This window comes from Gopherus evgoodei, chromosome 3, assembly GCF_007399415.2.
Source record: "Gopherus evgoodei ecotype Sinaloan lineage chromosome 3, rGopEvg1_v1.p, whole genome shotgun sequence".
Taxonomy (NCBI): domain Eukaryota; kingdom Metazoa; phylum Chordata; order Testudines; family Testudinidae; genus Gopherus; species Gopherus evgoodei.
Window position 1 is genome coordinate 212891168 of NC_044324.1, and position 72089 is coordinate 212963256.

Genomic DNA, 72089 nt, shown 5'->3' on the forward strand with positions numbered 1-72089 from the left:
TTCTCCAGTTTGTCCAGATCATTTTGAATTTTAATTCTATCCTCCAAAGCACTTGCAACCCCTCCCAACTTGGTATCATCTCCAAACTTTTAAAGTGTGTTCTCTTTATGCCATTATCTAAATCAGGGGTCGGCAACTTATGGCACACGTGCCAAAGATGGCATGCAAGCTGATTTTTAATGGCATGCTGCTGCCTGATGGAGTCCCAGCAGGCAGCAGTGTGCCATTAAAAATCCTGCCCAGCCCAGCCCAACCCCGCCGGCCCGCTCTTCTCTGCCCCCCCCGCCCCCCTCTGCAGGGGAAGGGGACAGAAGCTGGTCCTGCCGGCTCCCCTGCCTCTTCCCGCAGTGTGCTGGGTTCCTGCCCCTCCTCCTCTTCTCCGTCCCTCACTCCCTGTCGGCTAGTCAGCTGATGGCCCTTGAGAGGGAGGGGCTGGGAGAGGAGTGGAGTCTGCTTGCAGAGGCAGAGAAGAAGCGGGGGCAGGGCCTTGGGGAAGAGGGGATGGAATAGGGTATATCCCCTCCAGCTCCCTGCCGTGAGCACCCCATGTCCCCAGCTCACACCCCCAGTCCTCTGCCCTGACCCCCCCTCACACACACCCAGCCCTCTGCCCTGAGCTCTGCATCCTGCACCTCCTCCAGGCCTCTGCCCTGAGCCCTGCGCCCTGCACCTCCTCCAGGCCTCTGCCCTGAGCCCTGCGCCCTGCACCCCCTCCAGGCCTCTGCCCTGAGCCCTGCGCCCTGCGCCCTGCACCTCCTCCAGGCCTGTGCCCTGAGCCCTGCACCCCCTCCAGGCCTCTGCCCTGAGCCCTGCGCCCTGCACCTCCTCCAGGCCTGTGCCCTGACCCCTGCACCTCCTCCAGGCCTCTGCCCTGAGCCCTGAGCCCTGCACCTCCTCCAGGCCTCTGCCCTGAGCCCTGCGCCCTGCACCTCCTCCAGGCCTGTGCCCTGACCCCTGCACCTCCTCCAGGCCTCTGCCCTGAGCCCTGAGCCCTGCACCTCCTCCAGGCCTCTGCCCTGAGCCCTGCGCCCTGCACCTCCTCCAGGCCTGTGCCCTGACCCCTGTGCCCTGCACCCCCTCCAGGCCTCTGCCCTGACCCCTGTGCCCTGCACCCGCTCCAGGCCTCTGCCCTGAGCCCTGCGCCCTGCACCTCCTCCAGGCCTCTGCCCTGAGCCCTGAGCCCTGCACCCCCTCCAGGCCTCTGCCCTGAGCCCTGAGCCCTGCACCCGCTCCAGGCCTCTGCCCTGAGCCCTGCGCCCTGCACCTCCTCCAGGCCCCTGCCCTGAGCCCTGACCCCCCCCCACACCCAGCCTCCTGCCCTGACCCCCCTCACACACACCCAGCCTTCTGCCCTGAGCCCTGCGCCCTTCACACTCCCCAGGTCCCTGCCCTGAGCCCTGACCCTAATGCACACCCAGCCCCCCTGCCCTGAGCCCTGCAGCCCCGCACGCCTCCCAGGCCCCTGCCCTGAGCCCTGTGCCCCCCTTCACACACACCCATCCCTCTGTTCTGACCCCCCCACACACCCAGCACTCTGCCCTGAGCCCTGCACACACCCCAGGCCCCTGCCCTGAGCCCCCCTTCACACACACCCAGCCTGCCCTGACCCCCCCACACACACACCCAGCACTCTGCCCTGAGCCCTGCACACACCCCAGGCCCCTGCCCTGAGCCCTGTACCCCCCACACACATACCCAGCCCTCTGCTTGACTCCACCCCCCCCCACAACCCCAGCCCTGACTCTGGCACCCCCACACATACCCAGGCCCCTGCACCCCCCTCACATGCCCCCAGACCTCTGTCCTGACTCTTTCACCCCACCACATACCCACCTCCACCCTGAGCACCAAATGGGAGCTCCTGCACCCACCCCCATTCCCACCTGCACCCCTTGCACTAAATGGGACCTTCCCAGGTAAGTGCTCCACACCCAAACCTCCTGCCCCAACCCTGAGCCTCCTCCCTCATTCTAGCTCCTGGCCAGACCCTTCACTTCCAGCCCTGTGCTCAATGCACTCCCACCCTCAGCTCCGTGCAGAGAGAGAGGAAGAGAATGGGCCAGAACCAGGGAGATGGTAGGTACCCCCTGTATGTGGGCAGGGCCGGGATCCCAGACCGGCAGCGGGCTGAGCGCGTCTGGCAGCCAGGATCTTGGCTGGCAGGAGCCAGTAGATGGAACCCCTGATCAGCAGCGGGCTGAGCTGCTCAGCCCACTGCTGGTCTGGGGTCCCGGCTGCTGGCCCTGCACAGCCCGCTGCTGGTCTGGGTTTCTGGCTGCCAGACCCTTGCCAGCTGGGGCCCTGGCCACAGGCCCCACTCAGCACATTGCCAGCCTAGATGAATAGAACCCCAGATCAGTAGCAGGCTGAGTGGGCCAGTGGCGTAAGATCAACATTTTAATTTAATTTTAAATGAAGCTTCTTAAACATTTTGAAAACCTTGTTTATTTTACAATAGAACAATAGTTCAGTTATATCATATATAGAATTATAGAGAGAGACTTTCTAAAAAACATTAAAATGTATTACCGGCATGTGAAACCTTAAATTAAAGTGAATAAATGAAGACTTGGCACACTGCTTCTGAGAGGTTGCTGACCCCTGATCTAAATCATTGATGAAGGTGTTGAACAGAACTGGACTCAGGACTGATCCCTGCAGGACTCCACTGAATATGCCCTTCCAGCTTGATTGTGAACTACTGATCATTACTGTCTGGAAACAGTTTTCCAACCAGTTATGCACCCACCTTATAGCAGCTTCATATAGGTTATATCTGCCTAGTTTGTTTATGAGAAGGTCATGCAAGACAGTATCAAAAACCTTACTAAAGTCATCATATACCACATCTACCACTTCCCCCCATCCACAAGGCTTGTTACCCTGTCAAAGACAGCTATTAGGTTGGTTTGACATGATTTGTTCTTGACAAATCCATGCTGATTCTTATCTCATCTTATTATCTTCTAGAAGTTTGCAAATTGATTGCTTGATTATTTGCTCCATTAGCTTTCCAGGTACTGAAGTTAAGTTGACTGGTCTGTAATTCTCTAGATTGTGCTTATTCCCCTTTTTATAGGTTGGCACTCTATTTGCCCTCTTCCAATCCTCTGGAATCTCTCCCATCTTCCATGCGGTTTCCAAGATAAATTAGCGATTGCCATGATTAATCCTCTGAAAGCTATAAATAGGGAATGGGGGAGGGGCAGACACACACTTTAGCACCATGCAGTGGAGACCGAGATATTTGCTCTAAAAAACAAAATAAAACAAGGAATGCTCCTTTTAAATAATGACAGCTGGCTTGCTTCCCTGCTCCAAATAAATGCTCCCAGGCTCTTTAACAATCTTACTGATCTCAGGACTCAGCCAAATTGGCTTTCCCGCCAGGGCTAAGAAAAGGGATTTATTTCAAGGTTCTCAGATGTTCGTAGTATGAAACAGACACAAAATTAATTTTCAAACTCACTTAAAATAAAAAGCACAACCCTTGATACCCAAGCGGGTTCACTCATAGCATCATCTCAGCCGATGTTCTGCACAGTAGGACATCTGGTCTCTTGTTTCTGAAGGAATCACTAGCTGAGTGTCCCCGTTACAGGTGAACTATACAATAGGAAATAACAGCTAGGGGAGGCAAAGAGAAAGCCAGTCAAGATGAGCAGATCAGAGAATAGAAATCTGGGACACGATAGAGAAGGAGGGGATAAGTCTTATTAATGAATAAGCAGTTATGGGAGTAGCTCACATTTATAGAGCATCTTACATCCCGAGGGGTCACAAGGTGCTTTAGGAATGAAGGGCCAGATCCTCAGATGCTGGAAGTTGATATAGCCAAATTGATTTCAATGGAGCTACACTGACTGATACCAACTGAGGACCTGATCCAATACATACAGTGTTCTACAGTGGCCTTAAGGCACTGGCCCTCATTGGAGGAAATACCTCCTGAGCTCTCCATTGCACACAGGGAATGTGGCTGCTTTTATATCCTTTAAAGAGAACAATGACCACACGCCTCTGTGGATAGTCAGCTGTGCTGTCTAGTGCTGACAGAACAGGGGATAGGAGCATGACCCTCTGCTCATCTGGTTTGTGGTACTAGCTCTGTGCAGTCTTTGTGCTCAAGTGATTGAAGGAACTGTGACTGTGGCTTATCCCAGTGCAGGGGGGTGTGAGGTATGGGGAGGGCCCTGTGACCTCCCCTTCTTGCACAACCACAGAGTGGCTGGTATCACCTAGGAATCACCTCAGTCAATGAAATGCAGCAGCCTCCTTGTGGAACATGGCCTCAGCTAACAGCTCACGGAACACTCCATGACAGTGTAGGGCTGGGAGTCATGAATGTTGGTGAGAGTGTAAACTGCAGGGGGACCTCAATTAGCTGCATTGAAATTGGGGCAGAACAGCAAGATAAAACACCTTGGCTTTTCCAAAACACCCAGGGATGTGTCCAGTGACCTCCCCATCTCACACCGACGTGTCAAAGCACTCACTGACTTCCATAGTGCAGGATCAGGTCTCCTGAATATTACTTTAATCATAACTCAATAGGGGAAAGTGCCACCACCTAAACTGCCAGCATCACTTCCTGCAGCACTCAGGTTCTCAGTCAAATGCTGCCCTAACCCTGCTTAGCTTGAGGGGATGGGGACCGTATAAGTGTCTTAAATTGACAGACAGAGATACAGCAAGCACAGCTTTCCAAAACATTTAGCATTTTGTGAAGCCACAGGAAACTTGTGTGGTTTTGTGTTTCATTACAGGCCTGAAACAGAGGTTGAATGGTTTGGAGAACTTTGGAATGAAATTGGGCTGAACTGATTGGATTAATTTTGAACGAAAACCACTGCCAGTTTTAGCCATTGCCTGGTTTCACCAGACTGATTTTTGGAGATCGTTTGATCCTGACATTCAAAGGGAAACTTGAGAGGGGTGAAACTCTTGTCAACTGAAACCAAGGAAAACTTTCACACAAACCTCCCTCTGAAGTGAAAGGAGTTTTGTCTGTGTCTAGTCTCATACAGAATTGCTCCACAGTGGGGAGAAATTCTCCACTACTGCACATGGATGCAGTCACTGGCGTGGCACCCTTTTACATCTGCAGCGAATTTGGCCTTTGCTATCTAGAGGGGAAAAGGATTTCCACTGAATTTGGAGCAAGTTTATAAATACAGTGCAGAGAATGCAGTGAAGCTGTGATCCCATAAGGGACATTGGGGGGGAAGGGGGTGGGGCGGGGAGGCAGACTCCTCCCCTGTCCTCCGCCATCCACCAAATGTAGCAACATCCCTGAACGTTCCAAAACACACATTCCTCCCTTGGGCTCACTAGTTAATATGCCTCACCGTGTGATGCACCCTCTCCAATCACTCAATCTGATGGCGCATCAGCCTTTTGTGGTATTATTTTTTATAACTTCTTTACTGAAGATTATTGTATTAGAACAATCCAATTGCAAAGGAATGATGACAAATGCAGAGAACATTCTGTGGTGACTATCGTGAGAAATCAGTTTTTCATAGATAGTGAGTAACAATTTCAAAAAACAAGTACAGTGGGCAGCAGGCAGTTTTGGGAAGTCCTTTTCCAGTATAACAATAACACAAAGTTCTCTCTCTTTTCTTATATACCTTAAATCAGGTAAAGGCTAAATCAGAAAACACTTAGGAGAAAATGTCCCCCAGGGCCATCTCACAAATGTTAGGGAGTTTGCTACTGATTTTTATTGAATATTTATTCCTCTTGCAGGGCCTAAAGTGGGGCTTAAAGCCCATGCCTCCTTTTGCATATGTCTGCCTATTTTTGCAGGCATTTTTATGCATGTGTGCTTACGGAGCAGAGCTATACATGCACAAATAGCTATACAAGTGCCTGAGTAGCTATGAGCAGGAACTAATCCCTGATTTGTGCACAAAGAAATGGTAGATACGTGAACAAATCAGATGCACAGACTTCACTGGCTCCCTCTCTGTTTCCTCAAACGGAAAGTGCTTGTCTGCGCTTCACAACCTAGCCTCATCCTGTCATTTCTTATTCAGTATCAAAAGTTGACGCTCACCTCCAGTTGGCCCAGAATATAAGCTTCCATTGCCCACTGTTCAATTTTCAAACAGGCATCTCTCTTGCTTTCTCCCGTTCTGCCCCACACACTTGAGACGAACTTCCCTTAGACTAACTGGTGATGCTCCTTAAAACTCTCCTTTGCTGTGAGGCCTACAAAACACCTGACAAGTGTTAGGCCACTGGTGTGCCAAAGCTGACTAATATCACACTGACCAATATTGTCTCATTCTTTCCTTGTACTTTCCCATCTGTTGTCTCTTGTCTTATATTTAGAGTGTAAGATATGGAGTCAGGGACTGTCTTTTTGTTCTGTGTTTGTACAATACATAGTTCTAGAGGGTCATGGTCCATGACTGGGGCTCCTTGGCAGTACAGTATAAATAATAATTGAGTAGGCATAGATTTGGGCCTCTCCTTTCCATAAACCAGAAGTTGGCCTCTGCAATCTGTATAAGGTGATCAGATGTCCCGATTTTATAGGGACAGTCCGGATATTTGGGCTTTTTCTTATATAGGCACCTATTGCCCCCCACCCCGTGTCCCAATTTTTTACATTTGGTATCTGGTCACCCTAAATCTCTAGCTCACACATGTAATTCTTCCTCACATCAAGCTCTCAATATGCTACCTTCCCTTCCCATCCCCGAACAATGACTACTTCCAAACTTTAGTGAGCTGTAGCAATATTTATCCCTCGTCATGAATTCTGGGGAATGTTCATAGCTAACAGTGGAAAATGACTGACCTGAGAGAACTGAATCCTCCGACGGCATTGCAGAATACAGTGTGTACAAGTTCATTGTCCCACTCACTAGTTACACCAATATCAGTCAACACACAGTTTAAAATATTTGCTCCAAATTGTTCAGAATCAGTGGTCTCCGCACACAATCGGGAGAGCGCACATCCTGAATAATCCTGACAAGCACTGGAGAGAGTAGAGTAAATGGCTGGCTTGCAGCATGGTTTGATTCAGCAACAATGAGGCACATGGTTATTTTAATGGTAAGTTGCTGACAAAAAAAGAAGAAGAAAAAAGTAAGAATGGGAACGCAAAGGCCCCTCAGTGAATTCAGTTATTTTCCCCTTGACCACTGTGATCAGTTCTCAACAATTTAAAAATGGCACAAATGTATGGATCAACTAGCTACTGATTCTCTTGTTAGACATTCACCTACTAAATCAAAACCTCCACTCAGCTTTCACTTACATAGACACAAATTAGCATTTCCTGGAAAAGCAAACAAAAAGTATTTGGTTTTCATATAAATAATGTGAGATTCTGCATATTTCTGCTGAGTTTTTTGCTTCTTGTTCCTACTTCATAGTTGTTCCTCAGTAATTTCCCCTTCTTCACCAGGAAATGTGAGAAAGTAGCTCAGCCAAGCCTAATAGTACCATTTAGTCTATAAAAAAGGTTGGCTGGGTGCTTTATCCTTGAGCTTTATAGTATTGTGCTACCAGCCATAGAACCAGCTGCTAGAAAGAGAGGGGAGCAGAAGTATAAGGATGGGCTGAAGCAGAGTGTATCCGTGCGGAGAATTTTATCTACAGATAAGAGTTTAGAATCTTTCAGTGCTCTTTGTGGAAGATGGTCTTGTGGTTAAAGACAGTGTGCCTTAGAGGATAGTGCTCTGGACTGCAATTAAGAAGGCCTTGGTTCAGTTCCCAGCTCTGCCACAGGTCTAGTGGGTGACCTGGGCCCAGTCACTCCCTCTCACTGTGCCTGTTTACTCATCTGTAAAATGGGGATAATTGTAAAGCACTTTGAGATCCACAAGTAAAGTGTGCTATGTAAGAACTAGGTGATGGTAGATTATTATTAAAGCACTGGATTGGAATTCAGGAGATCTAAATTCAATTCCTGGCTCTATCAGACTTTGACAAGTTACCTAATCTGTGTCTCAGTTCTCCATCTATAAAATAGTGACAATAATACTTTCTCCCAGCTTTGTCTGTCTGAGCTACTCAATCTCTTCAGGCAGGGGCTGTCTTTCATTATGTTCATGCAGAGATTTAATACAACGGGGTCCTATCTCAGCCTACATTTCTAGATGTCAGATTTCTGGAGCATTAATCCACAGCTAGTTTTCAGCATCATCTCAAATTCCATTTCCTATGAAGCGCTGTAGCTGGAAATTGTGGGTAGGAATTTAAAATTGCTTGGCATTCACCTAACTTTGCTCCTACCACTGGCATCAATGACAGCAGAGTTTAGACCATGCCACGGCCCGTTGAAAATCCCATCCTGTGTGTTTGCAAAAATTAAGTTCCACATCCACTCCGATCAGGCCATGTAACGTGCCACTCTTTAAGATGTCACTGATTTGATCAATCACGTTGCTTACAAAACATCAGGCTCAAATAACTAAACAGACACATGTGGTATCAAGTGTTTGCCACACAAGCAATCAAACAAATTGATGAACAAGAAGAAATGATTATGTAACTATAACGGTTCTATCATTAACCAGCAATCTGCATCTCTTCCTCCAATTAATGTCTAAGAAATGGGATGTGACTTAGTTGAAATCTAATTACTGGCATCGCACTTTGTTGATTAGAAACACTGTAACAGTCAGTGCTTCTACTTCATTTGCATGAGGCCCATAATAATAACCCAATAGGACGTCAGTCATTGCACTGTGTTGCCAGAAGTTTCTGCTGCGGTAATAACTTTCAGTGCAAATGTACTTCATTCTCCCTCAGAATTACTCAGCTTAGTAATTACCTTTCCACTCAAAAATCCTGCTCTGATCTAGAGATGGGATTTTGCTTGAGATATAAAGAAAATGGTAGCAGTGCACAGATAGATGCTAGCTAAGTTACTGAGAGATTTTTTTCATGTTATGCCCTATGAAAGGAAGCAAATAGGAAAAGAAAGTCTCAGTGCCAGTGGTTGCCGCATTGGGAGCGAATACCGAGTGCATCAGCGTAATAAATGAGCTTCAAAACATAATAAAGAGATGTCATGATTGGATTGCAATTCCAACCCTCAGGAGATACCAGATAGAGAAGAGCTGGCTGAAGTGAAGCCTGGGCAAAATGATAGTGATTCTAGCATGAAGAGGAAAACCCTTTGAAGAGCTTGCCACTTCTGTAACATTTCATTCCACTACAGGCATCTTCCCTCAAATCATCAAGTCAGTCTTCAGCCCCTTAGGGTCCTTATGGACCTCTTGCAGCTGCTGAATGCCCAAAGGGCTACACATCCTAAAAAATACCAGCTTCCATGTCTAGCTGTCCAAAAGACTGCATAGGCTCCTGTCTGCCACTGATCTGTTCATTCACAACTTACCATTGTAACCCATATGTAACCTCTTACTGCCCGGATTGAAGCCCAGTTGGTGCAGAATGCAGCAGCCCATCTTATTTAGCAGTTCCAACCCTGTAAATCTGCAGTCTGATTGAATACAAAATCAAACCCAAGGTTTCAGTCTGATTAGGGCCGGTGCAAGGATGTTTCGTGCCCTAGACAAAACTTCCACCTTGCACCTCCCCACTCCCCCACGGCCCAGCCCTGAGGCGCCTTCCTCCCCCGTGGCAGCTCCTCCCCTCTGCCCTGAGACACCCCTCCTTGAGGCAGCTCCCCACCCTCCACCCTGAGGCACCCCCTGCCCCAGCTCACCCCTGCTCTGCTCACGAGCACGAGCATCCCGAGCACGCCGTGGCTGCTTCACTTCTCCCACCTCACAGGCTTGCGGCACCTAAGCTGATTGACACCGCAAGCCTGGGAGGCAAGAGAAGTGAAGCAGCTCACCCCTGCGCCACCTCCTCCATGAGCACGCCATGGCTGCTTCACTTCTCCCATCTCCCAGGCTTGCAGCACCTAAGCTGATCGGCTCTGCAAGCCTGGGAGGTGGGAGAAGTGAGCAGCCGCAGCGTGCTCGGGGAGGAGGCGGTGCAGGGGTGAGCAGGGGTGGGGAATTCCCCTGCGTGCCACCCCCTCCCTTACTTGCTGCAGGCCACCCACCCCACCCTTCCGTGCCCCAACTCCCTCTTCCTAAGTGCCTGCGGTGACCGGGGTGGCAGAAGATCTGGCAGCCGTGGTCGCTGGTGAAGAAAATGGCGCCCCCCAAATCCCAGCACCCTAGGCGACTACCTAGGTCACCTAAATGGTTGCACCGGCCCTGAGTCTGATACCCAAAGCCTTCCCTGCTCCCAAGAGGTTGGCCCAAGCTACTCAAGAAACTACCTCTCCTGCCACAATCACAACCTCCTCGGGAACAGCCACAAGAGTCAGACTCATAGGGCTGGAAGATAGAACCTTCCTAGTTGGCACAAATCACTTCCCCGGGCAACTAGAGCAACAACTAATCTCTCTGCTTTCCCACAAGAACAGTGCAGGAGAAAATGAGGAGGGAGGGAAAACCAAACAAAACCAGATATTTTATTTAACTTTCAGATGTATAAAATGTTTACATCCCAAGGTGAGAGGCACAACATAAATACATAGAAAACCATCTACAGAGCTTGTCTACGTGGAGACATTGATCAGGAAAATTAATCTGAATTAACTGAAAGTATGGATTTGAAGTGGATTAGTTAAACTGCATTAAATTCCTGTGTGAACACACTCATTTTGAATTAAAGTGGTCTTAATTCAGTTTAGTTTAAATTTAATTCTGAATGTGGCTGTCTACACAGGGATTTAATATGGTTTTAACCATTCCACTTCAAATCCACGCCTTCAGTTTATTTGGATTAATTTTCCTGGATTTCCCCATGTAGACAAGCTCAGTGAGTTAAGCTATAAGATTCCTTTCGTTGTGAGGCTTTTAAACCTTGGATCTGAAATTTAGTTTCCTCGGTTAGAAATAAGGCCTTTAGTTTCGGTGGCTGCCTGGATTAAGCAAAAGTAAAAGGCCTGATTCTTCTTTATACACAGGCCCCTTTTCACAATTTAAAGGGGGTACATATGTAATTTACTCCCACTTCAAGGCCCGTTTACACTGATGGAGGGGCATAAAGAGGCCTTAGCATAAATGGGATTCAGGCCTCAAACTAATGAATGCAAGGCTGCATCAGCCAGGGGGAATTCCCACTCAAATAGCTGCCCCCTACTTCAGGGAGAAGGTGGTTTTTGGAATTCCCCGGTTGCAGCAAGTAGACCTCTAGTCTGGGAGATCAAAGAGTCCAGGTCCGAGCCTATGCAACAGACGTAGGTAGAGCAGGCTGAACAATTTGTGATGAATTATTTATTTGGCAAATTTCCTTTTTCCAGGCGGGTTTGCAAACTCTGCACAATCAATACAAACTGGTGACATTTATGCACTATATTGCTAGAGAAACAGTGTCCCAATTTATAGCATTGACATGAAGCCCTGAAATTTAATGACAAGCAGCACAAATAGCCAATCTAGAATGATAGGAGATGGGATATTTGTTTCTATAGAAATTGGGATATTTGTTTCTAAGGCTCTTCAAACTAATTACGAGTATGTATGACACAGCCAGGCGCATTTCAATGAGGAATTTGTTATAACATTGGATACGCAAAATGCTGGATTAATCCATCCATTTCAGTTGCCTTCATTGATGACATGGACTCATTTCATAGCCAAGCATTAAAGTGCAATATTGCCATCAGAGACTCTTGTGATAGCAATGAAATGATTTCCTGTCTTCAATGTACTTTCCATTTCAGAACATACTAGTGAAAGGAATGAGTTATGAAGGTCTTAAATGCAGCAAACTTCTTATCTATCTGCAGCACGGGCTATATCTTATCCAGGCTACATCAGTTTGGGAAGTAAAAGTATATTAAATTATTGGGAAAAACCTCTTTCAGCAGTACCTTAAATGGTTCTATTCTGATTGCTGTATAATTCATTGCTGAGATAGACATCCTAAAAACTGCTCTCGCCTTAATTGCACCAAGAGGCAAAAAGGTACATTTCTGCTAGGATGACACTGAACGGTGGCAATTTGTGGCCTTGGTCTGCCTCTGTGCTTTATTTGCAGAGTCTGAGAGAATAGTTGCATGTCTGGAAGAATCTAGTATAGAACAAATTGGACTGGACACTGTTTACAAGCCAAGATCATTCAATTATGGTCACCAGCAAAGGGAAAAACTAAATTGGGCTTGTGCTCTCTTTTGCTCCTAGATATACATAAAGAAGGGATTGTGATGGTTTTTTTAGGGTTGGTCGACATAGGGTTTTCATAGTGGCATAACTATGTTGGTGAGGGATGTGGATTGTTTTAATGCTGCAATTATATCTAGACAGCCCCTAATGTGTATGCAGTTACGTCATTATATATGTGGATGCTGTTATACTGGTGTATATGTGCTTATGCCAGCATAGTTCATTTTCCTTCCCATGTGGGAATAATCTATAATGGTATAACTGCATCCATGTACAGTAAAAGCAGTCCAGATTTTGTGTCTTTGTGTTTTTCACCTCTGTCTGCTATCTTAGAAAGTCAAGTCTTTTCTAGCCTGCAAGGCAGCCCTGACTTGAGAGCTAGTGAAATGACCACACCACAAAAGCCAAGAGAATCAAAACCGAACCTTCCAGAGGGGAAGAGACTTTGAGTCAAAGTACAGAACATTTTTTTTAAACGCTTATTTCATTCTATGAAGAATGAACATTTCAGAGAAAGGAAGTCTTTGTTAAAGATACAAGAACTCTCCCCTTTCATTAAGGTGCAACAACTCACAACATATGTCCTCTGAACTCTCCAGAAGGTCCTGCAGCAAAACTAGAGAAGACTAGGCTTGACGTTGATATTGTTATGGTAAACCAACAGGAACCAAATATTCAGCCCTTCTTTATATACGATAAAGAGGCATTAGCCTAATATTTTAAAAAAATGTTTTGCAGACAAAGCAATCGGTAGGCAAGCAGCAATTTTTTAAACTAGATCATTTCCTACTGTTTGCACACTGGACTAAAAATAGGCTTTTTTTTTTCAGGCTGGCACGTACAATAGAGATTGAAAAGAAATCCCGTCTACTGCGTACGATATATAATCATTGTGGCCTGCATTTGACCTTGTTATAACTCCAGTGAGATCAAAGGAGTTACAATGAGGATGGATTTGCTCTAATACAGTGGGTTCACTTTGCCAATGATGCAGTGGTCCGCCACGATCAGCATAGCACTATGCTGTGTCTCAATCTTGCTGAATTAAGCACATTCTTAAGTGTTTTTCTGAGTAGGGACAGATTGGTGACTCAAGTCTCACCTGCATCCACAGCATTAGGGAAGAAGAACGAATTTGCCCTAAATCTTCTCTCTCTCGTGTTCCTGTTCCCAGTCTCTCCATATTCTTCCTACCTTCACCTCCTTCCCATATTCTCCTGTGTCCTCCATTAAACAGTTACATTCATTTTATTTCCCTCCTGACAAAAGTCACTCATGCTTATTGGCAACATTTGGTAGGGGCACTACATAGTCATAGTAATATGAGACAAAAGTACATTAAAAACAAACATGTGCTTGTGTCAGACCTACCAGTTTCTCGCTCAACACCACCCCATGCACGTTTCTCAAAGTGGAGGAATATTTGCATCAGCTGATGCCAGGTTTACACTGAAGAGTTAGGTCAACTCAACTACATGGCTCAGGGATGTGAAAATCCACCTAAAAAAAGCCTAAAAAGCCAACCTAACCCCCGTCTAGAGAGCAATAGGTCAACAGAAGAATTCTTCCCTGGACCAAGCTACTGCCTCTCAGGGAGGTGGATAATTCCAGCAATGGGAAATCACCTCCTGTAGCTGAATGAGTGTCTACACTGAAGTGCTGCTGCCCTGCAGCTGTGCCACTAGTGGTTTAAGTGTAGACAAAACCCGAGTGCTCTGGGTTAGTTTATCTTGAAACACCATATACCTTGTTAAGATTCACTCTGAGCAAAGGATCAGCTTCCTCAAAGTCTACATTAATTTGACTTTTGTCTTCACTCCAAATGCTTATTCCATTTGACTGTTTGCTCCTGGTAAACACGGAGGATGGTCTACTCAGTCTGGCAGTGCATCCTGAACAGCTCCCCATCCCTAATGTTTCTATCAGAGAGCGCAAACATCACGCTCATTTTATAAACAAAGTAAGTGCTCTAGCCAAAAGCATGGAAATAGAATTTTAGTCATCCTCACAGGGGGAAAGGAACCAACCAACCAAATCACATCACAAAGATTATTATAAATAACAGCACAAGGATTTTAATCCTTTATAATATGACCCTCACTAACCAGTTTTAAACCAGTTCTTCCCTGGTTAACCCTCTTTCTCCTGAACTCTTTTTCCTGTTTCAAAGACTCTTTTGCTAACTCCCTGTACCTCTGCCAACAGTGTGGCATCGCAATTTTGGCTCTGCCAGTAACTAGTAGCTTGGCAATGCTCAACATTTGCTTTTACACAGGTGTGCCTTTGCTTATTTACCCTTTTCCTATTTCTCTGGGAAGGACAGACCATGGCAGACTTGTCCAAAAAAAAGGTAATAAAACAAAAGAGGAGTGCTCTGTCTTTTGCATTTCATTCATATCACAGTCACTTACCCACAAACCAGAAACACCCAGACCGGGAAAGGGAACTGAATCTCAAATGGAATGAGCAAAAAACACCCCAAAACAAAACCCCACTCAGCTCCGAGCCTTCCACAGAGACACACCACCTTGCCCCAGTTTGGATTAATTAAATGAAGTGCCAAGGCATTTACGATGTCCCAAAAGAAGCTCCTAGGATATCATATGAGAAAGATGGGACTCTCCTAGTAAAACTGAGACATATGATCCCTTTATCTATAAGAGGATTTTGTTGGGATGTATAGCCTAGACTAAAAGTTGAAGCAGCACATGGGACCTGAGACTATCAGGAGAGCTGAGAAGAGGAATTTCAAAGAACATTTGCATACCATCTAATGGAAAGCTGTCGGGATTGAATTGACAATGCTGAGGGTGTTGGTTTAAAGATGTGCATCATTGTTAGCAGATGTACCTGATTCCATGACAATTCTTGAACTCCAACAGGGTTAATAAAAGTTCTCTAGAACTGTGCTGCTCATTTTTATCCATGACTTTGAAAAAATGCGTTAATCACCACATACGTGTTCATGCCATGCTAATACAATCATTCGTTATGTTTATAAAGCTGCTCTAAATCCCATGGAAATTCAGCAGATTTGGCAGAGTGATTTTTACAGATTTGGCCAATAGTATGTAGGGAGGAAATATCTTATAATCAAGCCAGGCACTCCAGGAAGCAGTCTCAAAGTGTATTGTATCTCAGTCCGTACTGTATCTATTGGCTCCAATGGGAACTGCTGGACGCTCGGTCAGGCCCTCTGATTGGGTGCCTAATGATAGGTGGTTCTTTTATAAACTCTAGGGGTGGATTTTGAAAGTCATTTAAGAGCACAATGGGACTTATGTTCTTAAATTTCATAGGTGCTTTGGAAATACCACTTCTCACCCTTAACATGTTCTAAGTGAATCGTAGGAATGTTTCAGAGGGGCAGCCATGTTAGTCTGTATCAGCAAAAACAACAAGGAGTCCTTGTGGCACCTTAGAAACTAACACATTTATTTGGGTGTAAGCTTCGTATAGCTTGGGAATTGATGCTATATATTTTACAGCTACTGCATAACAGCAACGAAAAATAATTTACAACTATCCACCCTGATTTAAAGCAGTGCCCCAGATTTCTTCCTCCCCACAACCATATGACTTATGATGAAAGCCTTTCTATATTTCAGGATTTCAAAGGCACAATCCTTACCTTTTCCTCTTCGCTTTTTAGGTCTTTTTTTTCAATCTCTTTCCATTAAGTTAGTTAATCTAAGCACAACCATGGATCGCCCACCCATTTCTGCAGTATAGCTTTACAGAATAAGCAATGCAATTTAATGTTCACCCTGGTTAGAGTGTGAGTCCGTTAAATGGGTTATGTAGTTTGGCAAAACTGTACATGACTGGTTTCTGTCATACACCTGATGTGCTGGATCCTTTGATGTGGCCTCTGTCAGTTTTGCTAGTCATTGATAAGCAAGTGGGAGAGCTGTATTATCTTGTTTATTCCTTTTATGGTCTGGATGGCAATGAAACACTGTCCCCGCTGCCTTGATCCAACCTGAAGCTTTCCACCTGTCGATCTGAGCCCATCTCCTCCCAACATGTGCCTGTGTAGGATTTCACGGAGAGCCCTCTGCTTGATCTAGGAGGAGAAGAATCATACAGAAAGGTTGCTGACCTCCACTTTTGTGCAGAGATCGATGCATGGAGACTGAATTCTAGTGAACAGTGCACAAAGGCATTTTCCAAACGCCTGGGTTGAAATGCTGACCCCATTAAAGTCAATGGGCGCTTTACTGGGGTCAGGATTTCACAGAAGAGTCCATCTTGGTTCTGACTGCATGAAAACTTGATGAGGGGCTGGTCTACAGTTCTCTGTGTCAGGAGTTACAGTATAGAGGGTTATTCTGTGGTTAACGCTATGGGTCAGGGAATGTTGCATACATTTGCTAATAGCACATATTGGACATATATAACCTGCAGGAGGGCCTGTGTGTGTGTGTGTGTGTGTGTGTGTGTGTGTGTGTGTGTGTGTGTGTGTGTGGTGAAACAGGTAATACATTAATGATTTTTGGCAGAATCCTGCAACCAGGTTCATTTATTTATTTAGAATTCATTTATTATTATTCACTTGATTACACCCGTCCCAAGATCTAAGTGCATTACTAAGCGTATAAGTACATATTAGCAGCGGGTGCCTACTGATGCCTTCATTCAAATGTTATACAAGAAAACCAGCTGACTGTTCGGACGGGCAGTCTCTTTTTCATGGAAGCCTTTTACCCCTGTAAATATTGCCCTCGCAGTTCAGTTGTAGGTGTAGATCTGTGTGCTAGAGCCTCCACCTGCCTGATTGTGGAGGTAATTCATTTTGTACACTCAAATTGGGTGGATGGGCCTCAATACTTTGAAAATTTACCCCACTATATCTTCCCAACCCCCGCCCCCACACCATGTCCCAGCTTGGCTTCTTCCCTGGTTACCAGGAGGAAAAAGTCTGGGAGAACAGGTGGGCCTCATAGACCATAGTGTGTCCTGAAAGTCAGCACATCCAGGCCGTGGTAAATCCAGGAGGCAAGTGCATTGCAAAGCCAAGAAGTTTTCCCTGAGAATATCCTTCTGTGCTCTGTCACACCATTTAAGTCAGGAGAGGGCTGTTAGCTGAAGCACCTCAATTACCACAATAAGCTAGGAAGATAATGGCAATTTTAAAGGTAGCCAAGACCAAACCATTTAGGAGCATTTTGTGGGCAAGTGGTGATGTTCTGGAATTTGGTCCTTCATAGTATGCATAAAACTCCCCGGCGATTCCTGAGGCATAAACCAATGATAGACTCTAATGTTTATTTTGTCATCTCCCGTGGATTAATCATGCAAACTGCAGTACATATATAGATTTGTGTTATTGCTTGTATTACAACATGACTGATGAGTCCCAGTCATGGATCAGAGCCCCTAGGGACTATGCAAACACAGAACATAAGAATGGCCACACTGGATCAGACCAAAGGTCCATCTAGTCCAGTATCCTGTCTTCTGAAGTGGCCGGTGCCAGGTGCCCCAGACAGAATGAAAAGAACAGATAATCATCAACTGATCCATCCCCTGTCACTCATTCCCACCTTCTGACAAACAGAGGCTGGGGTGCCACCCCTGCCCATCCTGGCTAACAGTCATTGATGGACCTATCCTCCATGAACTTATGTAGTTCTTTTTTGAACAAAAAGATGGTCCTTCCCCTGAAGAGCTCACATTCTCTCCTCCATTGCTTACTCTATTTCTTATCCTTTAAGATAAGGTAATGTCCTGCTTGTGAGTGGTTAAGTCACTTTTGCTGGGATAGCCTGACTTTCCTCTCCATTTAAAGCTTTGGAATCTTGTAAGAAAACACAACAAACCCAAAGCACAGTGCAAAGGAAAAGAGAACATCAGGCAGTGCAACACCAGGAGAGAAAAGAACGGTTGAACATACTGTAGGCTAGTACATTTATTTCCACAGATGAGACATCAATGACCATCTGGCCGTGCAAATGGTGTGATCCTATAACCAAGAGAAAGCACATAGGAACAGCATACACCATTTATCTGCTGGGTAGAACAGTCTTGTGATATTCCCCTCACCCCCATAAGTGAATCTATCAGCACTGTTAATACTATCCCATTACTAATGTAAATTTGTACTGCATCCTGCAATAGAATAATGGCTATGTTCATTACTCTGTTGGTGATTACATTACAGGGATGCCTAAAGCTTTACAATGACTGGCACTGAGTAGAACACATATTGGATTTAGTGCATATCCTGAATAGAAAAAAATACCTTTATTTTAATTTATGTATGTTCTTTATTCTAATAGCCACCCACATGTTCACCAGTACAGTCTAGGCTTCGGGTTACCATGCAATTTTTCTGTATTATTCTTACAGTCTATAGCACTTCAATCTCCAAAATGGGTTTGTCCATTAATCTACTTGCTGTTAATGGGATTTCTGCCAAGGGCCAAACTACAATGAGCTTTTGGAACCTTTAAGTAGTTAAATGTCTTGAAAAACTGATATGAGTGAATTTAGCATCATAGATAAAACACATATTCAAAAGTACAGCTGTTTTAACATGCTCTGCATTCTACTAACCAATGAAAACTACCAATAGATCAGGGAGCTGAGAGAAAAAAAGCTTCAGAATTATTAAGTTCTAACACACTTTAAAGCAACAGATCTCAGCTGCTGTAAACTTGTGAAGTCGATGGAGCTACACTGATTTATGTAAGCTGAGGATCTGGCCCATTCTATTACTGGAGTTATGACTTTGGTGTGTTTAAAAACGGTGGTTGGCCATCTTCCAAGAACCTGGACATGAATAGTCTGGAACTTGGGGAAATCAAATTCTCACCTTGTTTCAGCATCCACTATTGGCAGGTGTCAAGGTATTTTCCCCACTTTGAACGTTAGTGTCCAAAAAGTGGGGACCTGCATGATCACTTTTAAGCTTAATTACTAGCTTAAATTTAGTACGCTGCCACCAGCCAAAATATAGTGTTTGGCACACTTCCTGTTCCCCCAAAAACCTTCCCTGGGGAACCCAAGACCCAAACCCTTTGGATCTTAAAACAAGGAGAAATAAACCATTCTCCCTCCTTTCCCCCCCACCAATCCCTGGTGAGTTTAGACTCAATCCCTTGGATTCCAAAACAAGGAAAAATCAATCAGGTTTTTAAAAAGAAAGCTTTTAATTAAAGAAAGAAAAAGTAAAAATTATCTCTGTAAAATCAGGATGGTAAATGCTTACAGGGTAATCAGATTCATATAGACTAGAGGGACTTCCCCTCCCCCCAGCCTGAGATTCAAAGTTACAGCAAACAGAGGTAAAAATCCTTCCAGCAAAATACACATTTAAAAAAACAAACATAAGACTAGTCTGCCTTTCCTGGCTAGTACTAACTATTTTGAAACATGAGAGACTGATTCAGAAAGATTGGAGGAAACCTGGGTGTACGTCTGGTCCCTCTTAGCCCCAAGAGTGAACAACGAACAAAACAAACAGCACAAACAAAAAGTCTTCCCTCCACCAAGATTTGAAAGTATCTTGTCCCCCCATTGGTCCTCTGGTCAGGTGTCAGCCAGGTTCACTGAGCTTCTTAACCCTTTACAGGTAAAGGAGACATTAACCGTAACCATTTGTTTATGACAGCAGGTGAATCCTTCTTTACAATGGGTGTAATCACAGCCTCAGAGCTCAATTCCTTCCATACATGAGCTGTTCAAAAATGCTGATATGGATCTTGGGCATCTCTTTATTTAAAACATTTAGTCTTTGGTAGCTCTTCTTATTGGAAACATTATACAGTGCCTGTTGAGAGATCTCTGTGCCATTACACAAAGTCTAATAATCAGGGCTGGCTCCAGGTACCAGCCCGGCAAGCAGCTGCTTGGGACAGCCAGCAGTGAGGGGTGGCACTTCCAGGTCTTCACCCCCTCTCAGAGCGAAGGACCAGCCACCGAAGACTGAAGTGGCGGCTTTTTATTGTCTGTCGTTTTCTTATTCTTATCCAACATGCAGATGTCAGCTTTCACTTTCAGAGAGGTCATGGAATTCTGATGATATTAATCTCTTGACATTTTTCTATAAGCTGTTCCTTAATGGAAGGATCCTTTCCCACTTGTAGTGTCTGTCTTATCATTCAGGGACCCTAGGAGAACTAGAAATGCAGTCCTCTGATGTGGAAATTGATAATTTGCAAAATTATTGAATTGGAAGGGCTAGTCCTTACTGGAAACCTTATACGGTACCTGTTTAGGGATCTCAATGCCATTAGATAAAGTCTAACAATGCTCATATAATGCAGTTGCTTTGCTACTTAAAACATTCTAATGGTTGGTCTATATTGGAAAAATTGAACTAAAGTAACTAAATCAATTTAAAAGTGATCTAGTTGCACTCATGTGAACCCCTAATATAGACATGCGAGATGGTCAGAAGGTTTCTGTTCAAATATTTTTTTTGACAGAAGATACAGTTTCTTCAAAATCTAAAGTTGCAGTTTTGCCAATTTTTTTCAATTTTTCACTGAGAAGTCTAAACAAAATATTTCATTTCAAATTGGTTTGACTCATATCAGAATATTTTGGTTTGTCAAACTGAATCAAACTATTTCATTTCAGCTGCATCCTGGGAGATGTAGTCCAATGAAGGAGCCTAGTCCACAGTGGGTGAATGGAGGCATGAAGCACCCAAACTACAACCACCATGAGGCATTGTGGCAGCTCGGGGGACACAGATTAATATTGAACAAGACAAATGAAACATGGTTTGACTTGCTTCAGCAGACAGACAGGAAACATTTTGATTCAGGAAAGTCAAAATGTTTTGTTTTGATCAGAAATGTTGCAGCAAAACATTTCTAAATCAATTATTGTTTTGGAACTTTTCATTTTGCAACCAATTTTGATATTTTGACTTTTTGTCCCTATGTAAGATGCTTTTTTTTTTTAAATTGGAATTTCTACAGTACAAAAATTCCAGTTTTTGTCCAGTTCCAGAAGACAGTCTTAAACCTTTGCTTAACTCAGTTTAATTTAATTTGGCAAGTTACTGATGCAAGCTAAACCATTTAACGAGGAGTTGAACTGGTTTGAGCTGATCTATATTATGAGATTGCCTTGGTTTAACAAGATTCATTCAAAATCAGTCTTTAAACTGGGACAACTTTTCAAGTAGAGACAAGGTCCAAGTCTCTGCCTTTATTGCTTTAGCTGGTGAAATCATTCCATTTTGGAGGAACATTCAGCTCCTCAGAGGCATCTATCTCAAATTCTGACATCTGTTTACATTTCATAATGGAAGAATTATAAAAAAGGAAAGTCTGTTTTTCTTATCATAGCTTTCTTACTGAAAGGAGACAGGATGTTTTAATCAGAGTTGGATCTTCCCTGCTCCCCTGGATAAGTCATCAGACTAATAAAAATGCCAGTTTCAAAGACACTTTTAAGACATTGAAAGGTGGGAAGCCTTTGATCAAGCATCAGAGCAACATAGCCACATCACGTGGTATTGCTGAAGCAGAGTCCCTTCTGGGAGGTTTAACCGCGCATCGAGCCTGCATTGGTGTCCTCCGCTTCATCATGGAGAGTGGTGCTAAGGGTTGTGAGGTGGAGGTGTCCAGTAAACTCAGAGGCCAGCGAGCCAAGTCGATGAAGTTTGTGGATGGCCTGATGATTCACAGTGGAGACCCTGTAAACTACGATGTCAATACAGCTGTGCACCACGTCCTTCTCAGGCACGGTGTGCTGGGTATTAAAGTAAAGATTACGTTGCCTTGGGACCCAAGTGGGAAGATTGGACCCCAGAAACCCCTGCCAGACCATGTCACCATTGTCGAGCCCAAGGAAGAGATCTTACCCACCTCACCCATCTCAGAGCAGAAAGGTGGCAAACCAGAACAGCCAGCCATGCTTCAGCCAGTTCCCACTGCATAATTGGATTTTTCAACACTGGAATGAGAAGGTGGACTGTGACCCATGAAAGGATCTGAATAAAATCATAAAAGAGCAGAAGAGAGGTGCTCCAGCAGGGTGAGGGAATGGTTCAGGGCATTAGTGAGCAGCTAGAGAGTCTTTCTTCTCTAAATTACTAGTATAATCCAGCCCAGGTCAGTACTTAATATGCAGTTGCCATCAGCTGGCAGTTTTCATATAACACCCTAGATGTTCTTGGTACCTTACAGGCAAAAAGAAAGACAGTCCCTTCTCCAAGGAGCTTAATTGTCAAAATAAACGAAGAACCCATTTGAATCACAACAGAGGGATGTGGCCTGAGGAAGATGGGTAGTGGAAGGAAGATACTGCTCTTAGAGTGCGTCTGCACTGCACACTTCATTTGGCGGTGTGCAAAGTGCCCAGACCTCCATTGGGGGTAAAAATACAAGTGTCGCTGGTGAGGCGAGTAAAGACACACCTGAAGGGTTTGGGTATGGAAGAGAGTATGTACATTATATGCTCTCGGCTTGTTCAAGCTATGCCTCTCATCTACGCTGCTAATTTTAGCTATTAGTGTCCCACTGCCTTTCTGCTGTTGGCGCCTTTCCCCACTACAGGAAGAAACTCCCTGAGCATGGAAAGGCTCTGGCAGGGGGGAGGTTGTGAGAAACAGGTTGGGCAGGTCTCCACTGTGAGGCCTTTGCCCATTGCAGAGAGAGGCTCTGGTAGCTCCCTTCCACTGGAGACTTTCCCCAGTTGCAGGTAAAGGCTCCAGCAGGCAGGAAAGTCTCTTCCAGCTCCATGCTGCTTGGGCATTTCCTCACCACCTCTCCTCTGCCAGAGCGTTTCACTGCCATGTCTAGCTACATACCGCCGTGTGGACACAGCCTGCCGTGTGTAGCTACATGTACCTACACACCCATCACCAGTGGTGTATAGCGTAGACGTAGCTTTAAGGTGCCTGCTCCAAAGTCAACGGGAGTCTTTCCATTTACTTCATTGGGCATTGGCTCAGGCTCAGGGATCCCTAATTTTGAAATCAGTATCGGGTGCAAAACACACCACTCTGTCAAAGAACATTGAGTTTCTGAGGTGGCCTGAACTAAGGTGTGAATAGTTTTTTTTCATGAAATGACACTGAGAAGAATATTCCTTATTTTCACACAAACCTAAAAAACAAAAACAACTCCCCCCACCTCTCTAATTGCTAAGGATAAGGGCTGCAGGTGCCTGGAGTCTGGCCTACTCTTTTCCACACAGAGGCAGACCCTTGAGAACAGGGAAGAGGTCCACTAGCAAGGCAGGGTGAGGAAACAGTCATGCACAGCTGCTGCCAATGTTGTTCCTAGTTTGTGGCTATGTTGAAGATTTTAGTTTCCAGGAATTTAAGGAGTGCACTCACCACCAGAGCCCCCACTCATGTCAGGACACAGTATTGCAGGAGTTCTTCCACTCTAGGACCCCCTTGAGTGCTGGGTCCACCATGGTCTGATGCTTCTGTGGCCTAGCGCTCGGATCAGGTCAGCTCTCAGTCCAGACCCTTTCCAGGATTAATAGAAAACAAATTAAATCTCAACTCAAAATAGCCTCCTGGGCATTAAAGCCCATTCTATAAACACTAATCCTTTATAGAGATCCAGTTTTGTTGAGCTTAGGCATCTGAGTGGGCCAAGTTTCTTGGATTAGGGCAGGGAGAGTTTGCCTCTGCTGTGCTGGCTTCACTCAGAACTGGCCCCTTGTAGAAGCAACCAGCCCTTTTCATTTGGTCTGCTGGGCTCTGATTGTCTTTCACCCGCTCCCAGCCCTTTTAGGTGCCAGAGGACCATCCCTCGCTGGTTCTGCCTGAAGCCAAACATGGGAGGCCTCTCTAGGCTACCCCAGAAGGTCTGAACTTGCAGCTCTTCTTTTCCAGAAGTATACCTGCATAGGGCCATGCGTGCCAAAGCAGTGGGGGCTCTGGCAGGGGGCAGGTAGGGCCTGGTACGCCCTGTCACACAGGGATGTCAAAGCAGCATGTTCCATGAGCATAGCATTCACCCCAGAAAGCGTTTCTTTGAGTCTGTTTTTTTTCCCCAGCCTCTTAACTAATGATCTGGAATCGGTGATTTGTACATGTCATAGTCATTGATATATTCATGTTTGCATGGAGGTTTGAGGTCTCTGAGACAGCCCCAGCCCCAGGACTGCCTTGCATCTCCTGCTGCCACTTCCTCCTGGGTCCTAATGCTCCCCTTCGTCATTTTCAGGGGTGATGTGTGGCCACTTCTGTTGTGCAATGGTCTTCAAGAAGCCACCAAACCCACTGCTCTCCTTCAGCTGAAGACTCATGAAAAGGGCTGGATAAGTCCTATAAACTCCCACCAAACTCCTTTATAGAAGCCAGCTGGTTTAGGGGAGCATTCCTATGGGCAAGGGATAATAAAACTTTTATTTTAAAGGACAGTGAAATATTTACGTGAGCTAGATAGACTCTGGCACAATGAGAATGGAGATGGGATAGAGAGGGGCATTTGTCAGTAACTCACTAGCATAAGAGGCAGATTTAATTTCCAGATTGCACCATTATTAGAGATTAAAAAGTATTAATTAAAAAGCAGTGTAGCCTAGTGGAGCGAGCAGTGAACCGGGACCCAGAAGCCCTGGGGGCTATTCTTGTGGCCTGCTGGGAGACCTTGGGAAAGACACTTCCATTCTCTGTGCTTCAGTTCCCCCCCCTGTAATATGGGGACAATAATAATGACCTCTTTTGTAAAGTGCTTTGAGATCTACTGATGAAAGTATCTAAGCAGTCTCCCTAGTAATTCAGGATTGTTCCTTCAAATAATGATAGTCTCCCATCTCAACATCTCACAGTACTTTACAGGCATGAATGAAAATAAGCCTTACCCATTACCTGTGACAAATGTAGCTACATGCTTTGGTGTTTTTTTTCCTGATCAGGTTGTAGTGACACTTCCAGAACCTCTCCAGGGAGTTTATTCTATAGTCAGATGGACTCTAATGCGAGGGAACTTTTCCCCAATAGTCATCTGAATTTCCTGTTATTGACCTTTGCACCTAAGTCTGGGGTTTAGATGCCTACGTTCCTTTGTGGATCCTACCCTTAGGCCCTGATTCTGGAAGGCATTCAAGACCACAGGTTCCCTAGGTAGTTGAGTAGTCCCAATAAGTCAATGCAACCATTTAGTTACTTCACATTAAACACATGTTCCTGAATCAATCAGAATATTTGGTAAGAGTATATCTGCATCCTTTTTGCCCCATCCTGGGATTGGTAACACTACAAAAATTCACTTTTCAGCTCCTGTGCATTATAATTTACTAAAATGTAATCTTCTTGGAGGGGGAGGGATAGCTCAGTGGTTTGAGCATTGCCCCCCACCCCCACCCCTAAACCCAGCATTGTGATTTCAATCCTTGAATTTAGGGATCTGGGGCAAAAATCTGTCAGGAATGGTCCTTGGTCCTGCTGTGAAGGCAGGGGACTGGACTCAATGACCTTTCAAGGTTCCTTCTAGTTATATGAGATAGGTGTAGCTTCATATAATGATAAAAACATCATATCAGATTCTACAAAACATTGCATTTTGGGGATAATGGAGCAAACCAGTATATTGCTTCTGTATCAGGGAGCAAATTCTTCTCTCCCATTCAGCATCTTATTCCATTCCATTGATTTCAATGGGGCTATTCATGGAGTAAGATGTTGCTCAGGATGAGCAAGGGTGTCAGATGTTGCCCCTTGGGAATAAAGTCCCAGATTCCTTCCTGTATCAGCGTTCCACTTGGCTTAGAGGAGCAGGGTGAAGGGTGGCATCAGGGAGCATTCTACAGACAGCTTTGTGCCAGCCTCACCTTGGTGCAGCTTGGGTGCTGTTCTAAACTATAGCGGCTGTCAATGGTCCCCTGGAGACCATGTGCCAGTGGGTGATTGCTGGAGCACCCTATTCTCCAGTCATACCCCTCCCTGCTGCTCCCCACATATGCAGTCCCCTTATGCTGGGACTCATAATGGGGCTTATATTGGGAGTTGGCTCTAGTGAATCTGAACCCAGTTCATCTATTGCAGGGGAAATAAAAGCCAATTTCTATTCTCTCCACAGTGAAAAGTGATGGGGGAAAAGGAAAGAACCTGGCCCAAAGTTTCCTTCAATGACCAAACCACATACTTTCCCCAAAATTTGTTTTAAAATCCCTTGATACTTAATTTGGAATGGTTGCTCTGACCTTCCTTTGTCCACTGTTCTTTGATTAGCTTTCCTGCTCTGGCTATTTGCACTGTTGATCACAAATATTAGAAGTGGCCCAAAATGAATTCTAAAACTAGTCCCATTTTAGTGTTTCGGTTTCTGGTGACAGTCTAGCAATTTACTCTGTACTAAAAGACAGGAAAGGTCCAGCCCCTGGACAAGCTGTCTGGCTGCTCAATACAATAACTAGTGTCACAAGTGCAATAAAATGTTATACAATTTTTATTGGTGCCCTCCTGGAGAATTATAGCAGTAGCAGCGGCTTGCAGAGCAAACGTACGAAGCTGCAGGCAGAATGCATCTGTTTCCTTTCTGTACAAGTCACTCTGTTCTCTATGTCTGTAAACAAGGACATTTCACATAATGTCTTAATAAATCATGTCTATAATAAAATGGTTTTTAAATATAGCCATGTCACTTCTCTATATTTTTTAAAATGAGCTTTTTCTCCCTTGTCTTTCCCCCAAAAAGGATTCTTCTGCTTCACCTCTTATTTCCTGGAGCTGTGCCAGCTCTATAAGTTTGGTGTTGGCTTTTATAGTAGCACTTAGAATAAAAAAGGAGTGTGGGGAGGCAGGGACACGTCAACAAGAATCCACTTCCTCCTGCTGAATTGAAATACATTCAGCACCGTGTTTCCTGCTGTTTTTCTCAGGCGACTGTTGCCTACTGGCAGAGGTAAAGATGGTGACAATCCAGATAGGAAGTTAAACAGTATAGCCTTGTTTCCTGTTTCAGAAAGTTGCTGCCAACTTCTAAAGTCCAAGAATGGATCATGTCCTTCCTCTGCCCCAGCTGTGCAATGCTATGGGAAGGAAAGAAATAGCAACTGTGTTAAACAGAAGGTGGAGGGACCGAGTTGCAGGGAACTTGATTTCCACAAGCTTTGGTAGTGGTGCCCTTCACGGAGATTTTCCATCAATGTGCTATTTAAATGTACTCTTAAACTGCTTAGAGGATTTTGTAGGACTAAATAGAATGGATTTAAATACATAAAATAAACTTGTCTGAATGCTGGATCACAAACATTTTGAAAGCCATTCCGTGCCCATTATTAGTGTCCATCTTACATTGCAAGCTCTTTGGGGCACAGCCTGGGTGTTGGCACAGTGCCTAGTGAAAACAGTTGTCATGATATGTGTTATATTATTTACCCACTAGATGTGTGTGTGCTGCAGAGAGAATTCCAGACAGAGTGTGTGATTACCTGCTAAACAAACAGGATAAAGCTGGAACTCAAGCTCTGTAGAAGTCTGTTTGTATGGGTCTATAGTTGTAACTGGTTTGTTTATTAAACACTTCCTGTTTGAGGACTGTGATTCCATAATCATGACAATAGACTTTAATGCTGATTGGGCAGACAACTGAGCTCTGGTGCTGACATAGCACAAATATTAAACAACAGTTATACTCCTGGAAGAGCAGTTTTAGACAGGGTGCATTTTTAAGTTCTGTGCTAGTGAAGGCATTTAGCATCACACCAATGATACACTTATCTCAGGGGCTTGAAGGTGGCAAGGGTGCATTTTTAAGACAATAATAGTGTCCTCTTCTGCCACTTGCACAGACTGACACTGAGATGGCAGTGAAATATTTGGGCAGGTTAAAATGTGACAGAGAAACAATGTCAAGAGGAATTAAATGAGTTTACAAGTAAATTATGTGAATAAAAAAAATGACAGGTTATAGTCACAAGCTGTTAAGGTGCTTTGTAGCATTTGAATTTTGTAGATTGTTCTGCAGACCTCATGAGGTCTAGTATTTGTCAACAGGATCATCCACTAGGGTGTATCACTAGCTTCCTCCCATGTTAAGGTGAAGCTCCTGGTATCTCAGGGTATGTTACACTGCAGTCAAAAACGTGTGACTGGCCTGTGCCAGTTGGCTCAGGCTAAGGCGGTGTTTAATTGCAGAGTAGATATGTGGGCTTGGCCTGGAGCCTCTGCTCTAGGACCCTCTGAAGTAGGAGAGTCCCAGAGCTCAGGCTGCAGTTAAATAGCCCCTTAGCCCTTTAGCCTGAAACCCCAAACTGGAGTCAGCCTGAGACCCCAAACTGAAGTCAGCTGGCACCCTCTGATGACTAAACCCTTCCATTGTTCCATTTTCAGGCCTCTATCTGTATTCTTCTTCACCGACTGAGCAAAAACCATGAGCAACAGATGATACAGTTCAACAAATAACATGCTACATTAAAAGAATTTATATAGATATTAAATCCTTAAAGACGTGCAATGCTGCAGCAAGACTGCTGTTAGAGCAGACGAATGAAGAAGAACGTTTGGAGCTGGACTAAAATATTAATACAAACTCCATTCTAGGAAACATAACGTCTTGCTTTAATATTTTCTAAAGAAGTGCATGCAGAGTGGGGCTAGAGGAGTGGAAATATACTGGGGATGCTTTGGCTACATGCTGTATTACACAATTACCAGCCAGTTTATTAGCTAGGATTTAACACTAATCAATGTAACAGGCAAGAATCCAATACTAGCCCTATTGCAGGCCAGGAGGATTTTCCCATTGACCTCCATGAGACCAGGCTCCATAGGTCATTTTGTGCTTAAAGTGTAACTGAAAGAAGACAATGATGTTCTTAGTCGCCTTTCTCTTCCTATCCCTTGACATCTCCCCATTTTCACAGACGCAGGGTTGCAGAGCCTCTATAGGCTTTCTTATCATATTGTCTAGATGAATTGAAATTGCAGCTGTACAAAGACAAATTGCTAAATTCTGTGGGTCCAGTCATCTGGGCTGGAATATGGCAAACAGCCAAGCCAGAAAAGACTGCAGATTATATGGGACGAGGAGCAAAGTGATGCAAAAAGCATGAAAAACAATGTGCCGCCTATCAGGCACTGTGAGGTTTATTCCACTCATGAAGTGCAGGTGATGTGCATAGGTCAGTACACGGAAAGAAAGGCATGATCCCAGCAAAAGGAGGTATGGGTAAGTACGGCCAGGGCTTCCACATGCCCGCCCAGCAGCCTTCACTGCTGCTGGTACCACTCTGCACACGCCTAGGAGGCCGCCTAGGCAATTTAAAAGGGCCCAGGGGCATGGGTGGCAGGTATTGAAGGCAAGGGATTATGAATCTGCCATACAAGGAGATGGAGGGTGCTGCCATAATGTGTCTATGGCAAGGAAGTGCTGCTGCTACCGTATCTACTGGGATTTCATACTTTGGAGGATACTAGAGTGCATATAGTACTTCCACATGAATAAGTCTTTGCATGTACCTTGCTCCTTTTTAAAAGTCTTTTTGGTGTGAAACAGAATTGCCTGACATTATTCATGCAAGACGAGGGGGGTTGTAAGTATGGATGGGAGACTGGAGACAAAAATACTGTGGCATTGTCAAGTATAATTCCCAATTCTGGACCTTAGCGTCCAAAATATGGGTACTAGCATGAATTCCCCTAAGCTACTTCCAGCAAGTACACATATGCAAATGAAAAAAAAAACAAATTAAAAGACTATGACCGCCTTTTCTTACTTACAATTCTGAATAAATAAGAGACTGTAGCAGGGAGATTGGCAGAAACCTGGTTGCACCTCTAGTCCCGTCCAGGACCCAGAGACAACAAAGCCAAACCCCAAACCCACAAACAAAGGCTTCCCTCCACGAGATTTGAACGTATTTTGTCTCCTGATTGGTCCTCTGGTCAGGTGGTTTGCAGGTCACTGTTTGTTAACCCTTTATAGGTGAAAGAGACATTAACCCTTAGCTATCTGTTTATGACAGGCATCCTTCCCTTACAAACTGGGAAAGCGAAACTCAGAGTCGGGCCTGTAAATGAAGCTAGACTTTCCTTGTCAATGAATGTAACGTTTTTTCTTTACAAGTTTTCTATTCTCTGGAAAGCTGTAAGCTGATTTCTCAAGGAGCTGCCAATTATTTTTGTGGAATTCCTGACTTTCCATGATGAAGTGTGGAATGGACTGTTCCTAAGCAATAATGTTCGCACAGTAACCATTCAATGCCAATTATCTGGTACACAAATGGAAACTTCTATTCTGCGGGGTGTGTTTAAAAAAAAAAAGAAGAGATATTTCCAAATAAATGATGTAAAATTGCACGATGTTACCCATCACAACCTGCCTCGCTAATACATTGTGAAAGGTAAGCCTTCAGTGTCTTATGTGAGTGCTCGTCGGTGGCAGCAGATTTTGTGAAACTGTTTGTAGAGCCCTGCAGATCCGCAGATATCCACTTTATATGCATGGATATCTGCGTCCGTGGATGCAGACATGGTTGTATTGTTTACCATCTTTATGGATTGCAGATCAGATGCGGATCCAGATTTTTGTATCTGCGCAGGGCTCTAGAGCAGCAGTTCTCAACCGGGGGGACCATGGCCCACTAGGGTTCTATGAGCTGGTTTCAGGGGCTCCACAGGGCAGAAGTCTAGAGCCCTGAGCCCAGTGTGCCCTGCGTGGGTGGGGGAGCATCAGAGCCTGGGACTCTGGGCTTCACTCCCACAGGGGGTACTTGGCTCTGGGCTTCTGCCCTGAGGAGTCCCATGGGCCCCCTGAAACTGGATTATGAACTCACAGGGGGCCGCAGACTCCCAGTTGCAAACGGCTGCTCTACAGGGCACTGGTGTGCATGTGGATACGTATATAAGGTGAAGTGCGGATCATAGGTTGGATATAAATTAATCGTTGAGGATGCGGATCCAAATTTTTGTGTCCACATAGGACTCCGTGCAGTAGGCAGTATTTTCAAAGGTCTCAAATAACTGGTGTAAATGAATTCTGAGATAAAAGGTAGGCCCCTCCCGATGTATGTTTCATGTGACCCATATTGCTTTTGTGATGCTGCGCAGACAAAGTGATGTGCATTGCTGCTACTTTGAAATATATGTGGTCATATTTTACGTTAAGGGTACATTTATAAGTAGCTTATAAAGGATTAGTAAACAAAGATTAGCTGTTACAAGCATATGACAGACATAAGAAGTTTGCATTATAGATGGTTATAAATACATCACTATAAGCAGGGCTGGCTCTAGGTTTTTTGCTGCCCCAAGCAAAAAAAATGTTGGCTGCCCCCCACCCCAGCCCTGGGCTCTCTTTCCCCTCCCCCCACACCCTCTGCTGCCCCAGTGCTGGGCTTTCCCTCCCACCCACATACCCTGCCACCCCAGCCCTGGGCTCCCCCTGACCAATGCTGACTCTGCCCGCTCCCCCCTCGCCTCCAGTCGGTCTGGCACTGGCAGGGTCTGGGTAAGCAGTGTGGCTCCCGGGCCACACCTCAGCCCAGGGTCCCTCTAGCTGGGGCGCCGGCCTCCAGGACTGGCTGGGACCTAGGAGGGCAGAGCAGGGGGGACCACCCTGGCAGGGGGTTCAGGAGCTGGGGCAGGGTAGCCCCAGAGGGAGTGGAGCCCAGGAGAGCAGGATGCGGTCCCCACAGGGCAGCGCCCTGCCCTCTATGGCCCCACTGCTGCTGCTGCTTCTGGCCGCCCTGCCACAGTCCCTGGGCGGCTCGGGCAGTTTTGCCCAGCCCCGGCTGCAGCGCTGCAGGGCGGCCGCCCTGTGACACCTGCAGATGGCTCTGTATGCCCGGGGCGGCCCCCAGCCCGAGTGTCCCCCATTCTGAGCCTGCCTGGTCCAGCCACAAGGTGCAGGCACTGCTCCCCCGCGGCATGAACCACAGTGGCCCCAGGGCGCCCCCCGTGCATAACATGCTGCTGCTGACAGGGCCAGCTCTAGGCTTTTGCTGCCCAAAGCAAAAAAAAAAAAGATGGCCGGAATGCCGCCCCTGAAAATGTGCCACCCCAAGCATGTGCTTGGTTTGCTGGTGCCTAGAGCCGGTCCTGACTACAAGGTGTTATAGATGGCAGGGCCGGCTTTAGGCCGATTCAGCCGATTCCCCGGAATCGGGCCCCGTACCTAAGAGGGCCCCGCGCCTTAAGCGCCTTTTAATTTTTTTTTTCCCCAGCTGCGGTCTGCTCTGGGGTCTTCCATGGCCCCGCTCCCCTGACCAAAGCACCAGCAGGAGCGTGGCTGCCCCGCGGCCCCACTCTCCCGGCCGGAGCCCCGGCCGGAGAGGGGCAAGCCGCCCCGCGGCCCCGGCCAGAGCCCCAGCCGGAGCGCAAGCCCTATCCTGCAGCCCTGCTCTCCCGGCTGGAGCTCTGGGCCCTTTAAATAGCCCCCAAAGCCCTGGGATAGCAGGGGCTCCGGGGGCTATTTAAAGGGCCAGGGCTCCAGCTGCCTCTGCCACCCCGTCCTTTAAATAGCCACCGGAGCCCCCCCGCCCCCATGTATTCTCCAAGGCTCCCACGGCTATTTAAAAGGTCCGGGGGGGTAGAAGCAGGGGAGCCCCGGCCCTTTAAATAACCCCCAGAGCCCTGGGATAGCGGGAGCCTTGGGGGCTATTTAAAGGGCAGGGGCTCCAGCTGCCTCTGCTGCACCCCCTGCCCTGCCCACACCAGCCCTGCCTCCCCTGCCTGCAGCCAGCTCTGCACCCCCCTCTGCACCCCGTGCCCACAGCCAGCCCCTGCCAAACCCCCTGCCCTGTCTCTAGCCAACCCCTGCCACACATCTCTGTGGCCCTGCTCAGAGCCAGCCAGACCCACACACAGCCCTGCCCGCACCAGCCCTGCACACCCTGCCCGCCCTGCCCACACCCATCCCCGCACCCCCTGCCCTGTCTCCAGCCAATCCCTGCTGCACCCCCCTGCCTGACACCAGCCATTTCCACACTCCTCTGTCTCCAGGCCTCTCAACCCCTGCTGCATCCCCCTGAGGCCCTGCCTGAAGCCAGCCCACCCCACAACCCCGTCTCCAGCCAGCCCTGCACCCCTTGCCCTGCCTGCAGCTAGACCCTAGCTCCAGTCAGCCTCATGTCCACTGCAGCCCTGCAGTTCCCAGGGCAGTAACCCTGCACACCTGCTTCAATGAGGGGGGGCAGGGAGCAGCTGGGACCCACACATGTGCACAGCCACAGGGAGTGGCAGGGACCCACACATGTGAAATGGCAGTCATTAATAAGCAATCAAAAGCATATATGATGCAATGTACATAATATATAATTGTATTATTTGTAATACAATGTATATAATATATAATTGTATATATAGTTATGGAAAGTAAATAATACATGGAAGAAATAAAAGGCTTTTTTTTTTTTACACTTTTTTATTTTTTAGTCATCCCTGCCAGGGCCCAGCCGAAAATGTTCGAATTGGGCCCCGCACTTCCTAAAGCAGGCCCTGATAGATGGTTATAAGATGGCTATGGATATGCTGGACTGATAACAATTGATTAAACCTTTATTAAAATATCAACCATTTATCAATGTACCCTTCATATAAAGCATGTCTGATTTTTTTCTGTCAGAATAGCTTTAATGTCATGCACATTTTCTTTATTCTCAAGTTCAGCTAACAAGTTTTCTGTGAACAGAGTACAGTAGATAGTGATGATTGCAAGGGATTCCAGGGCAGCGTTAAAGTGTCAGGAATGAAGATACTGAGATAGTCAAGACTTGGGTATGAAAGACACCAACATGGGCAAACTGTTCTTGGAGGGGGAAAAACAATGGTTTTTCTTAAAATTGAATTTTCTACTGGGGAAAAATGTTCATTTTTAGTAACTATTTTGTAGTAAAACAGAAAATCTATAAGTTGAATTTTTATTTTATTTTAATTTTCCCAGTTTTGGGAACAAAACAAAACAAAAGTTTTGGCTGGTTGGGCAAAAGTTGTCAGTAAAAACAAAACAATTTTGCCTGACCAAGTGTTTTGGTTTTTGGCTGGCATCAGTGCTAGATCAGCATCTCCTGCCCCAAAGGGAGATGGGCAGGACTGGAGGCTGCCAGGGACTCAAGGCACAAGGAAGGAAGACTATCAGCTACCTGCATGAGGCATCTCCATTTTTCATTGAGTCCAACTCTACCAGCCACCAACGGCCTGTGAGGGGAGACTCGTTATTTTTGCTTAATTTGTGGGCTTTCAGTATGTAAGGAAGTGAATGTTTAATTATTGCTATGTGATTGGTTAGTCAGTTGTTATCCCCAATTCCCCCACCTTTTCTTTTTGTCCTGGGTTCCTGCCCTTTCTCCTTCTTGGTTTTACTGTTATCTATTGGTGGAATAAAAGATTTGTGTATCCTGATCATCTATTGGTTCTTGATGTGACGGGTTCGGTCACAGAGCCCTCCTTGGGACTGTCACCTGATGTGCTGAATTTGCCTCTGAGTCCCTTTTCCCTGCCAGCTTGGGACTCCAGAACCCTGCCTTGCTAAGCCAGACACGCTAGCCTGCTGCAAACACAGACCCAGGTCTGGTCCATACCCAAAAAGCTGCAGACTTTAACCAAAAACTGCTTAGCAGGTCAACTATCTCCAGCACCCAGACACCCAGTTCCCAATGGGATCCAAACCCCAAATAAATCCGTTTTACTCTGTATAAAGCTTATGCAGGGTAAACTCATAAACTGTCTGCCCTCTATAACACTGATTGAGAGATAAGCTCAGCTATTTGCTCCCCTGGGTATTAATCACTTACTCTGGGTTAATTAATAAACAAAAGTGAGTTTATTAAGTATAAAAAGTAGGATTTCAGTGGTTCCAAGTAATAACAGACAGAATAAAGTAAGTTACCAAGCGAACTAAAACAAAACACGCAAGTCTAAGTCTAATACATTAAGAAACTGAATACAGGTGAATCTCACCCTCAGAGATGTTCCAATAAGTTTCTTTCACAGACTAGACTCCTTCCTAGTTTGGGCCCAGTCCTTTCCCCTGGTACAACCCATGTTAGTTCCAGCTGAGGTGGTAACTCAGGGATTTCTCATGATGGACAGCCACCTTTGTTCTGTTTCACCCCCTTTAACAGCTTTGGCACAAGGCGGGAATCCTTTGTCTCTCTGGGTTGCCACCCCTCCCTCTAAATGAAAAAGCACCAGGTTTAAAATGGATTGCAGTATCAGGTGAGAATTCCTGGCGCATGTCCTGTGAGACTTCATTACCCACTCGCTGACACACATGTATACAGGAAGGCTTACAAGTAAACAGAGCCATTTACAACCAGTTGTCCCAGTTGATGGGAGCCATCAAGATTTTAAACCACCATTAATGGCCCACACTTTACATAACTACAATAGAACCTCAGAGTTATATTCCATATTCCTAATTTCAGACACAAGAATGATGCCTTTATACAAATACGATGAACACAGTCAGTTGATTATAAGCTTTGCAATGATACCTTTTGTATAAAGCACACTTCAGTTACATCATATTTACACTCATAAATATATTTTTATAAAGCATATGGAGTGCAACGTCACACTTGATTTGCTGTAATTATAAATTGTAGGGTCCTAGAGATCATAGGGGCTGTGTATTAGTTTATACACTCTGCCACTGGCTGGAGGCACAGAGCACAATGTCCCACAACCCATTGGTGCTAAGGTGGGTCGCTGAGTCCCTGAGGAGGAAGGAACAAGGGACTCTGTCATGCTTGAAGAGCAAGTTTAACCCAGGTATATATTTATTAAAATACATAATTAAAAGTATTCCTGCTTTAAGAAACATTGTTAGTGGAGAAAGGGCACTGATTAATTTAATTTGTTGCTCAGCTGAAAAGGCCTAAGATATACAAAGTACACACACACACAACTGGATCACACAGTTGCTTTTCAATCTGTTCGGAAAACAACAATGCGTAAAGTTCCTGACATCTTGTTGGGCTGCCTTACTCATCACAATGGCTCTATACAACTGATGGGTAAATGGGCTACTCTGCAGTGTGATCCTGCCACAGCTGGAAGCATTTAAAAAAAAAAAAGCCACCAACCAACCAAAAATTAACAGGCTAAATCGGTTTTAAAAAGGAAACCTTTGCATGGTTTGAATGCATGCTGAGGTTCATCGGTGTCTGAAGTACAGTGTTTGAAGATGGTTCAGTGTCTCTCTGATGCACTTTAGAAATTAAGAAGGGGAGTAAAGACTGGCCCTACATGCGGCAATAAATAATGGATGCTTTCAACATCTAATTTGCATCTGAATTAACCAGACTTGCTAAATAAAGAAGTCACCCATTATGAAGGTGGAATTTAGTATCTGTCTTTCAGAATCCCTACTGTGTTGAGTAAGTGGGCACAGGGGCAGGGACTGGCAGCTCTGTTAAAAGCACCATTAATTAAATTTCCTTAGAATTAACAGACAGTTCACACTGAAGAACTGGAAATTTGATTTTGCTGAAGGGGGTCCTCAAGGAGCTTCTCATTATCCCCATTTGGCCTCAAAGTCTCGGGAGAGTGACACAAAACACTTCTACTGTGGTCCCATGGCGCTGTGGGCATCATTCCTTTGCAGCATTCACCTGCTCCTGTGGGGAAATTTAAGCCAGCTTCAGGCCCTGACATTAGATCCAATTTAGAGTAATATGTTTTTAACTCTAAATATGGCATAAACTCTACCAGGTTAGTTCTGTCCACAGAAATGGAATGCAGGACACATGGCTATTATGAGCCTAAAGCACCAAAGGTAATCAAGTAATCTGCAGGAGAATATAAACATTGTTTCATTACAATGTAGTGTACACATACACCTCTACCCCAATATAACGCTGTCCTTGGGATCTAAAAAATCTTCCCGCATTATAGGTGAAAATGCGGTATATTAAACTTGCTTTGATCCGCTGGAGCGCACAGCCCCGTCCCCCCCCCGAGCGCTGCTTTACCGCGTTATCTCTGAATTCGGGTTATATCGGGTTGCATTATAGTGGGGTAGAGGTGTTCTTATTCACAATAAAATAAACAAAATTCATATTCTCATAGATTATTTTTTAACCTGCAACAACCCACAATGTTACTCACAATTTAACACTCACAAAAGGCCATAATCCTCGTTTTTCTTTTCTTCCTTGAAAATGTTGTATATGTTTTTGGTCAAATCCTAAAAATATTTCAACCACCTCACCCCCAAATCAGTACATTCATTTGCTCTACCTTGTGACAGTGAGTTAAGATTCATATGATTTAGTTTGTAATAGCACCTAGAGGCCCTAACCAAGATCCCATTTGTGCTAGGCAGGGCTGGGTTTCCAGTTAGGCACAGCAGACACGCTTAGGGCTGCCGGCATTCTAGGGGTCATAGAAAAGTTGCCAAGTATGCAATTTTCTAGCCCAATTGGGCTATTTTAGCTGTTAGTTGCCGGAGGTTTTTTAGAAGTTGTGAGTTGCAGTATTTGGGGCTATTTTGCAGCCCTGCTGCCGCTGGCACACTGCTCAGGAGTTCTAGGGAGGGAGGGAGCCTCTTGATCTGCCCCTCCCCCTGCCAATATGCCCCACACGCCGCTTGACTCAGTTCATGCCCCCTCCCCTTAGGTGACGTTTGCAGCATGTGCAGAATTCTTGTCCAGGGGAGGCAGAACTTTTTTTTCCCCCTACAGAAAATGTGCTGCAGTTCTGCCTGTCACCCACCTGAGGCCACTGTGGTGCCAGAACAGCCTGAGCTGACTGAGGTTGGCTGGTCTGGCAGGCAGTGGCAAGCAGCTAGCAGGTGAGTGGCAGGTGTATATTTTCCTCAATTGAAAAATCACAGCAACCTTCTTGGAGCCAGGTTAGGAGGCAGAGCAGGCCCACAGGGCTGCTGGGATGGTGGCACATGGGGACGTGAAGGGCGGCTCCAGGCAGGGCCACACGGGGAGGCAGAAGGGGGGTACTAAGATGCCGTGCCTAGGGGTGCCTAAGGTGTAAATCTGACCTTGATGCTAGGTACTTTGCATACACATAGTAAGAGACAGCCCCTGCAATCTAAATAGACAAGACAGATAGAGTGGGAGAAAGGAAAGTCAGAAGTAGAGTACCAAGGAGTCTGGGAAAAACACCTTTTGGGTGGGCATAAGGAGAGTCAATAGTCTCTGCTGCTTCTGAATAAGGATGCTTGAGAACGGTGTGCCCCATGGGGGATAAGGGTATCTTAAACCCTAGTGTATCTTGCACTGAGGTTTAACTTGGGTAACAGAAGTACAGCACTTCAACTAGGTACTTCCATGACCCCCCCATCACCATAATGCCTAGGGGCCTCATAAACATGAATGTATATGTCCCTATAGGGGAGAGAAGTTTATGCCTACGAAAGAGAGACATGAAATGACTTGCCCGAGGTCACACAGGAAATTTCTTGCAGAACTGGGAAATGACCCCTGCATTTCTAAAGTCTCAGTGTAGTGCAGCAACCTGCATTCCTTGACCTTCTTTCATTAAGAAAAGATACGCTAGGGTGACAGCAATGCCAGTCTGACTGCCCAAAGTGAAAAGCCATCCAGCAGGCTTAATGACATTAACTGACTGCCAACTATATGACGGGTGCATAGGGAACAAAGCAGAGCTTACTAAAACTTGTGACAACTTTATAGTGTCTTGAGAAAATGGCTCCTTCTCTTGCTCCTCTGGGTGACTAAAGACAGAAGTGAGTGGCAAAAAGCCATTGGGAGGTGAAGATACCCTGCTTTGTAGCAGCCTATCTATTGCCTGCCATAGCATGATCCAGAAGGAGGAAGGGAGGAATGGCAAAACAGATACCTTTGAATGGTGAAATGTCCGGTGGTATAGCCTTTCACTTCTTTGTGTCTCGTGTTAATCTATGCTGTGTGACCCTCACAGCAAGGTAGCCTCCCTCAACATGAGACTTGAAACAAGAAGTGGGTAGAAGATCGTATGGTCAGGTGTACAGCTGTGTATTTATGGATGGAAAAGGTATTTTCTTTTTTTAATAAGGGAACTAAAAAGATGAGGAGGCAGAGTTGATGGATTGATATCAATCAGCATAACTCTGTTGGCTTCAGCTTCGGCCCAAGTAAGTTCTGGCCATTGTGTTTTGTTTAGTTATAAGCATGAGGATATATTTTTAAAAAATGGTTACACTGTTTTAAAGTAACTAACTACTCTCAGCTTTAATGTATATGTGCAATGAGGTTCATTAATTGCCTACATGCTGTCTCAAATATTTGATACACTGGGCAAAATACATTTCCACTGCTGTCAGATGTACCATATACAGTGGTCACCATTAAAATGTCAATATTTACCCAGAGTTATCACATAGTTGTCTATGATATTTTGCAGTGAGGGCCTGACCCAGAGCCTGCTGAAGTCAATGGAAAGGCCCCTATTGTTATCAAATAGTTTGGTTTAAGGATCCATATCCCTTTACTTAGTGGAGAAAATTGGTGTGGCTTCTAAAATATCATTGTGATATCTCTGGGTAGATGCTGAATTTCTAATGGTGAACACTGTGTGATCCCTTTGAAATGCCAATGTTCCAGTGCAACATGTTGGCTGCTCTTCTCTGCTGTGCATAGAACATGGTTGCTTTCTTCAATATGCCAGTGTTGAATGTTAAAATCATAGATGATTAGGGTTGGAAGAGACTTCAGGAGTCCAAGCCTCTGCTCAAAGCAGAACCAACCCCATCTAAATCATCCCAGCCAGGGCTTTGTCAAGCTGGGCCTTAAAGAACAGTTGGCACTTCAAAGAACAATACCTCCAAGGAACAAGAATGTTTCCTCATTCTACAAGTCATTTTAATTTAAGATCTAATTCCATCTAAGAATTCACTAGGGTCATTTTTTCACTTAGCTCCAGGGAAAATTAAAGAATGTACATCTCATCTGAGTGAGTGTGAAAATCACCACATGAAAGGACTTAAAAATACTGATTTTCTTAGTCATGGAAGATTATGGTGCAAAACATTCATATCATATGGAGCCAAGATATATTTACACCATCTGTAACAGATTAAGCCTCAGAACCTTACAGGATATCTCTTAAAAAGTATTTGTCAGATTAAAATTGTAGACATTACACGGGCAATGCAGTTAAGCTACCCGGAGTGAGTAGCATTTTATTCCTGTAATATCACGCTTTCAAACTTAGCCTGAACACTGACTATCACTCGGATGAAAAATGGTGGGAGCAGTTTGCCACTAAAGAGAATATTGCCTTCCATCCAGAGGGTGCTGACGATGAAAGAGAAGTTCAGGATTCTTGTAATTCCTAGCTACAGGTCTGCATTTTTTAATTTTTGTGAGCTGATACAAATCAGAGAGAGAGCTAGCGCTGTCAGGAAGCATTGAGAGGTACCAGGCAATTCAACATCAAAGATAAGGTAGAATAAAAGAATCTCACTGAACATCATAATTGGAGTGACTGATTTACTTCAGGAATCCATGAAATCATTGGGATTCTCAACACATTTATGTTATAATATTTTTTTAAATAAAGAAACAAATTCTGCATTTTCTAAAACCTATGCACATACGGTAATATCCCTCCCCCACACCCCATACCCCATAGGAAACAATTCACTTTAAAAATGAAATTAATTCCATATCCCTGAAAAGGTCATTTACTCAGGATTACTGGCAGGTGCCATAAGCTTAAGAGATGTCACTTGCATGTCAGTTCAGCTCAGCTGAACACAAAGCAAATTAATTCGGACTGATCAAATATTGTCTAAGGCTGCTGAGGCAGGAGTGATTTTGTATTTATGGTTAACTTTACAATAGGACCCAGAAAACGCTAATCTGGATCAGGGCTAGGCCTTGTACAAACACCTTGTAAGAGATAGGTCTTTCATCAAAGAGCTTACAATCTAATTACTACAGCATGAATCATTTATTATTGATTTGTATTTTGGTAGGATCAGGGACCAGAACCCCATTGTGCTGGGCATGGCACAAGCATAGAACAAAAAGAGGATCCTTGCCTGAACGAGCTTACAATCTAAGTAACCTTTTTTGTAGGAGTAGCATGCTGCCCTCTTTACAATGCTGCTGCAACAGGACATGATTTGTTTTTGTTGTGCCGATGGCTGGCATTTTAGAGGTTCCTCAAGGTGAAAAACTGGGTTTAGAGTCTGATTGGGCAGCACTCACGAAGGGTGCTGCTAGAACCATTGAAATATTATGCAACTGTCACTGCGTCTGAGAGAGTGAGCTGGACCACTGTAGCTCCACCGTCATCAGTGTGTCTGTGTTTGTGTTGGGAACCCAGCAGCATCTCCACCAGCGTTCTGGTTAATTCAGCCTTCAAGATCAGAATGTGAAGGGAAGGGGGAAGCCATCTACTTCCATTCCCAATCTTGAAAGCCAAAGTGCTGTCAGTGTTTGGCTGACTTATGCAAGGCTAAGGCAAGTGCTAGGGCTCTCAGTATACCAGTGTACGGCCCACTGTATATGTCAATGATTTTCATCAGAAGTTAATTTTGACCATGATTTTGGAATTCTGATGAGTTTCCCTGACAAAGGCTCAGATATATTTTATGTACTTCTAGATTGGGCTCTTCAAAGGAGTTTAAGGGAGTGAGGTGCCCAACTGCCACTGAATTTTAATGAAGTTTGGATACAGCTCCCTTAATCTACTTTGAAAACCTCACCCTTAGGCCTGGTCTACACTGGGGGTGGGGGGTTGATCTAAGATACGCAACTTCAGCTACAAGAATAGCGTAGCTGAAGTCGACGTATCTTAGATCGAATTAAAATTACTTACTTCGCATCCTCGCTGCGCTGGATCAATGGCTGTGGCTTCCCTGTCAACTTTGCTTCTGCCTCTCGCTCTGCTGGAGTTCAGCAGTTGATGGAAGAGTGATCGGGGATCGATCGCTACCCGCCAATCTGGCAGGTAGTGTAGACATACCCTTAGATTCCGCCAATATAATAAACTTTCTGCAGTTAGTTCCACATCTTAATGTAACTCGGCATGTGAGCATATTCTGGATCTGGTAAACGCAATGGACTCAAGTCTTCCACTGTGTCAATGTCTATGCAGTAGTTTTATCTCCCTGCTTATCTAGAGCACCATTCACAGTGCTGTCTAGGTGCTGAGTAAAGGATGTAAAAATGGCACCCCATCAGTCTATGTAAGGACCATTTTCTTTTTTACTCATTTAGTAGGTTCTAGTTTCTACAGTTTAATCCAGGTGGGGCCTCATCGTGTGCTCTAGTTCTGCATTGTGATCATGTTACCGATTTCTGCAAATAAAAATGTTGTGATGTTATAGAGTTTTACCCAAAACATCTCCTTGATCCAGTGTGATACCGAGGCCATTAGACATCTGTACATACTTAATGTGAGATGCTGCTAATAATGTTCTATTGAACTGACATAACTCCTGCCACCCTACCATGCCAATGGGTGCGGTCCATAAACAGTATCTTATAGCCCGTGAAAGCTTATGCCCAAATAAATTTGTTAGTCTCGAAGGTAACACAAGGACTTCTCGTTGTTTTTACTATCAAGACAGAATCAATATGTTTTTTGTAGTGGATGCTAAACTGTGATGGATTATTCGATAAGAAATAAACACTATAATTTTGTCATTAAACTGATTTCCTAAATCAGATGTTATGTATATTTCCTAATAAACTGATGCATGATGCTAGAACTTTGTTAAAGCAACTTCAGATTTCTCATTTCCTTTTTGATATGATGTCCTCTGAAGAACACCAAAGAATAACCTGACAGATACTGACGAAACTACCAAACTGAAATATCATCTTCACTTGACAACTATCAATAGTTTGCCAGCAAGAAGGAAGTTGTAAGAGGGTAACGTTGCAAAGGTGTATAGCTTTAACTTCTTCATATTTATATTTAATTGATGTGATAAGATGTGGAGGTTTGAATTCTGTAAATAAATAGAAATTAAATTTAAACTCTACTTTTCCATTAAGAAGCTGCATTTTTATTTCATGCACTTACATTTATATGATTCTTTATTTAACAAAGCAAGGGACAAAGGTTAGAAAGGAAACAAAAAAAATGAATAACATGAATGACCAATAAACGAAAAGACAGACAAATAACATAAAGCTGGTGACTAATAGCTCCAATGCATACAAAATAATAGCTTACAAAATTAGGAAAAAGGGGAATGTGAAAGCAGTAGAGTAGATAGAATTTAAATGACAAACTTTCTAATTTACTGTCCCTGGAATGTTACAGGGTGAAGAGATTGTAGGGTGGCTTCTAATCTCCAGTTAAATGGTGTGGTTATTATTGTAATCAGTGTTCTTGTAGCCGTGTTGGTCCCAGGACATTAGAGACAAGGTGGGTGAGGTAATATCTTGTATTGGACCAATTTCTGTTGATGAGAAAGACAAGCTTTAGAGCTTACACAGAGTTCTTCTTCCTATCTGGGAAATCCACTCAATGTCAAGGTGGAACAGACATAAAGTAATTAACACACATTTCAAGTGACCATTCAAGGTGAAGTGGCCAGTTGACACCTCTCCTGTCATAAGGAGGGAAAAAAGATGATGGCGGGGGCGGTGTGTTTAGTGAGTTACAGATTGTTGTATTAAGCCATAAATCCCTCCCAACTTAAATTCATAACTTAGCTAGATACTGAAAGTTGGACTGAATAGAGACACTGGATTTATGGCTTATTACAACAATCTCCCTGCCCCCTTTTTTTGCCCTTCTTATGACTGGAGAGTTGTTAACTGGCCACTTTATCTTGAATGGGCCCTTGTGTTAATTACTTATGCTAAACAATCTATTCCACTTTGTGTTTAGCGATGATACTCATACGTTTCTCAGCCTTGAAAAAGAGCTCAGCTTAAGCTTGAAAGTGTGTCTTTCTTGCCAATAGAAGTTGGTTCAATAAAAGAGATTACCTCACCCACCTTGTCTCTCTAGTGATATTGTAAAAACAACAAGAAGTCCTTGTGGCACCTTAAAGACTAACAAATTTATTTGACCATAAGCTTTCATGGGCTAAAACCTACTTCATCAGATGCATGGAGTGAAAAATACAGTAAGCAGTACATATCTATATCTATATATACACACACAGCACATGAAAAGATGGGAGTTGCCTTACCAAGTGGGGCGGGGGGGTCAGTGCTAACGAGGCCAATTCAATTAAGGTGGAAGTGGCCTATTCTTAACAGGTGACAAGAAGTCAGAAACAGTATCCCCAATAATGTCACAGCAAACTTGGTGGCTGAACTTTGTGACTTTCTCCTCACCCACAGCTATTTCAGATTTATACCTTCAAGTCAGCGGGACTGCTATGCGTACCCGCATGACCCTACAGTATGCCAACATTTTTATGGCTGACTTAGACCAATGCTTCCTCAGCTCTTGTCCCCTAGCACCGCTACTCTACTTGTGCTGCATTGATGACATCTTCATCATCTGGACCCATGAGAAGGAGGGCCTTGAGGATTTCCATCAGGATTTCAACAATTTCCACCCCACCATCCACCCCAGCCTGGACCAGTCCACACAAGAGATCCACTTCCTGGACACTACAGTGCTAATAAGCAATGGTCATATAAACACCACCCTATACCGGAAACCTACTGACGGCTATACTTACCAACATGCCTTCAGATTTCATCCAGACCACATCACACAATCCATTGTCTATAGCCAAGCCCTAAGATTCAACCGCATTTGCTCCAATCCCTCAGACAAACACCTACAGGATCTCTATCAAGCATTCTTAAAATTACAATACCCACCTGGTGAAGTGAAGAAACAGATTTACAGACCAGAAGGGTACCCAGAAGTCACCTACTACAGGACAAGCCCAACAAAGAAAGTAACAGAGTGCCACTAGCCGTCACCTATAGCCCCCAACTAAAACCTCCCCAGTGCATTATCAAGGATCTACAACCTATCCTGAAGTACGATCTTCACTCTCACAGATCTTGAGAGACAGACCAGTCCTTGCTTACAGTCGGCCCCCCAACCTGAAGCATATACTTGCCAGCAACTACACACCACACAACACTAACCCAGGAACCAATCCCTGCAACAAACTCCATTGCCAACTCTGTCCGCATATCTATTAAAGGGAACCATCATAGGACCTAACTACACCAGCCACACCATCAGGGGCTCATTCACCTGCACATCTACCAATGTGATATATGCCATCATGTACCAGCAGTTCCCCTCTACCATGTACATTGGCCAAACTGGACAATCTCTACGCAAAAGAATAAATGGACACAAAACAGACATCAAGAATTGTAACATTCAAAAACCAATAGGATAGCACTTCAATCTACCCGGACACTCAATAACAGACTTAAAAGTGGCAATTCTTCAACAAAAAAACTGCAAAAACAGACTTCAGCGAGAAACTGCAGAACTAGAATTAATTTGCAAACTGGACACCATCAAATTAGGCCTGAATATAAAGACTGGGAGTGGATGGGTCACTACAAAAAGTAATTTTCCCTCTGCTGATACTCAGACTTTCTTGTCAACTGTTGGAAATGGCTGACGTCCACCTTGATTGCATTGGCCTCATTAGCACTACAAAAAGTAATTTCCCCTCTCTTGATATTCACCCCTTCTTGTCAAGTGTTGAGATTAGGCCACTTCCACCTTAGTTGAATTGGCCTTGTTAGCACTGACCCCCCACTTGTTAAGGCAACTCCCATCTTTTCATGTGCTGTATATATATACTGCTTACTGTATTTGTCACTCCATGCATCTGATGAAGTGGATTTTAGCCCATGAAAGCTTATGGCCAAATAAATTTGTTAGTCTCTAAGGTGCCACCAGGACTCCTCATTGTTTTTGCTGATACAGACTAACACGGCTACCACTCTGAAACTTAGTTATATTGTGATATTCTGGGATCAGCTGGGAGCTGCTCTACTTCTTACAGATTGTCCATCATGTTAATATAGACACTGGCAGAAGTGTACTGCTTTAATAACAAGAAAGTTTAAAATAAAAAAAAATAATTACAAATAAAGCTAAGTCTGGAAATCAGAAGGATTACAATGTAATTAACAAATTAATAATAAGCTTGACCTCATTATGTTCATTGTTGAACTAGACATCATGCAAATTTAATAATGCGCATTAGATTGCAATTGCCCTGTTGCCCTTTCCAACAATTAGTACCTACTGGGATTCCTGAGGAGTTCCCTAATCAGATAACTTGCCTGGATGTTATTCTAAATACACAGTGTTTGGTTGAAAGAATATAATTCTGTAGATGGCAAAAAGCAATTTATCTTACTTTGCAAGATTCATACTGAAACCATGGCTCTCTTGGTTATATAGTCAAAATCAATTCACACCGCCATTCATTGTGCCTCAGGGATGAACAGATGCAGTGTCTGTGTCACATCCAAAAGAGCTGCTTCCATTATACTCCATTCCCACCAAAACAAGCCTAATTCAATTGATTCTCTAGATGCCTCTGTGAAGGTGACAAGGGACAAAGCACTGCAAAAGAGAGCAACATCCTTCCTGAACAGCTTTTAGAGTGCTAGGAGTCAGAGCCTTCATAGAGGAGGATGCTCCTAGCCCAGGGATCTTGAAGTCCTTATTTTGCAGAGATTTTTCTTTCTAAGACTAAGAAACAATAATGTGGAGAAGGAAAGTGATTTTGGTTTTGTCATCTTTGACATTTAAAAACAATCAATCACAATTGTTATAATTGTTCTTATTTCTTCCTCCATCATTTAAAAGACAACGATGAAAGACTTAGAATCCCCCTCTGTCACAGCAAAGTATGAATGCACTATTATATTTTGCCTTTTATCAGAAGGGGGTCAGCCAGATCTTCAGCTGGTGTAATTGTGCATTGCTGCATTGACCAACTGTCTGAAGATCTGGCCCAAAAGCTTTATTACCTTTAAATGAAGATTGCTAGTTAAAGTTGAAATTTAAAATACCATGGGTCAGATCCTGAGCTTATCAAATATATCAGGAGTTTGTTTCCTCAACATTTGTGACTTTAAACTCTTCTGAATTTACATTGCACATAATATATCCATGAGACTTTCCAGTCTGATTCACAAAAGAAACCAATTTTAAAGTATTGAATTTTCAATGGGATAAAAATTCTGTTTTCTACCAAATTCTATCTTCCAGTTTAAGTAAGAGACCCCAAATTCTTCATAGAGATATTATTAGATATGATTATGACATAATTCTGATGTATTTTATGCAAGATGGGTCATGCGAGATATCATTGAAAAGGTTCTGATTTACTGAATCTGATTATCCTATTTGTATGCATGTATCTGAAGTTAGGAATATTGACTATGTATTTGTATTATAAACATGTTTATGCATGGGGAATGCCCACTAGACAAAAGACTCTAGGTCTAAATGGCTGGCTGGGAAGGGCCTGTGACGGGTTCGGTCACAGAGACTCCCTTGGGATTGCCACCTGATGTGCTGAATTTACCTCTGAGCCCATTTTCCCTGCCAGCTTGGGACTCAAGAACCCTGTCTTGTTGAGGCAGACATGCTAGCCTGCTGCAACACAGACCCAGGACTGGTCCACACCCCCAAAGCTGCAGACTTTAACCTAAAATTGCTCAGCAGGCCACTTATCTCCAGCACCCAGACACTCAGTTCCCAAATTTTCGGTTTCCATTCCTAATTGGAATGAAAATGAGTTTTGAAATCCTTTGTCAATTTGAATCAGCACTGTTTATGTAATAAATAACAGGGGGCCAAAACCTAAATCCTTTCATAGTCAAAACTTATGCTGAAGTCAATGGGAGCTTTGACTGAGTAAGGATTTATGGATTCAGCCCAATATTTTTAAAACTCGTTCAGGACAAAAATCTGTTATTTATAATATTCTCCCTACCACAATGTGTTGTTTCCTTCAGCTTCAGGGAACATAATTTTACCAAGCGCTAACTGTGGTAGAAACTAATTACTAAATTAAAAAAAATATATAGCTCATCCAACGTGTAAGATGGCACCTCCGTGACATTTTGTTCATATATCTCTTTGTCTCTCTTCATGAACTTACTACCCTTCACATGCTTGAATTAAATTAGACCTGATAATCTTGACATTAAAAAAAGAGATCCCAAGCGCTGCGGGCAAAGAGTGGCCTTACTGTCGATGAAGTGACCCTAACAGAGTTTAATTAGCGTGCAGTCTAGATTGTACGTGTTAAAACACAATCTATTCAGCCTCAGTTTTGTTTTGCAACACCTTTTCATGATATATTTATTTACTGGGATTTTTTCCTTCTGGGGAAAAATAAACGGATAACTTTTCACTGTCAGTGACAGCATTTTGCAGATGGCATTTGAAAATTGAATCTTAAACTTTTAAAGTTGTTTCACCATTTGTTTTTAATGCACCCATCATGTTATGTAGGCACTAATATTATTATTGATATGAATGGAGTATTATTTATGTAATTTACTCCAGATCAGTCATGGAATAACCACCAGCAATAGGAGTATGGTACCATTCAGAGGCACCCATCATCAGAATTGGGGCCCTAGGATCTTTGGGGCCAGGCAAGCATATGGCCAACACTGTCCCTACTTCAAAGAGCCTACAGTCTAATAAACAAGTAGCATACAAAGGGGATACGGGCAGGTTTACAGTTAAATACAAGCCATATACAAACGGCAAATAATTAATTGTATATCAATTTGCATTTTAAAATGATTACGTCTGGGAAAAAGTAAGTGCCAGCTATCACCACCTGGCTGATTTTTTATGTAGTTTATCTTATGGGGTTTCCTAAAATAAGTAATTCTCAGTAGTATTATACAAAGGCGAGGACAAAGAGGTGGGTCCTTCATTTTGCCCTGAAAAGGGTCAGATTTGTGGACATCTTCATCTCTTGGAGGAGGGTGTTCTATATGATGCTATCATCAGGCGTGCTCCTCTCCCTCCTTCTTCTCCACAGGAACCGACTCCAGTGGTAGTGCCTTCACCATACCCTTTTGTTTTAAATTCTCTTCACTATTTCCACAATAACTCTGTGCAACAATCTATTTACAGCACTAACAGCAATTTTTGACTCTATCCCCTAGACCTGAGGGGAACAGGTCTCCTCCCTTGAGGCCTCTATGTAACTGGGCTCACCCAGCCCTAGTCCCCAGAGTCACTGCTACCTCATTTGGGGCCCTAAGCAGGAATCCCACCCTCCAATACTAAAAGATGCACCTTCTTATAATAAAAAGTGAATAGGGGCCCCCTTGAGCTGCACAGGCAAGGGCATCATTTCAGATTTTGGTGGTAGGGGGATAACTTTAACTACTTAGGCATCTAAAAACTAGGTTTTTTGCAGATAATAACAGAAATCATCTGACAGAAAGAAAAAAATTATATATGAATGCTAACTAAAGCCATATTTTAGGTTTATATGTAAGGTTAGAATAATCAGGAAATAATATAGGAAGATATTCCCAATACTAAACCTTGAGGTATCAATTTTGGAGCTTTAATACAGATATCAAAAACACACGTTTGATACTTGGTACACTATCTTTAGTAGAGATAAATAAAAATAAATAAAATCTGATTACTTTCTCTAACAGACACACTCTGTGTTACTGCAATTATCTATTGAGTTTTAGTCAACTGTTTTTCACTCCACTAAAAATGTATATTTTTTAATTTTAACATTATTCAATTAAGTTTTTTCTTCTTTTATTAAGAAGGGGATTTATTTTTAAAATTGTTTTGGCATTTATATTGACCAACCACATATGTGACTCACTAAGATTTGACTCCATCATTGCTATTAGTATTAGACTTGGCATCACATTTATTTTCATATGAATTTTAAGTTATTTTAAAGATCTAACTAAAAATACAATTTGAAAATAAGCAGCCTTCATCTGCACAGTGGCTAAAGTTTTGTGTTTGGCTAATTTTTAATTTTTTTTAAACTGGCACTGCTAAGGTGAGTACAAGCTAAATTTACATTCTAGAAGGATACTATTATTTGATTGTACCACTTTACATAATGAATGACAAAGCACAATATGGTAATGAAAGTAATAATCATAATTACTCAGCCAGGACAGGTTAGGCATTTTAGAACTCGCTACTCAAAGAATTACATTTAAGCGTAAGAGCGAAATAAAATTATGAGTCAAAAAACTAAAACAACAGCACTGGAGTCCTTAATGAATTTGAGAGAATAAAATTACAGAGAATATCTGGCCTTGCACATTTTGACAGGAAGTACCAAGTAGTAACACCACCAATACAAGTGTGTGTGAGAGAATGTGTGTGTTGGAGGCATGTGTGTTTGTGTGTGTGTGCGCCTGAGATAGTGTGTCTTAAGACAAGCACTCAGGATCGTGAATGTTTGTTCAGTACGGCAGCAGCCACAGCACCCACTCCAAAGCCAGAGGCACCAGCACCGACAGGCTCCCGCCTCCCAACTCAGCTCAGTGGAGACCAGGTACATAGGTGGGGGAAGGGGACACCCTGACATGAGCCATCACTCGACTCTACACAGCAGATCAGGAGTCAGGTTCCCGGTTCCAACCAGCATGGCCAGCAGCAGCTCCATGGCAAGGGGCTGGGGCAGTGTGCCTGCAGATGGCAGTGGAAAGGGGCAGGGGGGGAGGGGCAACATCTGCCCTCCTGCTACAAACTTCATCCAAATGTGGTACTAAACACGAGGGTGGGTGCAGGTGCCCCCTTCCTGAACTGGGTACCCCAGGGGCCCTAAGCAATTGCTAAGACTGCTTATGCCTAGTGCTGGCTCTGCCTCTCTCCCCCCTTGGAACGCCCTTCCTGACTCCTTATCAGCCTTGAGCTGATGGGCTAATTGGCTCCTTATCCTGGCCAGCCTGATTGTCTAATTACCTCTGTTAGCTTTCTCCAGAGGGAACTAATTAACATCTGAGTAATCAGGGGAACTGATTAACATCTGAGTGATCAGAGTGCAGGCTCACCCATTCACTCCCTGCATGTTAAGGATGAAAGTTAAACATTTAAAAGTCAGGAAGTGCAAAAGTTAAGGCTGCATACACAGCCTTAACTGTGCCTAAACTGAAGACTGTATATGCACTTACATGATAACATACAATTTCTTGATATAATTCAGTATAACATTCAATTTCTTTCTCCAGCCTTAGATACACATGTGGAACATTGTCATACCGGTCCAATATTAAGCATATGAAAAAATCTATATCTAATTAAATTCTGTCTCTTCTTTGGTATGCTTCTGAATAATTTCTGCCTAGTCCTCCTCTCATTATGACCAGTGGCTCATTTCCTATTCAATTCAATGGGAGCAGGGTCATCTCCTTTGTTGGCTACAGTGTACAGGACAGATACAGATTACAGATATTACAGATACAGTAATACAGCCAAGAACAGAAATGTAAATGTTTCACAAACTGTTTCTAAGATAAATACACCTGTGGCCTTAATCCAAAATCTCATTGACATCAATGAAAGTCTCTCCATTGACTTCAGTAGGGTTTCGATTAGGCACCTGGGACATCCATTTATATGTATACATATATAGGGAATGAAGTATGGTTTGGTGAATGGAATTCAACCCCAAATCCATGGGTAGGCTGGAGGGTTGCAGCGGTGTCCCTGTAAAATTGCTGTTCTAGTCTATGAGCTATAATGGCAGCTACTCTTCCTCTATGCACTCTAGGCTGGGATCACAATCGGTGGATCATGTACTCACATATTCAGTGGCCACTCCTCAGGTCTTCCCACAATAGCCTCTTTCATACTAGCCACACCAGAGCCAGTCCTGTCCCAGTGGCATGCAGGGAACAATCTGCCTTCCCACTCTGCCCACAAATGTCCTCTATCCCATCTTTATCCCACTCCTGACAGGGGGCAGTGAGAGGTGGGAGGGTTAGCTCAGTGGTTTGAGCATTGGCCTACTAAATCCAGGGTTGTGAGCTCAATCCTTGAGGGGGCCACTTAAGGATCTGGGGCAAAAATCAGTACTTGGTCCTGCTAGTGAAGGCAGGGGTCTGGACTCAATGACCATCCCTTCCAGTTCTAGAAGATTGGTATATCTCCAATTATTAGTCATGTTTGGGTCAATCCTACCCACACTGCACATCTATGGTGCCCATGGTCCAAGGATCTGAATACATTAATGGCCAGAACACCTCACATGAGTTAATTAGGAATTAATTCATTTTATAAAATGGGTGAACTGAGGCAAAGAAAGTTTGACTGACATGCCCACAGTCACAGTAGCAAAACTAGCAGCAGGACTCAGGAGTCCTGGCTCCTAATCCCCTGCTCTAAGCATTGGCCACATTAATTTCCACAGAAGGGCTAACATTCTGATTTGGGGAATGGCTGGAACGTGCTGTGAGGAAAGATTTAAAGGAGAGAGTGTGAGGCTGGGTAAAGATGTTTACCGAGTATGTGGGGATGGGTCACAATTAACTGGCTATCGACCTTAGTTTTGTTACTGCATATTAAACAGAGTTATGGCCATGTACTCAGATTGAGAAAATGGTGGTTTTAGTCCAAAGCTCAATCAGCTTCCAAGAACAGACAGCTTTCAAGAACATACTTATTAGTGTTCATTTTATGATTCTTATACCTTCAGCTGAAGGTATAAGAATCATAAAATGAACACTAATAAGTAGTATCTGAAAATTTATATCACTAAAAAGGTGGGATGGTAATGCTAATGGTCTGGGGGTGTTGGGCTAAATGGAGCAGCAGTTCTTCCTCCATCCTAATCTGTTTTGTGATCATGTTCAGTGCGGGTCTGAGCCAGGAGGTGCTGAGTGTCTTCTGACATGAACAGAGCAACCTCAATTCATTCTGAGGTCAATGGGAGTTGGGGTCATGCAGCACCTCTGAGGAGATGCTCAGCTCCTTGCAGGATCGAACCCATAATTAGAATGGTTTGTCAGGTTCTCTGTTGTTGACAGCTACCATTTGTTATTTAACTGTCCTGCAACTGTTCTGCACATTTGCATTTGAAAGTCTATGGGCCAGATTCATCCTTGATATGAATACCTGAAATCAAGGGGGTTACTCCAGAAATGAATTTGACCATATGTGCCCTTGCAGTTTGTTCATTATATCCAGAGTGATCCAGTTATTTTATGTGCACATTCTGGGCCAGATCTTTGGGAGCTATGCCAGTTTACTCCAGCTGATGAGCAGATACCCATTGAAGAAGCTGGGGCTATGCACATTGAATGTCTACTTTGCAGGTAGCAAATAACTGAAGACCAAATTATGCATAGATAAGCTGCTGGCCTACTGTGACTATTGAAAAATGTCCTCCAAATGACCCAGAAAGTCCAGCAATCATAAGATAAGAGCATATACACCTTCTACATAATGTTTAATACATCCAGAAGAGACTAAAAAATTCATTTTACGAAGTTTATTAGGTGAACCAAACTCTCATTACAAATGCAGCTTCATTTCAGCCGTCACTTCTTGATCACACCACAAAGAAATGTGGAGAAACAGTTCTTTGGTGATTCTCTATTCATATTCAAGCCTCAATAATGCAGCTACAAAGGAGTCATTCGTTCATATTTAACAGTAGTTTGGTTTGATTATGTTTTCCCAAGTACTGGGAAAATCTGTAGTACACTAAGCATGTGAAATCTCTGGATGAAAACTGCCATGGACACTTGTGGATTATTTCTATATAACTCACCTCTGTTCTGGCCAGGCAAGCCCCACTTCACCTCTAACGCTCAGTCTGGGAAATCAAAGTTGTAACCTTCATCCTGCTGTCCCATCCCTGAGCACTTGTTGGGATTTATTGTACGTTCCTGATCATTTACATAGAACAATAGTCCATCATTCAAGGGTACGAGTTAGCTAAACCTGTCATCAAAGAGTGGGAAATGAAGTGTGACAAACTTCTTCGCGATTAATGCCCACAGCGGTGCGGTATGACAGCAGCCGCACTGATGTGACAACCCCCACAGCAGAAATGGGACATTAATTTAGTGACATGCTTGCCTGTCTCTCTCCTTCAGTTTTTTTCCTCTCAAGGATGAGTGGACGCGGATACAGTTTCCTTCCAGCCTGCAGGGTGAAAATCCCACTTCTGAGACTTACTTCAGCAGATGAACTGAAATCCCCTGACCCCAGCAGAATCTACTGTATTATTGATGATGAACAAAAGGAACAGCACTTAAAACAATTCATATTCTTTCCTTGGGAACTGATGGTCCAGATGAATTATGCATTACTCGGGTATTGTAATTATACACTGTACAGCAATGCTGGCTTAAACTCAGGGAGACAAATGATGACCGGTAGGCTATCACAGCACATTTCGGAGTGGATGGGGAATATAATTTTCCAAATGGGGCCAATAAAACTATCCAATTCTCTTTACAATATTCTTGTTTACTGCGTGCTTCTTACAACCCTTCCCAAAGTCATAAAGGAGAAAGCAGTTGAAATGCTTGAATGCAAATGTCTCACTTCAGCCGCAACCTTCACCCACAGTGAGTCAACCAAGATGTTTCTTTTCCTTAAGATAAAATGCGTGTTAAAAGCTAAAATAGTATAATTAACGAAAGGAAGCTGTTCAGTTGTACTCTGCACGTGCCTCTGCTGAGTGACTGCATAGTCCTCTTCCTGTGATCACAAACTTTCCTCCTCCCTTTCCTGCCCCAGTGTATTGATGCCCCCCTGTGAAATTAGGGACCCGATTCCTCAAGCCCATAAATGCACGTAGTAGCGTTACTTCTACAAACAGCTTTACTACTGAAAATAGCCACATTCTTCTCTCTGTGGCCCTTGTCCAGCAAAGCATTTAAGCACGTGCTGAACGTTAAGCCCCATTAATTTTAATAGAACTACTCACATGCTTAAGAGTTCATGAGTGCTTTGTTAGGCCAGAGTGTTTGACTACTTATGTGATTGGAAGCAGCAGGCCCTTTAATTATTTGCTTTTCCAGGCAGGGATCTTATGCAATTCATACACAGAGAATCTTACACATTTTTTGGCACCATATAATAAATAATAATAACCACAGTCCCTTTAATATAATATTTTTACTACTCTGGGGGCTTGTCAATACAGGAAAGTTAATGGCAGTTAACTAAAGGTACAAATTTAAAGCACAATGAACACCAGTGTGGACACAGTCATTCAGAATTAAGTAAGGCCACTTTAATTTTGAGCCCTGGTATACTCTACGAGTTTAGTAGAATTTAGCAGCATTAGGTTGATCTAACCCTGCACCTGTCCACATGACAAAGCCATTTTTGTCAACATAAAGGGCTCTTAAAATTGATTTCTGTACTCCTCCCCAATGAGGGGATTAGCGCTGGAATCGACCCTCCTGGGTCGAATTTGGGGTAGTGTGGAGGCAATTTCATGGTATTGGCCTCCCAGAGTGCTCCATTGTGACCGCTCTGGACAGCACTCTCCACTCAGATGCACTGGCCAGGTAGACAGGAAAAGCCCTGCGAACTTTTGAATTTCATTTCCTGTTTGGCCAGCATAGCAAGCTGATCAGCACAGGTGACCATGGAGTCCCAGAATCGCAAAAGAGTTTTAGCATGTATCGCTGTATGGGGAGATGAATCTCTGCTATCTGAACTCCGTTCCAAAAGATGAAATGCCAAAATATGTGAAAAAATCTCCAAGGGCACGAAGGACAGAGGTTATAACAGGGACCCACAACAGTGCCACGTGAAGCCTATCAAAGAGCCAGAGAGGTAAACAGCCGCTCTGGGTCAGAGCCACAGATGTTGTTTCTATGATGAGCTGCATGCCATTCTAGGGGGTGCCCCTACAACTATCCCGCCCCTGTGCTTCCCTCCTCCCCCACCCCCCAGGCTACCTTGGCAGTTATCCCCCCATTTGTGTGACGAATAAATAAAGAATGCATGATTTTGAAACAACAATGACTTTATTGCCTCTGCAAGCGGAGGTCAAAGGGGGGAGGGGAGAGTGGTTGGCTTACAGGGAAGTAGAGTGAACCAAGGAGGTGGGTTTTCATCAAGGAGGAACAAACAGAACTTTCCCACCGTAGCCTGGCCAGTCATGAAACTGGTTTTCAAAGCTTCTCTGATGCACAGCATACCCTGCTGTGCTCTTCTAACTGCCCTGGTGTCTGGCAGAGCATAATCAGTGGCCAGGCTATTTGCCTCAACCTCCCACCCTGCCATAAACGTCTCCCCCTTACTCGCACAGATATTGTGGAGCACACAGCAAGCAGTAATAAAGATGGGAATATTGGTTTCGCTGAGGTCTAACCGAGTCAGTAAACTGCACCAGCGAGCTTTTAAACATCCAAAGGCACATTCTATCACCAGTATGCACTTGCTCAGCCTATAGATGAACTGCTCCTTACTACTGTCCAGGCTTCATGAGCCACAGGAAAAAGGGGTAGGCTGGGGTAGGTGTGACCATGTGGTGCTGCTGACTGGGAGAGCAGCCTGAGGCAGAAGCCTCCAGCTGGCATGATATTCCAGGCAGGACTGAATCTTCTTTAGACAAAACTTAAAGAAGAGAATGACCTGGAGTCATTCCCATTTTTGTCCAGCTGCCCCCTACCAACTTAACCAAGGTCGGCCAGGAGCACCCATGGGACGATGACGACTGTTGGCAGTTGTATTGTATCGTCTGCCATCCGCAAGGCAAGGCAAGGGGATGCTGCTGTGTTGCACTGCAGAACTGCATCTGCCAGCAGCACCCAGGAGACATACGGTGACAGTGAGCTGAGTGGGCTCCATGCTTGTCGTGGTATGTTGTCTTTATGGGTAACCCAGGAAAAAAGGCAAGAAACGATTTTTTACCATTGCTTTCACAGAGGGAGGGGGGCCTGACGACATGTACCCACAACTACTCGCAACAATGTTTTTGCCCCATCAGGCATTGGGAGCTCAACCCAGAATTCCAATGGGCAGCTGAGACTGCAGGAACTGTGGGATAGCTACCATAGTGCAATGCTCCGAAAGTCGACGCTTGCCTCGGTACTGTGGATGCACATCGCCAACTCAATGCGTTTAGTGGGGACGCACACAATTGACTGTATCAAATCGATTTCTAAAAAATCGACTTCTATTAAATCGACCTAATTTTGTAGTGTAGACATACCCTGACAGAATGTCCACAGAGGGCTTTGAATGGAGTTTATCCCAATTAACTTTCCTGAAAGGTGTGACTTTAAAGAGCCTTAGTTAAACTGCATTTAAACCCCTGTGTGGATACTCTCAGGATTAAAGTGGTTTTATTTAATTCAGGGGTTTAATGCAGTTTAATTAGCGTGCTTTAAATCTATACCTTTCATTTATTTGGATTAACTTTCCTAAAGCCTGGTCCACTCTAAATGTTAGATTGACCCAACCCTGCTGCTCAGGGTGTGAAAAATCCACATCCCTGAGCAACATAGTTAAAATGACCTACCCCCTGTCTTAGTGCTAGCTCAGCTAAAAAATTCTCTAGATTCCACCTCTGAGGGAGAGGGATTAACTATTCTGATGGGAGAACCCCTCGTATCCGTATAGGTAGCATCTGCACTGAAGTGCTACAGATGTAGGATTTCAAGTATAGAAAAGCTCTTAAGTCTCCCCAAGTACACAATTTTCCTTTCCTCTGCAGTCTTAGGGAATATATTAATAATCTCTCTACAGCTTCATAACACCATGAGTACCCATTGTAACATCAAAGGTAGCATCACTGTCTTGCCCCATTCTGGATCCTGGAGCTACATATTCAGATGAGCTGTTTGCTATTTTTAACAGTCATGGATACCAAGGCTTAAGCAGGTATCTCAAACTAGAACAAAAGGGTATACACAAAAAATCCCCGTTAGCTCTGAACATTTTTCCATGGATTTCATTATTCCAAGCCTGGTCACCAATAGTTATAGCAGAAGTTTGTGTATGCTATTAGTTGCATAAATAAGCAGAACTGAAACCCTATGCCACTTTGATCCCAACAGCCAAACTTTTAAAGACTGTGCAAAATGCTTGCCCATCCTGTAATGGATCTGTGCTCTGAATCACATTCTTTGCTAAATGCATTGAGTTTTCTGCATTCCCTTCATCTATGAATTTTTCAGTTTGACGTAGGAATGGTCTGGTTTGCTAGGTTTGATGTGTCCTTTAGTAGTCCATGTTGTTTATCTAGATTAGGCAGATCGTACTCTAAGCGATCAATGACTTTTTGAAGCTTAATATTTGTCGTCTCATTTTACATAGGCTGAGCGCAGATTCATTGATGAGATCAGATTACACTTTCCTTTCTTGAAGATAGATTCAGTATTGCTGACCTCCAGCATTCAAAACTCATGCCTCAGGCACCCCCCAAAATCATCAGGTTTTAAAATGTAATCAATCTGGGTTTCTTTTTATTTGCCTTTTGGTTTTTTAATCCTTAGGATTCATTTTTTCCAGATTTTCTCTACAATTATATAGGCTAGAAACTTACACTTTTAAATACAAAAGCTGTTATTCTACCCCATCACAAAGCCCCAGCTCCTGTAGTCATAAGACAAATGATAAATATCACAAGATATGCAGGCAACCCCCCATTAAGAGTTGGCAATCCTGAGTGTTCTTTCTCCCCCTCCAATCATGTTAAAATATACTTTTAGTGCCATATTCTGCCACCTTTGCTCAAATTGCTAGTTCCTTACACTGCAAGCATTCTTCTTGAGATGAATGAACTACTCATCTAGATGGGTTCTATTCCCAGCTTGAGCACTGGCCTGTTGTGTGACCTTGGGCAAGTCACTTTTACCTCTGTGCCTCACTTTCCACATCTGTAAAATGGGGATAATGAGGCTTGCCTCCTTCGTGAAGCAATTTAAAATTGACTGATAAGAATGCTATAAGAGTGAAGTATTATTATTACCCATTGAACAAACCTTTGACCATTATACCCACAGTGAATTGGTGCAAAAAAGCCAGGAACCAAATATTCTCCAAGAGGAAAGCTAGTGAGGTTGATCTTACTCTCATGGAAGTGAATCATTGCTCTCACTGAAGACATGCTTTAGCTAAACATGAGTTATGCTTTAGTCAAACAAATTATTGGGCTCAATACAGGGGTATCTGGGTGAAACGTAGTGGCCTGTGATATACAGGAGGTAAACCTAGATGATCCAATGGTCCCTTCTGGCCTTAATCTCTATGAATCTGATATGGCAAGGCCTGCAGTCTACATTTTCAAGTGGCTAGTGTGTTTTTGACTGCTCTCGTTTCTGGGTGCTCAACCTAAGCCATCTTAAAGCAGTCTAGCCTGCAGAGGATGGGTGCTCACTACTTTGAGACCCCTTTACGATGGCACAGGTTGGACACCCAAAAACCAAGACAGCAAAATCAGCAGTCAATTTTTTTTAAATGTAGGGCTATCTGTACATATAAGCACCCTGAGCTCATTACTGTGGCAGCCAAGCACCTACTGGGTGAGGTACATAGCCACTCCGTGTGACAGAGTTCACCCACCCGAGCAGCGCCTTCTGCTGGCCATCAGCTCTCAGCCAGCTCACCCTTTCCTGGTGGTGCCTCTGCTACCACCTTCTCCGCTTGCAGACCTGTCTCAGTCCAAGTACTTCAGCGTCCTTTTCTTGACTTGTCCTACTGGCCGTACTACCATCCATGTCTTTCCTCTTCTGAGTGTGTGTGTGTGGGAAGTATCTCCCAGTTCTATAGTTCAGTCACTTCGCAAGTGAGGGGGAACCCAGGGCCGCCCTGCACTCCAGGAACACTGTAGATAGCAGCCTCTGGCTGCCTCTCTTAACTTCTCCACTAGTGCTGCTTCAATTCCCTGGGTCATTTCTCCACAGCCCCAGCATCTGCTTCGCCCTCTTCTCGGGACATAGAACATCCTAACAGCCAACCAGGAGCTCTCTGTCGCTCCCTCAGCTCCTGCCAGCAATTGCTCTGTCCAAGATGCTACCTTCCTACAGCCCACTAGGAACATAATCCTCTCTCCTTGGGCTCCCTGCAGCAACTGACTGTGTCTGACCCTGCAGCTCCTTTGATGTAAGCCTGCTGGGCCCTGATTGACTGCTCCCTGTACAGCCTCCTCTTCCTTTCTGGGGATGGGTGAACTCGCCATCACACTCCACCAGCCTCATTGTGCCATCTACATTTGCAGCTAAGCCCTTTTTGATATTAAAAGGCAGTGTAGCTTGAAGAGAAACATGCTATCAGTGGTGTATGTAGGGTAGCAGTATATGAAAGAGAAATATGGGCCCAGAAAGCCTTGAATACATTTGGAATGCTTCTTTTGCGCATTGCATCCTGGACAGGTCAGGGTAAGTTCAGAACCACAATTTAGCAGGCAGAGTCCGAGCAGTGAGAGGCTAATGAATACGCTGATTACTCCAAATACCACGAGCTCTGACGTGCTTGGAGTATAACGCTGGGAAAAGGGCACAATCTGAAGAAAAGAGTAGATGTCTTTCTTATGTCATTTACTGAGTGCTCAGCTCTGCTGCACGAAGTGCATGTCTTCAAATATTCCCTCTGCAGGATGGCTGGCCCTGCAGTGCTTTCCAATGGATTTTTGTCTCTCCATTAATTTGGAAGCTTGTTCCTTGACAGTGAACCATGAGCACATAAATTATGACTAGGCCCTCATCGATCTCTCCTGGTGAGGGTCTTTCCTGAGTCAAAAATTGGATGACAGCATGATGTCTAATCTTATCACGACAAACTACTTTTCTTATTGATCAAACATTTAATCTGTCTAGAGTTCAGCAAGCAATGACCAGAGGCCAAACAGTTCTTATCTATGTACCACAGATATTGAAATAAGTCTTCGTAGTGTATTTAAAGATGGGCTGAGAACTCCCAGAGAGCCACTCATATGCTGTGGTGTAAGATAACGCACCATGTCTTAGCCTCAAACCTTCTCACAATGGAGGGGAGGTGGTAAAAAAAACAAAACAGATCTCAGAGATCAGTGCTGAAGGGTGATGAAATGACACCAGAGTCCTCATGGCAATACAAGGGTCATCAGCACAATTGTCTATGAATCAGAGATTACATCAAGATGAGATGTTTGGATCCATATTTAGACCAGAATCTGGTAACTCCTAACACTTGGGGATGTTCACATTTGGAGTACAGGTTTTGACCTGTTACCGAGATAGATTCTGATGTAGAACAGCTTTCACTTGAGCTTTCTCAAAGTTCAGGGCTGGGATTCAGGTTCAGTCTTCTAATTCAGTCCCTGTGACATTACCGAGGATGCAGTCTGAACTGATGGACAGCTGTGTCCCCTCAGTTCTCCAACCTGAGATGTCCTTTACAGTGCTTCGCTATGTATGTAACCACTCCTGGTCCACTCACACACAGCCTCCAGTATGAGCTATACTGTATGAGTGTTATAACTAGTCACCATGAATTATACTACAGGGCAACACTAGCAAACGCCAAGATCCAGACTTTCCCCCAAAACTGTGCATCTTGTACTGCCCAGCCCTCTCCTGGACAATACAAGCTCATTTGAAGTCTGTCATTTCATTAATAGAAAATGATATGCACAAATCCTGTTATCCCAAATGGAATTTCCCAAGCATTTCAATCTAAGCACACTGGTTTAGATAAAACAATAAAACAAGGTTATTAAACACAGAAAGATAGATTTTAAGTGATTAGAAATAATGAGACATAAGAGTCAGAACTGGTTACAATAAAATAAAAAGGTAAAACATAATGAATATCTAACTTAACAAGCTAAATGAATTCAAAGAAAAAGTATGTCTCACCACATGTTCTAGCAGCCTAACTGGCTGGATTCCTTTCAGCTAGGACCCTTCCCCAAGTTCAGTGTTAATTTCCTTGTCCTTCAGGTGTTGTTGATGCCATAGGCAGAGAGAAAAGGAGATGTATTTTGGGGCCTCTGTTCCCCTTTCTTATAGTTGCCTTTTCCTTTGAAAATCATCTCCAGCTAAGGTTCAGGAGGCAGCAAGTCTGTGGAGATGGGAAACCTCCAGCTACTTCTTTGCCAAGATGCAAATTTCTAACTCACACTCTTTTTCCTGCCAAATAATGGTTGTTTAACTAGGTGATAGGCCATTTAATTTCACTGACATCTGGCTGAGCCATTAGTTTGCCTTTTGTCTTTGAGGAATGGATTGGTTCTTGCTTTTCTTAACTTGGAATGTATCTCAGTAATATTATACAGTATATATCTTATAACTGTACATACAGTGTTGCTACACATATTTTACCAAGACACTAATGATCTGCAAATTATGAGTTTTCAAATGATACCTCACAAGGCATCATTTGTACAAAATCCATCATAGTTTTTTAAAAAGGATAAACATCTGGATACAGACTGTCACAGACCCATCTCTGCTATGAGATACAGCAAGAAACAATGGGACAGATCCTCTATTGGTGTAAATCAGTGTAACTCCGTTGACTGCAAACTCGCAGAGCTATGCTAATTTACACATGTTGAGGATCTGGCCCTATATATTGCTGTGGAAAGACTGACTTCTGTTGCTTGACATCTGGTCTCATGAGGGGCACTTGGCCTACACAGAACCATTGGGTCTCTTGTTGTAAGGGCTATTGAATTATTTGGTACTGATTACTTATAGTAAAAATAATTAATCAAAATAGTAAATTGGTCAGATGCTTAAACAGGAAATGGGTATGGGGGAAGATCCCACCCCTTCTCCATGGCCAGGTGCGGTTTTGCTTATTGATGGCTGGATTTGGGCTGTGTGTTTTGTTCAACGGAGCTCAGCTCCACAGGAGTTCCCTTTTCATCCCTGAAAAATAGCTTGAGGCTGGTTAAGGGGAAGCTGGGATAAGAATGAGGGTGAGATCAGGGGATCCCTGCTCATTTCACCTGAAAATTGGGAGTGCAGCAACATCACCAGACTCAGGGCTATTGCTAAGGCCTTGGAGTAACTGGGCCAAAAAGAAAAGATTTGGCCCAAAGTGACTGGGAAAAACAATTTTAAAGTAAAAATAATGTTCTCTTCTTCTGCCTCTTAGATTTGTCCCCCTCCACTGCTCTGAGAGTATATCATGATTCTGTAACTGTGTTATTAATTCAGGGAGTGTTTAGAAATACATTTGCATGGAAGATGACATATAAATTAAAGTGTATTATCTAAATTTAGGAACTGGAGAAAACAATGTTGTCTGAAGAATTGTGCTTGCATACAATTGGATGGAAGAATTAGATAAATATATTGGGGAGAGTTCTGGGTGCCATGTGATTAGATTTACACACACTTATAATGCGTCATGCTGAGAGATAACGAACTGAAAATTTTAGATTCCTTTTGTTTTTATTACCCTCTCTCTCTAAAACAATAAAATCTGCTTGTATAAAGTAAAGAGCAGACAGAACATTGCGTTGGTCATTTAGGCACTGCCTTGCACAGAGCTGAAGAGAGAAGTTATTATTACTTTTTGACAGTGTGGTAGTGCCTATGGGCTCCAACCCCATTGTGCCAGGTGCTGCACAAAACACACAATAAAACAATGAAAAGCTCACAGTAAGTAGGTTGTGGTGGGAAGCCTAGCCAGGATGCACGGAGGCATCTCCAGAGACATCTGTGTGGTGCTGTCCCTCTTTCCCCTGTATATACAAAGCTTGCAACTAAAATTTACAAGGTGGTATAGGGATGTGGACAGAGTGGGAGTGGCTAGAGAAGTCTAAACACATACATGAGTATCCTCAGGTATGGAAAGGAGATGGGACAGGAAAAAAAGCAACAACCCTTACTGCGGCACACAAGAATAACAGAAGCTGCTCATCTGAGATGGCAAACATTTTGCACAGGATCAGTTGAGCTGCCAGTTAACCAGCTGAGCAATTTCTCTGCATGATGTCTTAGTTTTGAAGTACAGGACTGGGGCCTGTGGTCTGAACCTGCAAGTTACTGAGTATCTCCTAAGAGATGGTGATCCCCCTTCAACCTAACAAAGGTTGAGAAGGACTTGACGCTTCTCAGCAAGTGCTCAGCACCATCCAGGATCAGCCCATTCGTTTACAGGAAGAGATAGGTGTTTGTAGGCATGCATGCAATTCCCTAATTCATTTCTCTATCACTAAGTAGGAAGTCAAGGGCCCCAAAACCTACAGTCCTTGCTCAGGTTTATCTTCTATTGAGGGGCTAGATTGGTCCAGTGTTCGTGTTTTCAGGTGTAGGTGGCTGAGGTACTATACCCAATAGTGGGGAATCTGATAGAATATCCATCCTCCAGAGGAATCTTACTGCACCCTGACATTTTTTAATCAGTTTGCTCATTAACAAAATATAGTCCATTCTTACAGGAGAGAGGAGATTGTCCTAGCCATCACTATATGCATATTACATTGATAGATCTCAGCCAGCCCCAATATTTGATATTGGTGCCTGTTCCATTGGAATTTGTTTATCTTTAATCTTGGTTTTTATCAGACTGATCATAGTAACTAAGTAATGCTAAGAATGTGTGTTTTAAGGTCCCTTTTTGATGATGGTAATAAAGCACATCACCAGGCTAAGAATATCAGCAGGAAAGGCCAATGCTTGAATTCACTGCAGTTTGAATCAGAGGCTAAGGTTCCTGCTCACAGTCTTGACAGCATCACTATTCCTGTCAATGGACACTTTGCCTGAGTAAAGAATGCAGAAATGGACTCAAAAATTAAAAGGATCCTCATTTTTCCAGCTTGAGGAGGGGTCTGTTGGAGGAAGGGCTGGAGTGAGTAGTATATTTTAAAACTGTGCCTTCTATTGTTCTTAAATAGCTAAACTTGCTGCTTAGAGCAGTTATTATTAAAACAAACGCTGCAAAGAATTTAAACAGGACAGAAAAAGACAATCTCAGGAAAAACAGGATATTCATAGTGACTAGAGATATCACTTATTTCAACCACATGTAAGGTAATCACCTACAGTATGTTTTAATCTCCTCATCTGGTCTACAAAAAGAGAGTGTTTTTTATAAGTGGTTATAAATTCACTGAATATGCCCCAGAAAGCTCAGTCAGCAGTTTTATTCATAGGATCCAGTTTTCAGAAAGTGACTGCTAGATTGTGTATATGTTTGTGCACTGAAGTAGGTACAGAGGCACCAGAATTTACTTCTGCATCTCAGGGCTCTTTGGAGCATGCAAACATAAGATTGGCCTGTCCAATTTAGGGTTCTGCTTCTGAAAACTGGGATGAAGGGGCAGGAACCTAAACTGGTACAAATCAGCATAGCTCACATCAGTTTAGCATCTGACCCAAACCTGATGGCTGCTATGTTGGCCCACTCATCAGACACTCAGCCAGAGACCTCCAGAGCTAAAAGCATGAGCTGCTGCAGCTTCAGCTAAAGATCAAAGGCTTAATAGCCAGGGGTATTACGAGCCTAGCCAGAGCTTACACTGCATCTTGGCTAATCAATGTGATCGGTTGCAAATCCTCTCCACCAAACCACCCTGTCTCCTGTGTAATAAAGGAGCATTCCATTGTGTCAGCCTGATCAAACGAGCCAAAAAAGCTCTGCTCAGAATGCTGCGATCTGCTCTGCCCCTAAACTGCCTGGAATCTTCGAAGTCCACCATGCAATCAGTCCATGGGTTTATGAGCTGCAAACTCAAGCTAACAGGAGGCATTTCAGAGGGAAATCAGACCAGGAGTTACTTTCTCATTTGCTCCTACTGCTAGAGGAGAAATCAGGTTGGCCTGCAAGTTGTTAACTTTGTGCCAGGATCTCCACAGGGGCATTCTGCCAGCCTCCCTTCTCTGCAGGTACAAGGTATTTGATTTATTTATTTGGCTATTTCCTACTCTACAACTGAAGACACTGCTTCCTTGCTCTGAGGGCCCTCAGCAATCTTTTAAAAACACAGGTAGAAACAGAGCTGTCATTTACCCTGAGATCCAGTCCATTAAGCACGTGACATAAACAGGACTCATTCCTCCCACACCCAATAATCATTTAGCTCTGTGTCTAGTGGTTTCCAGTTATGACTCCATCCGTCTGGCTCGGTCTTTATTACCCTGGAAAGGGAGAGGTTATTAGAATCTGGTGGTTTTACCCACACAAAATTCTCTGTTACTCACACACTCTAAGGGCACCCACCTTTACCCAGTCCCTAGGGCTCAAGGCGTAACCCTCTTAATTTAGACACTCACCCTTATCCCATTCCTAGGCTTCAGGTATAACCTTACACTCTGCAGGTTTACAGGGGTTTTACCAGTGAAAGAGTCTTACGCAGCAATATCCTATTTAACCTCTATTTATTAACAATCACCAAAACCGAATGCACACGTTACACATACAATGCTCACCACTCCTAATAAGGCAGATGAATTATTCCCTGCTGGCCAGTCAGGATCAGGTTTTCTGGGGTACTCCAGATTCTGCACGGTGTCACTGGCAGAGTGTTGAGGTCTGACAGCTCTGATCTTGGGGCTGTGTCCTGGAGCTGGTTCCCAAGGAACTTCCTTTTGGAGCCCAGTTTATATAGTGGAAGTTGAGTCCTGCTTACCTTAACCAATCATTTTACTAACCAATCCTAACATATTTTAACAAAATGCTCTAACCAATTATTCCCTACCACCTTAATTTACCCCTAGCAAAATTAATTATGTAACAGACAGAAACAATCGGAGAACCAGACAGAGCTCATACAAACAATAGAGAAGTGGGGACCATAAAGACAAAACAATAAAGAAATAAGGATTTCACAACCACAAGTATTGCTAAGTGATTTCTTGCCAGACGGGATGCTATCAAACTACGTTTTCTTTAACTATCTTAAGATCTGTTTCTTTATCTGGTGATGGTGGGTGCTAGTAGGACAGGAGCCTTCTTCACAGCCTGATATTACATTGTTTTAATGTAATTTAGATGGATGTGAGGATGTGACTTCCTGCTTCTTAGCTAATGGCTCCTGCTCTCTTAATATGGCTGCAGACAAAGGCCTTAGGCCTTACAATATAGTTACAGGAAAAGGCTTGTTTCTGTCCTCTCTTATCCTCACCCTTGCTACTGCCCCCCTCTATCTCTGCCCACTTAACTCCTCTGGCTCCAATCCCTGCGCTTCTATCCTTCTCCCTTCTGCACCTATATACCCCCAAACCTCTGCTCCTATGCAATCCCCACCTTGGCTCCTGCCCACCCACTGCTTCTTCCACCCGCCGACCCCCATTTCCTCACCCCTCTGCATTCTCTGTCAGTTTGTTTCCCCTTTCTCCTCACTGCCTCAGCAAATCAGGAAAAAATTCTTATAACCTCTTTTATTAACATGGGCAAAACACTGGGAAACAGCTGAGCCAATTTAGCTGAAATTTTCCAAAGCAATTCAGCTGGAAAATTTCTTCCTGAGTGGTTACAGTTTGGCAAAGCGGTAAGCACCAGAAAAGAGGGTCATATAGTGGGGGAGTGCTAGGCAAGCTTAACTATAGGTGTCACTACATGTACTGCCTATAATAAGTGTTGTTAAGTGCTGCCATACATTCTAGCTGTCTGAACTTACTGAGTCTGCAAAACTGAGCTAAAATTACATTGAGAACTGCTGTTCTTATGATATTTCAGCACTTTTATGTTTGGCTGAAACCATGCAGTGCAGAACTGCATAAAAATGAAAAATAATTTCTGAATAAAAAGTTACCTAGATTGTTTGGAATGTCAAAAATGTTCCTGTGTGATTCAGATTTGGGGGGTCAAATCTATCCAATTTTATCCAAGCCAGCCACTCAACTTGAATAGCCCATGCAGAGCAAGGAAATAACTGATAGACATTAGATAATAAGTATATTAATGCACAAGATTTCTTGTGTTCTTGGGCACGAGAGGTGCTTGCATGTTGCTGCCAAAACAACATTATAGGTAGGGTGACCAGATAGCAAGTGTGAAAAACTGGGACAGGGGGTGGGGGTTAATAGAAGCCTATATAAGAAAAAGTCCCAAATATTGGGACTGTCCCTATAAAATTGGGACATCTGGTCATCCTAATTATAGGGTTCAAGACTTCAGCGGGAGTCAGAAAGAGTCTGGTAAAAGAAACAAATGTAAATTGCCTATTAGCCAGCTAGTTACAGGTGTGCCAGTGTATTGCTAACCCTTAGGAGCTTGTGCTCCCATTAAATGATTGTAGATTCCAATATTTCACAACAGCACTCCACATAATCTATACTGTGATAGACCCAGGCCAGTTGGGAACAGCAGAGTAGTAGAAGGAAGATATACTGGCCTCTGGATAAGCAGTTTTCTGTTCCCTGAGTGACCAGAGCAGGGGCTGCTCCAGGCTAATGAGTACACCTGACTCCAGTTAACCTGCTAAAAGTCAGGTGAGGCTGTTAAGCACCTGACTCTAATTAAGGCCCCTCTGATGCTATAAAAGGGCTCACTGCACTTCAGGCCAAAGGAAGCCAGAGAAGAGGAAGTATGTGTGAGGAACTGGGAACAAGAGGGGTGCAAGAAGCTGAGAGTGAGTAGGCACACTGCTGGAGGACTCAGAAGTACAAGCGTTATCAGACATCAGGAGGAAGTTCCAATGGTGAGGACAAAGAAGGTGTTTGGAGGAGCCCATGGGGAAGTAGCCCAGGGAGTTGTAGCTGTCACGCAGCTGTACCAGGAGGCACTATAGACAGCTGCAGTCCACAGGACCCTGGGCTGGAACCCAGAGTAGAGGGTGGGCCCGGGTTCCCCTAAACCTCCCAACTCCTGATCAAACACAGGAGGAATTGACCTGGATTGTGGCTTCTACCAGAGGGGAAGGTCTCTGGGCTGTTTTCTGACTCACAGGGTAAATCTGTAAAGTAAGCAAATCTGCCAATAAGCACAGGACCTACCAAGGTAGAGGAGGAACTTTGTCACAATACTTATGTAAAATATCCACCTCATAATGCAGATCATCAAGCAATTAACTTGCAAAGATTCAGCAAGACTTTCCTTTCCTTTTTGCTGAAATATATCCAATGCCATTAATGAGAGATAATTAAATCAATCAATTCTCCCTCTATTCAACAGCCTTGCATTTACCAAACAGATATCAGATGTGAAATGTTTTCTTAGATATCAAGATGCCCATTTATCATGTTGTCCTTCCAGCGTACATCTGTTCTAACCATTGCGGATTTCATTTATCATATGCTGACACCATGTAGATCCCCAATACATCGGCGTTTCAATTAATTCCTTTCTCATTTCCTTGTGTGAACCAAGTGCATTGCACTGAGTAATCCCAAAGTTAATATATATTCCTAAATGTTAATTGGCTCCCTCATAGGAACACAACAATGCTGAGCTATATCTTCCAAATTATGCAACTGTCATTGGGTCCTGTCTGCCTCCATCTTGTGAATGATTAAATGTTACAGGTTTTCATTTCAGGTGCTGGAGAAAGTCTTGATGGTTAGCGCAATAGATTCAGGCAAACTGGAGATATGCTGGTTAGGAGGCCTTTGTATCTTAATGATAATGACTCTGTTTCCCATAATGATCTCCTGCCCCTCACTGGGCCAACCCACTCTCTCTAAGATTAGAGATGCTTGTAATTTAATGAAAATCAGTGCAAAGGATGCTGTGGAATTAGGTGTATAAACCACTGCCCATGTAGTGTGCAAACAACACTCAGCAAACACTAATGTTTTCATGAATTTTTAAAAACAGCCCTAAGATCATATGCCAATACAGAGATAAGGTCCTGGTAAAAGACCCTGACATTGGATTTATAGCCAGTCACATTTTTGGTTGCTGTATAAATTATTACACGATGGAGTGTGTGTGCTGTGCTCTAGAACACAGAGGCGTGGGTGAGGGAAGGCAAAGGAGGTTTTTATGCTTTCCCAGTTCTGGGTGGCACCTAGAAATGCCTCCTAGCCTACCTTAGTCAGCCTTATGGGCAGTGGCAGCATTGAGAATGCCAGGCTAGTAAGAGACTTTCAGGGGACATCTCAACTGCAGTAGGAGCACTGAGTCTCCGGGCCTGGGTCAGCTGATAGGGGGCTTGGGCTGCAGGGCTAAAAATTGCATTATAGATGTTTGGGCTTGGGCTGGAGCCTGAGCTCTGAGACACTCCCCACTCAGCCTGAGCCCAAGTGTCTCTGCTGTAATGCTATGACTCTGCTCCAGGTCTTTTGTCACAGTGTAGATGTACCCTGACTGTCCTCTGCTGTTTGACATGGTCAGGCTCAGATATCTGCATTTGAAGATAGCAGAGAGCATCTCCTCCAAATCAAATGGTCACAATGTGGTCTAGGAACCACAGTGCCCTAGCAGCCAGGAAAATGTTGATAAACTGATTTGAATTCAGAAAGGTGCAACCAAAAGAATTAACAGGCCAGCTCAGCAGACTTCAGAGTCTGCACCAGGTGAGCCAACCTTGAAGCATAATTTTCAAAGCCTGCTGGCTGGCTTCCTTGGCTTTGTTTTGCTGAGGACCATCAATCACCTTGTCCAAGACCAAAGATCTTTGTAGAAGCTGCCTGGAGTTCAGGCATGAGAGAGCTAGAATGTAGTGTAGACAGAATGCTGGCTGATTACAATCTCAGAGGAAGGACATCACTGAACATTAGTTAGCTGGGACATCAGGTTTTCTGGAGTTTGGTATACTTGAGTTGCATAGTGAATATCTATCTAATCTATCTCTAATCTGCCAACAATGATTTAGGACTTGATCCAGAGGCTATTGAAGTCAACAAAGTCTTTCTATTAAATTCAATAGACTTTGGAATAGGCCCCAAAGGGGGATATATAATCTACAAGTATCTTGATGGCTGTCAACACGAAGGAGGGAGAAGAAATGCTTAGTGTAGCCCAGGGATCGGCAACCTTTGGCATGTGGCCTGTCAGGGAAATCTGCTGACGGGCCGGGCCGGTTCGTTTACCTGCAGGTTCGGCTGATCGCAGCTCCCACTGGCTGCGTTTTACTGTTGCAGGCCAATGGGGGCTGCGGGAAGTGGTGTGGGCCAATGGATGTGCTGGCTGCTGGTTCCCGCCACCCCCATTGGCCTGGAATAACAAACTGCGGCCAGTGGGAGCCATGATTGGCTGAACTTGCGGATGCTGCAGGTAAACAAACCATCCTGGCCCGCTAGTGGATTTTCCTGATGGGCAGCGTGCCAAAGGTTGCCGATCCCTGGTGTAGCCTTACATAGTATAACTGGGAGTTGGGGGATAAAACTGAGAAAAGGAAGATGAAAAAATCCCAGCAGTCACTTCTATCAGAGCAAGGAACAATCTCAAAAGGAAAGTTACAGAAGCCTCATTGCTAACCCAAATGAAGCTTTGGAGGCTATTATAGATTCTGCATGAGCAGGGGATGGATTTCTCTATTAATTTTTACAAGCACCTGGGCATTAAACTAAGAATGCTCTGTGTCATTATCTAAAGTAAATAGACTTAAGCAGCAGGGACCCTTACAGATCATTTTTCATATTCATGTGTTATCAGGCACAGATAGCGCAAGACAACTTGTCAGCTGCTGGATTCCTTAAAGTGCTTTTTGGCTCAGACAGATAATTCAACCATAGTGAAGAGTGGGTGCTATTTGAAAAGTTACTTTTCCTGCCTGTTGTAGGCATTTGCTTCCTTCTCTAAGTATAGGAATTACTATAGTAAAGTCAAATGTTGATTTTTTTAACGGCACCCAGTGCACCTTAAAATTCTTTGCTAAAGAAGTGAGACATCTATTGTGTGATCAGAGAACTTTCAGCGCCCCTGCAGAATGGAATGCACTAAGGATAGAGTACGTCTTATAATTCTGGATGTCCTTGGTTACATGGGGTTTTATAGCTGAGGATCTGTTCATTGCTGAAAAGCTGCTATCCGGCATGTCAGGTGTTCTCACTGACCTACCCCGCTCAGAAGGTGGGCAGATGCATTCTGGAGTTTCCAAGTGCTCTCAGAATCAGCCCGAGACAGAGCCCATGGTGATAATCCAACCGAGTGGTTACAGAGGTGATGAAGGTGGATTCAGATTATGGCCTAGTAAATATTTTCACTTCACAAACTCCATCTGAATTCAATAGCAAGGTCCTGAAGCTGTGAAAAAAGCCCTTGCCTAGCTAAACAGTGAATTGGGGATGGAATGTTATCACCTGGTATTCTGAGAGTGCTCCAGCAGAGGACAGTGGGATTGTCAGCTTTGGTACAATGGGGTAGATTTA

The 72089-nt window shown here is 43.9% G+C and overlaps 1 long non-coding RNA gene and 1 pseudogene across 1 annotated transcript; both read left to right on the forward strand.

Annotated features, from left to right (window-relative positions):
- Positions 1-21630: 21630 nt before the first annotated feature.
- On the forward strand, positions 21631-22979 carry LOC115647611 (annotated as a pseudogene).
- LOC115647612 lies at positions 21633-43957 on the forward strand. The gene is made up of 4 exons (XR_003999374.1): positions 21633-21643; positions 29822-29824; positions 42930-42937; positions 43885-43957. It is a non-coding gene; the product is annotated as an uncharacterized LOC115647612 (long non-coding RNA).
- Positions 43958-72089: the final 28132 nt, after the last annotated feature.